Source organism: Oncorhynchus kisutch, linkage group LG3, assembly GCF_002021735.2.
Source record: "Oncorhynchus kisutch isolate 150728-3 linkage group LG3, Okis_V2, whole genome shotgun sequence".
Classification (NCBI taxonomy): Eukaryota; Metazoa; Chordata; class Actinopteri; order Salmoniformes; family Salmonidae; genus Oncorhynchus; species Oncorhynchus kisutch.
Genome location: NC_034176.2, coordinates 7,890,855 through 7,944,493, shown reverse-complemented (window position 1 = coordinate 7,944,493; position 53,639 = coordinate 7,890,855). Strand labels below are relative to the sequence as shown.

Here is a 53,639-nt window from a genome sequence, read left to right as displayed (position 1 = left end):
CTGGTTAAATAAAGGTAAAATAAATAAATAAATAAATAAAAATTGTAATGTGATATTGTACCCCCTAGCCCCGCCCCTAGCTCTTGTCCATTGTTTGTAATCTATGTATGCTTGTGTTCCCTCGTGTGCTTTATGTATTGATTTGTTGTTAATAAAATAAAATACATAATAAATTTAAAAAATCTGACCTGCCTAGTTAAATAAAGGTTTAATAAAAAAATACAGCAGTCATTCTCTTTTTTTTTCAGATGTAGTTATAATTTTGTAACATCATTTTTAAATTGTGTACTTTGCAAAAAAATATTGATTTTATGTCATATGCATAGCGTTTTACGGCAGACTTTTATTTTAACGCCAAACCATAAAACCGAGACGGTAATGCTGCTGTCGTGATGCTGATAAGAAACAGACACACGCAAAAAAGCAGCGGCAGCAACAAAGGAAGTGTTCCACCTTTCCAGTAGATCGACTGGAAACATGTCCCGCAAGGCGTCAATTCCGCAGATTCATCCCACTAGATGTGCTTTTCATTACTAATTTGAAAAGAGAAAGCTACTGCCTTTTGTGAAATAGCACATACAGATTAAGACCGTGATATGGAAAAGGAAAGTAGCGCAAAAGGAAATAACTAACTAATAACTAGTGTAAAATATTGTAAAGGTGTGTCGCGCGGTCTTTTATTTTGAAAAACCATGGCAAACGTCTTCGTCTGGCAAACCAAACAAAGGGTCTGTCTGTTGAACCTCTTAACTAATTAAAGTGTCACTTATTTTCTTTATATGATCGGAATATAACCACGGAAATTATAAATTAAAAAAAGTGACTCGAGAGGTTTTTCAGCTGTTGCACTTTGTATGGGTAGATGTATAGCCTATGGCTATGTAGCCCAGCGAATTTGTAAGGAACCAAGCTACTAACTAGACAGCTAGGTATTGATTGGCAAGAGCCTTCTATTTACAGCTAACTAAATGTCTATATTATACACATTTTTGTTAATGGTGTATGTGTACTAGCTAGGTTAATATTAGACTGTTTTAGGAAGTAGGCTATGTTAAGAATTGTAGCAGCTGTGGGCAATGATGTTTACCCACTACGCATCTTCGATAGTTATCATCGATCATCTGAGACATCAGTTGCCTAGGTCTAGTATTATCAAAGCTATAACTAACATGATAATAATCGATACTATACATTCAATTAGATGTCATTGTTTCTGCAAGGAATGGGCCTATTGATAAATGACAATTGTGTGTGCCGTAGGCCATAGGTTTTCAAACTTTGGTACTGCTGGGGATCTGCACATTTTTATTTTCTAGGGGAAAAAATGTAAATAATCACTAGCTGCAACAGAATACCTTCGTGGTTACCATTTTTATGTTTCTGTGTGCAATATGAAGGAAGTTAGAGGTAGTTTCACGAGGCAATGCTAACTGTAGCTGTTTCTGGGTCACCCCACTCTGGGGAAGAAGATAAAAAATGGCTTCATTCCCAAAATCTCGAACTATCCCTTTGATATGAATGAAATGATTACTTTACTGTCAACTATAATTCACCAGATGAAAGGACAATACCTGATTTTCCTGGGAATTCACTGGCAATAATGCAAGACAATACTTTTTAATGATTGTGTTTTAATGGTCATAAATGTCATTCCAGAAACAGAGGGGAAGAAAAGAAATATTGGAAATATAAACGGTTTGTCAGCAGGAAGGAACCTCCGTTTTAGAATGGTGGTGGTCCAGAGTCCATGTGGAATTAAATGTACGGCCTAACATATGGGTTGTGTTTACTACCTGGATATGTTAAATTGGGAAGGTTTGGTGGTTCATCTATCACACTGGTCAGTTGCATTCAGCAGCTGATACTTGTAATCAGAAAAAAAGGGAGATTTTCTTTACTTGTCTTCCTCATGGGTAAAAAATTCTACTGAAGATTTTCACTGAGTCAACATTCTCTCAAAATCGGTGCACAGTTTACTTGAATATTATGCAGTATATTCAATGTCAATCATTCTGTAATGCCAACATGTGACTAATAATAGTAGAGAAGTTCAATGGTTTGCAATAAATGGGGATGATGAGATGTATTTTTCTATAAAAGGCTCACAGCACTATCTGAATGTATAATCAATATCCCTCTTAGTCTGCATTAAAAGGACAAACATGATAAGCAAAACCATTTAAAGGCTTTTACAACCATTAGTAAAATGGCCATTCATTTTGTAACAATTATTTTCACAACTTGTCTCAAGAATACTCCATGGTAATCAAAACCACATTTCTTTCACTGCAATGTTTTCAAACCCCATCATAATATTGTCACTTTGTGAAATACCTTGATCTTTGAAAACTCTCAGTTAATATCACTGGCCAGCTCTTCACATAACATGAACCCTTTCTCATCCATCTCCTCATATCGAGACACGATCAATACCATCCACTTCAGTCTTTTCATGCCTCTGATCAAAACCTTTTTATTTCTGTACTGAAATCTACATTCATATTTTAATTTGGTTGAGTAGGCTTTCTTTCTCCTTATAGTGTACTGATACTGTCAAAATGATGTCTATTCAAAATGGCAGACTTACAATCAAGTATCCCCTTATCGGCTGCATTTACACAGGCAGCCCAATTCTGATCTTTATCCACTAATTGGTCTTTTGACCAATCAGATCGGCTCTTTTGCAAATAATTGGACAAAACATCTGAATTGGATTGACTGCGTAAACACAGCCATAGTGTTACTGGAATCACACAAAAAGGTTTCAATAGGTGGGGAACAGAGTCAACGATCCCGGTCATGGGATGGGTGGCAGGTAGCCTAGCAGTTAAGAGAGTTGGGCCAGTAACTGGAAAGTTGCTGGTTTGAATCCCAGAGACTGTCGATGTGCCCTAGAGCAACCCTAACCCTAAGTGCTCATGTAAATTGCTCTGGATAAGAGCTAAATAACTCAAATGTAGAAATAGGGAGGGGGGAAAAAACAAAGTTACACAGAAGGAAGCAAGACTAAAACAGAAGCTACATATACCAACAAAGACCATATAAAAACACATTCACGTTAAGACGCTTCGGAATGATTTCAGCTCGGCAAAACAACTGTCATGAGACCACCTATAAATGCCCATTCCCTCCATCGCATTCAAGACATTCAATTCATATATTATTTTTTATTTATTAAGTTCTGCAATTAAATGTCATGGATACTTATGATACCCCACAACGATAAGAAAATAGGTGTTTTAAATTGGTCCATGAGGTAAAATGTAAAAAAAAAAAAAAAATTGTTACACAAAAAAGCTTCAGGTCATTTTAAAGTAAAGAGAAACACAACAGCTATGAAACACAAAATGGAGGGTAGCAATTTAAACTCCCTGTAAACCTTTTGTGTAATAAGTGGAATAAACACAATAAGTGGAATAAACACAAGACCATTGGAAAAGAAAGGCATGATGATCTACTGGTAGAGAGAGCGAGGTGGTGAGCTACCATCCTTAAACAACACACACACCTCTGTGTGTTTCGGCATCTCGCTATCTACTACCGAAAGAACCACATCATTGAGAAAATATTTACACTTAAGTGAGGACTATCATTGACAGAGAAAACAAAAAAGACCAAACATATTGCACAATTCCACATGGCAAAAAGCAACCAGATGAAATCCCTATATTCTCTATTTGTCTCCTATGTTGCCGGGGGTGGGGGGGGGGGCAGTTATGAGCAAGCGTAATTTTTTTTGCCATCCGCAGAGCAAGGCGCTTACGGTAGAGGGCTTGTGGTGGAAGGAGGAGTCTGTTAGTGGGAGAATGGTTCTGTCAAGAAGCAACAGCATGAACTCTTGGTCTCTCGGAAAGAGAGAACGCTGCAGAAAGGTCTGTCCAAGGAGTGTAAAGGAATAGAGCCGTGTCCACAGCAACAAAGTCTACGGGGTCCAGTGGCCATACAGTCCCCACATTTCCGAATGGATGGAGCCTGGTTGGTGACCATCTGGTCTTCTCAGTGATTGTCTCTGTCGTCATATCCATCCCTCCCATCTTCCACGCTTTTGAACCACTAGTCTTCCACCCATGCCACCCTTTGCATGTGGTGGCAGTGTTTTTTTAAATGGGCGATGATGTTGAACTGCAGATGAGAAATAAAGTAAGGTGCCTTTTTCTCAACTGCAGGAGAGTTGGCAGACCTCTCTAAGGTGTGTGTGTGTGGGGGGCCGCAACCCTGAAGGACCCAATATGGGCCCCATCCAGTAAGTCTTAGAAGAGGGCTTTGCTGCCTTGGTTCTCAAACTCGGACCAGGCGTCGTTGAGCTCCATGAAGATCAGTGTAGCGTAATCTTCGTAGGGCTTTCCGGCGGCCTGCAAGGAATGAGTTTCAAGTACGGTTAGCGTTCACAGATCAAGAACTTGACATTGCTTTCAAGCCCACAATACTAAACTTTAATCCCAGCCATTCATCGACAGCAATCAGCCTTCAGCCTTACACAACGAGCATGCATTCGCCACAGGGTGAGTTGTGGAAATTGTGACTAACCGATCGACCTATTTTATTGTGTGCAAAAAAAAATAAAAAATCACATTGACGTTACCTTATCAGGGTGCACCACCAGCGCAGCTTTCCTGTAGTACTTCTTAACCTGGTCTGGAGTGACTAGGTCTGCAATGTTTACGGGCTTCCAGCGCGTCTCGCCCTCCCACAGGACTGTATGAAGTGTGGAGAGGAGGGCCCGGATGTTCCGCTCCTTCCCCTCAATCCAATCCAGGATCTTGGTTGGAACAAGGATCACAAACCAGAATCCCTCAGAACAGGTTCAAAGATTTTTTTTAAATCGACTAGAAATATACACGCATAGAATTAACTCTCTCGGTGTAGAGATACATACACCATGGGACAGTTTCCCAGACGAACACTGAGCCTATTCCTGGGGTGTATTCATTAGTGCACTCTGTAGCAAAGCACTTTGAAATTGAAAACTTGTTCAATCCTGGCCAAGGCAATCTGTGTCCAAGAAGGAGGCACTTCTGTATATTTGGGAGGGGGCATGCTGGTGCTACCTGCAGTTTGAGGGGGTCCATGTTCCTTGAGAGCTCCTGTTTCCTCATCTCTGCGATGGTCCTGGGTCCACTCTTGTCTGATAGCTTGGAGGCAAATCCCTGAGTGGAGAGCAGGTCTTCAAAGTCGTCCTCTTTGACTTTGGGTTTTGGACCTGGAACATATAGTCACAGAGCAAAGATCCTCAATTAGAAGGGGAAAGAAAGAACGGAGGGTTTTCTACACAGAGGCTGTCACTAATTAGACATGCTCAGATAGTGAGGTGATTGGTTGTCTCACCAAATCCTGGGCCCCTGACGCCTCTCTCCTCTCGGCCCCCGATCACACTGAAGTTAAGGTTGTAGTTGGGTTTGGCTGGCTGGGGCGGCTGGGCTTTGGGGGCAGCAGCACTGGGGGCCATCCAGGGCTTGCTTTGGCCAGCGGGGGGCCGGCCAGACTGCTGCCACGACTGCCCAGCAGTCTTGGTGGAGGCCCCACTCTTCGGGTTGAAGCCTGGGCCTGAGAAACTGCCACTGGAGGAACCTGGACATAAAAGACTTATATACATGAGATGATAACTCATTTACAGACCATGGATAGTAAAGCCCACTGTCTAAGTGTAACATGGTACCAGGAGTCACTGGGGGTCTGTTTTACCTGACAGCGTAGGACCCAGTTTTCCCAAGTCTGCAAACGGGTCAAAGCTCTGAGACTTTGCTTTGGAGAAGGAAGACACTCCAGGAGCTGGAATTCCAAGAGAAAAAAAAAAAAAACTCAGTTCATATCTGCTAGAGTTGTTATGGTGTTAAATTCTAGATTTAACAGAACCCAGTACCTACGACCTACCTGGGAAGGCTGGCTTATGGGAGGAGGCGGCGGCCATGCTCCCACTCGATGCCCAGCTGTCCCACCCTCCAAGCAGGTCTGGTTGGCTGGCGGACGAAGTCATCTTAGGGGGATTGTTGGTCAGCTTGTCTGTCGAGAGAGAACATTGAATGAATGGAAGTGGACATGGGAGTTGTAGTTCTTTTCTTATAGATATTACTGGTGTCTTACTGAGGTTGAAAAGGCTGGAGTTGGAGGTGGGCGGGGGGTTAGTGTTGGTGTCGGAGCTCAGCAGGTCCCCAAACAGGTCGGGTCCGGTCTGATTGGATGAAGATCCCATCCCGAACAGGTCAAACAGGTCATTTATTGCTGTGGGACAAAAATAACCAGAAATGTGTGTCAGAGGGGATCGACTGCATGAAAACGACACAAATAGTAATATGTTACCACTTCTACTGACACCAAGGCAGAAAGGGGACACATAGATAAGACTCTTACGTTTGGGGGTGGCCGAGTCTGGCGGTGCAGCGGGGTTACTGAAGAAGAGGTCCTCTTGGGCACCTCCGTCCCCAATCAGGTTGTTGGAGCTGCCCTGCTGAGCGTTGCTGCTGGGCGTGGGGGCAAACAGGTCGTTGAGAAGGTCACTGTTACTAGACGAGGCCTTCATGCCGCCTGCTGCCGTGGAGGGTTGTGGGGGGGCGGTGGAGCTGAGGTCGGAGGTGAGACCCAGCAGGTCAGCCGTGTCGCTGGGCCCCGGGGACTCCTGGGGTGTGGCGTTAGCCTGGAACCCAGCGTTGAACAGGGACTCGCTAGGCTCCCTGGAGAGGGGGGGTTCGCCGGCCAGGCCGGAGTTGGACTCCTCGTCCACGGAGGCGTCACTGAGCTCGTCCTGGTCGTCAATGGTGCCTCCCAGGCTGTCCGAAGCGTCCGCTCCATGTCCACTCCCATCTATGTGACAGAGACTCGTCAACAAAGGCTTAGGGCAGGAGAATTATAATCTAGACCCGGAACCTTCCACTGCGGACTGTCATTCTCCTCATATCAAGGAGTGATTTAGACATGGGAGACCAGGTGGTCACAAATAATTATCAGGTAGAACAGAAAACCAGCAGTGCTCCAGACCCAGATTTGACCCCTGGTTTAGGGCAATTGCAGCTTTCAAGTATTTTCAATACAATCAACCAGCTAACATGCAGTTGGCCCTTTGCAAAGGAAATCAAAAATAACTATTTTTAGCAATAGTTTATGCACTAGGAAGTGTGCTCGTCAACAGGAGACATACCATCCCAATCCAGAGTCTGGAAGAAGTTGTTGGCGTTGGTATCGGTGCTCTGGTGAGATTCTGCCTCCATGGTGGAGCTATCAGGAGTCTGTTCCAACGGAGGCGACGCGGTGTCGTAGAACGAACCGGAGAAAGAGCCCGGTTGTCGGGGAAGCTCTGGTTTGCCTATGGGAGAGGGAGGGAAGGAGTGGGACAGAACATGACTTAGGTACCTCGAGGGCCACATCGGGACTTTGAAATTCAACAGAGAGCTACACAGATTAATATTTGATTTTTTTGGACTGACAAGACAGCCGTGAAACCCACCAAACTTGGTGAGGATCTCCTGCTGCTCGTCCCGGCTGGAGAAAAGGATCTTTGGGTTGAGGCCCTTTGTGGCAAAGTTGTCCCAGGGTGGAGTCTTGTTGCTCGGCCTGTCGCAGGGATCCACCTCCATATCCAGATGGACCTGGAAGAGGTCCGGGTACTTCTCCTGGATGTCAGTGGCGTCCAGGTCATACCTGTCGGAGGAAGACCGGCGACGACGGACAGTTCTCTCGTCAATGTATCAAATGCGACAGCTTGCTCAGGTTGGAGGTAGTTAGCTGCTTTCACCTCCAACCTTTCTACAGGAGTGTGAACTCATACACCCCCCCCCCCCCCCTCATCAATGTAAAACAAATGGACCGGTGTGAGCAACAAGGTGGAAACCCTCCTCCAGTCATGCTTGCACCAATGCAATGCTTTCAAATGCATGAGGGGGAGTGAAGGAGCGCACACTACTGGAGAAGGGCAGAGAACTCAGGCAGCGTTTGTAGATAAGAGGTCAAGTCAATTAAGAGGTCAAGTCAATTGATTTAAAAAAAAAAAAGTGTCCTGGGCTATCGTCACACACACATGCACCTGCCTGGACTGAGGATAGTGGCTTAGAGTCTATGGACGGTGGTACCTACTTTGCAAACTTGACCGTGGTGGCGTTCTGGGGCACAAACCCTGTGTGAAACTGAATCTGGAACATCTTCATGGAAGCCATCTAGTCAACACACACACAGCAAGACACCCACGTGACTTCATAGTAGCCGAGAAACACCCCTTTGGTCAGGTTCCAGGCTTGACTACATGGCAGACGCGTGATGGCAGACAACACCTGGACGGGTGTTTATAACATATCAGCTAACTGCGTCGTATGATAAAGCAATCTGATGCTTGATGGCGCAGTCCAGGATGTGGCACACCGTTGTTCGATGCAATGCGACGTCTGTAATGGTAGTCAGCCTGGAACGCAACGGTTTATCCCTGGAACAACAGCCCTCATTGGATAAGTTTGTATCAATATATTATTTTAAAAAAGTCTGATTAGGGCTGATCATTTAACTATGATGTATGGATGCATGTCCTTAGGACTGTCACTGAATTTAACCGAATTGCAAACAAACTTCACCGAATGCAAACTAACTCTGGGGGTCCGTCCATGACTGCTATGGCCCCTACCTTGGCCTGAAGGCGGCCCCCCAGGGTTGAGCGGGCATGGAAGATGACCACCAGCACATCCCCCTGCACCGTCACGTTCAAGGGGATCTCAGCCCGTCCGTCCTCCAGCTTAAAGTCCCTGCAGAGAGAAGGGGGGCGAGAGAGAGAGAGAGAAATGTCTATAACACACTATGGAGCCTGGGTCAAAAGTAGTGCACTAAATTGGGAATAGGGTGTAATTTGGGACCAAAGCAAATTAAGTCCTGCATCATGTGACCTACTTCATCTTGTCGTACTCCCCAGAGGTGGTGGCCACGCGCTCGTCTCCCACGTAAACCTCGCAGAAGGGCCGGCAGCCACTCTTCTGCTTGTTGAAGAGAGGCACAGGCGTCATGGTGATGGAGCGGATGAGGATGGGTCTGCTGTGCGGGGTGATGGGCTCGTCAGCCATCATGTCACACATGTACTCCATGTACCTGCACCGAGGGCCAATCAACAGCAGCGTGTCAACAGGAGCCAATCAAACAATCCTTCACCAGCCCGACGACCAATCAAAAGCGTGCACTCGTCTGCACTGAACATCTCAACACATTTGAACCCTGAACTGGGCGTCACAGAATCTCGATTCCCGATTCAAGTTCACAGTCAGTCAAATAAAAAGTTGCCTTGTTTGAGTCAGAACGGCCCATAGGGCAGGAGACAATGTTCTGTAAAGCATCCACATACCTAGGTTCAGTTTGCTCCTAGCAGAACTGGGCTAGGTTCAGTTTGCTCCTAGCAGAACTGGGCTAGGTTCAGTTTGCTCCTAGCAGAACTGGGCTAGGTTCAGTTTGCTCCTAGCAGAACTGGGCTAGGTTCAGTTTGCTCCTAGCAGAACTGGGCTAGGTTCAGTTTGCTCCTAGCAGAACTGGGCTAGGTTCAGTTTGCTCCTAGCAGAACTGGGCTAGGTTCAGTTTGCTCCTAGCAGAACTGGGCTAGATTCAGTTTGCTCCTAGCAGAACTGGGCTAGGTGAAGTGAAAGTCTTGTGTTTACACCACTGCTACTCTCTGTGATTATCTATGCATAGACACTTTAATAACTCTACCTACATGTACATATTACCTCAATTACCTCGACTAACCGGTGCCCCAGAATTGGTACCCCCTGTATATAGTCTTAACTAGTTGGTTAAGGGCTTGTGAGTAAGTATTTCACTAAGGTCTATAGACCTGTTGTATTCAGGGCGTGTGACAAATAAAATTTGATTTGTCTCTCATACTCCCTTAAAGAGCTTTGCTTAGAAAACAAGAAAGAAGCGGAAATATTACTGTTGTTTGTCTCTCTTGAGCCGCCGTAGCAATATAGCCAAAATTCACTTCCTCAAAATAGTCTGAAATCACAAATTCAAGATATTAATTTGTCACATGCGCCAAATACAACAACCTTACAGTGAAATGCTTACTGACAAACCCTTAACCAACAATACTAGAAGTTACGAAGAAAAGTTACAAATAGAATATTAAGGTAACAAATAACTAAAGAGCAGCAGTAAAATAACAATAGAGAGGTTATATACAGGGGGTACCGGTACAGAGTCGATGTGCGGGGAAACCGGTTAGTCGAGGTAATTGAGGTAATATGTACATGTAGCTAGAGGTAAAGTGACTATACATAGATAATAACCAGAGTAGCAGCAGCATAAAAGAGGGTTCTGGGAAGCCCTTTGATAAACTTTTCAGGAGTCTTGTTTTTTTTAACCTTTATTTAACTAGGCAAGTCAGTTACGAACAAATTATTATTTACAATGACGGCCTAGGAACTGTGGGTTAACTGCCTTGTTCAGGGGCCGAACGACAGATTTTTTACCTTGTCAGCTCCTACAGGAGACCCCCAACCCTGTCCACTACAGGAGACCCCCAACCCTGTCCTGTCCACTACAGGAGACCCCCAACCCTGTCCACTACAGGAAACCCCCAACCCTGTCCACTACAGGAAACCCCCAACCCTGTCCACTACAGTCACTACAGGAGCCTCTGAACATGGAAGTCAGACGTGAACGCTAGCAGACGTGTAGGGTGAATTTTCCTCACTAGTGGATATGGGAAGGGAAAGGGGGATACCTGGTCAGTAGGATATGGGAAGGGAAAGGGGGGGATACCCGGTCAGTTGGATATGGGAAGGGAAAGGGGGGGATACCCGGTCAGTTGGATATGGGAAGAGAAAGGGGGATATACCTGGTCAGTTGGATATGGGAAGGGAAAGGGGGATGTCTGGTCAGTTGGATATGGGAAGGGAAAGGGGGGGATACCTGGTCAGTTGGATATGGGAAGGGAAAGGGGGATGTCTGGTCAGTTGGATATGGGAAGGGAAAGGGGGGGATACCTGGTCAGTTGGATATGGGAAGGGAAAGGGGGATGTCTGGTCAGTTGGATATGGGAAGGGAAAGGGGGGGATACCTGGTCAGTTGGATATGGGAAGGGAAAGGGGGATGTCTGGTCAGTTGGATATGGGAAGGGAAAGGGGGGGATACCTGGTCAGCTGAACAACTGAACGCAGTCAACTGAAATGTGTCTTCCTCATTTAACCCAACCCCTCTGAATCAGAGAGGTGCGGTGGGTGGCTGCTTTAATCAACGTCCACATCATCGGCACCCGGCGAGCAGTTGTTTTTGGGGCTTAACTGCCTTGCTCAAGGGAAGAACGGCAGATTCTTCCACCTTGCCGGCGCGGGGATTCGAACCAGCAACCTTTCGGTTACTGGCCCAAAGCTCTTAACCGCTAGGACACCTACCTGCGGGATAAGGTTAGGATTGGGGAGGGGAAGCTGATCCTAGATCTGTACCCAGGAGAAAATGTACTTAAGGCTGGATGACTTGACCAGGAGCACCTACCTCTTGTGGGAAGGGGAGATCCCCGGGGGACAGCGCTTCATACTGAACATGTATACGGCCGCCTCAGCCGTCGTGAAGAGGCGGCAGAAACACAGGAAGGAGCACACCGCCACGGCCGAGGCCGCCCGCCCGTCCTACAAGCACACAAGACAAGAGGGGTCATGGGTCATCATGGGAGACTAAGAATACAAGTTCTCGGGTTGGTCTGCATTTCAGACAGACTACCAGTTAGGGGAGGAAAAAGTGATTTAAAAAAGGTATATAAATGCCACCAAGTTATGGTGAGTACTTTGTGTGTCCCAGTGCAGTGCGAGTGAGTGTAGGGGTGGCCGTGGTGTATGGGGTGGCCGTGGTGTATGGGGTGGCCGTGGTGTCCGTGGTGTATGTGGTGGCCGTGGTGTATGTGGTGGCCGTGGTGTATGTGGTGGCCGTGGTGTATGTGGAGGCCGTGGTGTATGTGGAGGCCGTGGTGTATGTGGAGGCCGTGGTGTATGTGGAGGCCGTGGTGTGTGTGTGTATGTGGAGGCCGTGGTGTATGGGTGTATGTGGTGTATGGGTGTATGTGGTGTATGGGGTGGCCGTGGTGTATGTGGTGGCCGTGGTGTATGGGGTGGCCGTGGTGTATGGGGTGGCCGTGGTGTATGGGGTGGCCGTGGTGTATGGGGTGGCCGTGGTGTATGGGGTGGCCGTGGTGTATGGGGTGGCCGTGGTGTATGGGGTGGCCGTGGTGTATGGGGTGGCCGTGGTGTATGGGGTGGCCGTGGTGTATGGGGTGGCCGTGGTGTATGGGGTGGCCGTGGTGTATGGGGTGGCCGTGGTGTATGGGGTGGCCGTGGTGTATGGGGTGGCCGTGGTGTATGTGGTGGCTGTGCTCACCAGGCAGTGGACTACGGCGATGTTCCTCTGGTCCTGTTTCAGCCACAGGTGCATGTTCTTACAGAGGCTGTAGAGGCTCCTCAGGTTGGGTGCCCGCCGGGCCTGCCAGCCACACTCCGACACCTACGGCAGGTCAGGAAGAGCTTTTAGGAACTCTATTTTCAAATAGGTATCTGTCTAGTGACTATACCTAATACTGAACTTTAACTTTTACACAGATTGCAAGATTCGCTCAAATAATCAGGGAAGCACAAACCAGCGCATCAGTAGAATTGTTCCTCAAAACCCTCCTTTCTTTACCTCATACCTAATAGTAAATAGGTCATATTCTGTCTCGTGGTGGGCTGCCTTACCCTGTTGTGGAAGCGGGTGGGTCTGTAAGAGCGCTTGGTCAAGTTGTAGACGGCGTAGTGTCCTGCATGACGGCCATCCAGGAAGAGACGCACATCCTCCATGTTGTTCTTAATGGCAGACTCCACTCCCTCCGCCGGGAAGGACATGACTGAGCGTACACACACACACACACACACACACACGTTACACACACACACACACACGTTACACAAGAGAACAGAGTGAACCATCACATTACTTCACTTAGCCTTTTGAAAACACAACAGATGGATGGAGCTTCAACTCTGCTCAGAGACATTAGAACCATTTGAGAATTATTTTTTGATGTCATATTTTTATTTTGTCATATTCAAGGACAAGCCACAAAGCAACACAGTTTAGATGATCGAAGACAATAAAAAAATCCATAATAGTGTATAATGAAAAGCCTGGTCCCAGATCTGTTTGGGCCATCATATCCCCCTACACTTGTGTGTATAAGGCAGTAGTTTTGGAATTGTTAGCTAGTTAACCAACAAGTTATTACTGCATTGTCGGAACTAGAAGCACAAGCATTTCGCTACACTCGCATTAACATCTGCTAACCATGTGTATGTGACAAATCAAATTTGATTTGATTTGTCATACCAAACAAGACAACACGAAAGTGATCTAGGACAAGGCTAGAATGAGGGTACATACCTGCTATTCTAGAGGTGATGTAAGAGATATCCAGGTCTCCCTTTGTATAACTGAGAGGAGAAACAAACAATGGGTACAATTCAGATCTGTTACAAAACGCAGAGGACACTTGGTTCCCGGACAATACTGAAGGAAAAGGAACAAAATTTAAAATGGACAATCTAGTTGCCAAATTTCAAAAGGGCATTCTGGTTGTATCCCAATATCTCCTCCTTCCTCCTGTAGAGTGCCCTTGTTGACTACTACCCATAAATGTAAACGTGTTGGATTGGCATAGGGAGTTTGCATACATCAGTCATTTACCTGTGAACAAGTGCACACTTCAAGAGAGAGAGGAGAGTAATTGGGTCACACACCGACTATATTTCACTGCAATGACACATTTTATCTCACTATCATCACACATTGTCAATGATAGAGACTTATTTTTTTTTTAACTAGATTTAAATACTGTACTTTGTCCACTGCAAATCTACAGTCTAAACTGAAGAAAACTAGTTGGATCTATGGGATTAAAAAGAACAGCAACAGATGTAGGCGAGTTAGGAAAATGAACGTTGGTGAGATGTTGGTTTTTAGTAGGCGGTGGAGGATTAGAATTCAAACCATGTTTCAACTCAAACCCCATATTCACTTTGTGCTGCTAACATGGGATTATGGACACAGCAGCGTGAATGTTTAGCAGACTATGGCCACACGCACACGCACGCACACGCAAACACACACAGGACATGAGGCGGGTACAAAGAGGGCGTGTAGTATCCCATATTTACCTGGGGCTACAGGAAGGAGTTTATAGGACCATGAGTTGTGGTAGAGGCAGAGTTCATAAAACAAAATCAGAAAAAAAAAAACAGAACTAAATGGGTGAACCAATGAATCAAAACAGAACTAAATGGGTGAACCAATGAATCAAAACAGAACTAAATGGGTGAACCAATTAATCAAAACAGAACTAAATGGGTGAACCAATGAATCAAAACAGAACTAAATGGGTGAACCAATGAATCAAAACAGAACTAAATGGGTGAACCAATGAATCAAAACAGAACTAAATGGGTGAACCAATGAATCAAAACAGAACTAAGTGGGCGAACCAATGAATCAAAACAGGATGATTGGACAAGGGTGGGTGGGGTGAGTTATCAGATCCTAGAGAGAATGGAGTGTGTGGGTGTGTGTGGAGCTCGCATGGGCAGAGATATTTGCGACAATGCAGAAAGGGAAACAGTCTTTCTGAGCAGTGTGTGTGTGTGTGTGTGTGTGTCAGGTTTTCAGTTTCGGAAATGTGGCACCAGACATTTGACGGGCAGCATTTTAATTTACCGGATATTTGAGAAATTGAACGGACCCATATGCATTGGGTGCGTAACCGGATTAGGGCGTCCACCCACGTTTCTCAAAATGACAGAAATCACATTTTCATTACGGTAATTCATATTAACAGAACATGCAAGTCGACAACGCGCACTCCTCCTTACCCAATGACAACGCGCACTCCTCCTTACCCAATGACAACGCGCACTCCTTCTTACCCAATGACAACGCGCACTCCTTCTTACCCAATGACAACGCGCACTCCTTCTTACCCAATGACAACGCGCACTCCTTCTTACCCAATGACAACGCGCACTCCTTCTTACCCAATGACAACGCGCACTCCTTCTTACCCAATGACAACGCGCACTCCTTCTTACCCAATGACAACGCGCACTCCTTCTTACCCAATGACAACGCGCACTCCTTCTTACCCAATGACAACGCGCACTCCTTCTTACCCAATGACAACGCGCACTCCTTCTTACCCAATGACAACGCGCACTCCTTCTTACCCAATTACAACGCGCAGTCCTTCTTACCCAATTACAACGTGCAGTCCTTCTTACCCAATTACAACGTGCAGTCCTTCCTACCCAATTACAACGCGCAGTCCTTCTTACCCAATTACAACGCGCAGTCCTTCTTACCCAATTACAACGCGCAGTCCTTCTTACCCAATTACAACGTGCAGTCCTTCTTACCCAATGACAACGCCCACTTTGAAGATGTTAGAATAACGCTCCGCGTTTACTTTTCCTCAGACAAGACGAGTAACAAACAGCTGAATCACTATCCCCCCCAAACTTTAAAAAGCAAATGAGTCTGATGCAACAGATCAGAACAGTTCGCTTAAAATGTTTATAAACTATTATTTCGTCACAATATGATCGCAGCAATGCACACAAGGTAGTAGGTTACACGCACATGTTTGTTCCATAATGCAATTAACGGGTGACAGGTTACATGTGACAGAAATTTGTGGAGATCTTAACATGCAACAGCTAGCATGGGTTGCTAATATGACCTCGGATTGTGTCTTTGGCTACGAGACAATGGAAAAATAAGTTGATATAAAATAATTGCCTCCACGGCTGTGGTCTGATGTTGCCGAGGCTACTTTGAAGCATGGTAAGACATGCCTGATATGTAGTAAAACATACAGGTTTCAAACAATTAAGAAGCTATACGTTCTCAAAAATGGACACTGCCTCCAGCTCATTGCAAAGTGGTATGACGCTGATAAACCCTGCCTTCCGTTGCCTGTGCATTTACTGTTTTGAGATGCTGTAGCAGCAGCCCCCGCGCTGTCTGATCCATTTTCCACTCAAACGCTTCATGAGAATGAACCTATAGACCGATAAGCAGACCAGTCAAATGTATTTCCATCAAACTGGTATTTAAAGGCTAAAAAGCATTATTTCACAATGGGATTTTTTACTGTTCTGGACATTTGGCTGCTGCCATAAATAAATGTACAAATAAATAAATATATATATATATAAAAATAAATAACACATTTTTTTTAATTATTATTATTATTTTATTTTATATTGGCCAAAAGCTGGCTATTTATTACCGGCTAATGGAAACATATTAAAGAGAGAAATTCAACAAATTAACTTAAACAAGTTAATTGAAATGCATTCCAGGTGACTACCTCATGAAGCTGGTTGAGAGAATGCCAAAAGTATACAAAACTGACATCAAGGCAAAAGGTGGATACTTTGAAGAAGCAAAAATATGGTTACTACATGATTCCCTATGTGTTATTTCATAGTGTTTTCTTCTCTATTATTCCATAATGTAGAAAATAGTAAAAGAAAGAAAGACCCTGGATTGAGTAGGTGTTTCCAAACTTTTGACAGTACTGAAAGAATTCAGAAACTTTGCTATGAGACTCAAAATTGAGCTAAGGTGCATCCTGTTTCCATTGATCACCCTTGAGATGTTTTTACAACTTGATTAAGAGTCTACCTGTGGTAAATTAAATTGATTGGACATGATTTGGAAATGCACACACCTGTCTATATAAAGGTCCCACAGTTGACAGTGCATGTCAGAGAAAAAACATAGCCATGATGTCAAAGGAATTGTCCGTAGAGCTCCAAGAAAGGATTGTGTTGAGGCACAGATCTGAGGACAGGCACCAACACATTTCTGCAGGATTGAAGGTCCCCAAGAACACAGTGGCCTCCATCATTCTTAAATAGAGGAAGTTTGGAACCACCAAGACTCTTCCTAGAGCTGGCCACCCTGCCAAACTGAGCAATAGGGGGAGAAGGGCCTTGGTCAGGGAGGTGACCAAGAACCCAATGGTCACTCTGACAGAGCTCCAGAGTTCCTCTGTGGAGACAGGAGAACCTTCCAGAAGGACAACCATCTCTGCAGCACTCCACCAATCAGGCCTTTATGGTAGAGTGGCTAGACAGAAACCTCTCCTCAGTAAAAGGAACATGACAGCCGGCATGGACTGGGAGACTAGTCAGGATCGAGGCAAAGATGAACGGAGCAAAAACAGACAGATTCTTGATGAAAACCTGCTTCTGAGCACTCAAGACCTCAGACCACGGCGAAGGTTCACCTTCCAACAGGACAACGACCCCAAGCACACAGCCAAGACAACGCAGAAGTGGCTTTGGGACAAGTGTCTGAATCTTCTTGAGTGGCCCAGCCAGAGCCCGGTTGAACATCTCTGGAGAGACCTGAAAATAGCCGTGTATCGACGCTCCCCATCCAACCTGAAATAGCTTGAGAGGATTTGCTGAGAAGAATTGGAGAAACTCCCCAAATACAGGTGTGCCAAGCTTGTAGCGTCATACCCAAGAAGCCTCAAGGCTGTAATCGCTGCCAAATGTGCTTCAACAAAGTACTGAGTAAAGGGTCTGAGTACTTGTGTAAATGTGATATTTCAGTTTTTATTTTACAAATTTGCACGAATGTAGAATGTATAATATAATAATATGTATAGCATTTCTCTTTATTTTTTATATTTTTATATATAAATTAGCAAACATTTCTAAAAAAAATATAATGTTTTTTTGCTTTGTCATTATGGGATATTGTTTGTAGATTGATGAGGAAATAAAACAACTTAATCCATTTTAGAATAAGGCTGCAACGTATCAAATTGTGGCAAAAGTCAAGGGGTCTGAATCATTTCCAAATGCACTGTATATCGTGATGTTTCTCAGTATAATGTATATCGTGATGTTTCTCAGTGTAATGTATATCGTGATGTTTCTCAGTATAATGTATATCGTGATGTTTCTCAGTATAATGTCTATCGTGATGTTTCTCAGTATAATGTCTATCGTGATGTTTCTCAGTATAATGTATTGCAGGTGTTTTCTGAGCCGACTGTCTCTCACCTGGCCACAGACTGGATGACTTTAGAGGAGGTGTCTTTGATGTTGGTCAGAAAGCGTTCGGTTCCTCCCTTCAGGATGTCGAGAAAGCCCCCGCCCTGGTCCGGGTCTGCACCGTACACCCCTGAAACACACAGGAAGGAGACAAAGTCATGGGTCAGCGAACAAAAGTGGTTTCACACATTAAGCATCTGGAAATAAAACATACCTTTCATAAGCTAATCATCAATTTACATTTATCACACAATCTGAGACCGGTGTCAAACATCCCGGCCACAGGTGGTTTGAATAAATAAAATACATAATAATAAAACACATTAATACATTCCTGGAGACGGGTCCAGCTGAATATACTTTAAAATGACTCAAATCTAAACTGTGTTTAAATGATAATGGACCTACATTCAGTTTCTTGACTGTGTCCAGCTTGTAATATTCTTTTAAATAAAAGGCTAGAGAGTCAGGGAGCTTAAAATTAATAATAATAATAACAACATTTATAATAATAACAACATGGATAGAGGACTACTTATTGCACATTTTGACTGCGAGGAGATACAAATCTATTTTCAACGCGGCCTTCCGGACCTCATTGAAGACAAAATGCGGCACCCGGGCCAAATTTTTTTTTGACACCAATGAAATGTGTTCCTAAGTATTCTTTGCATAATAGAGACACACGCTCTTATACAAATGTAAACAAGGTTTGAAATGATTATGTTTTAGTCAAGCATATCAGTTTGGGCTTCATCTGGTCAATTTGCAGTCCACCCGACCATCCACTCAAGAAAGAAAAATTGGCCCATGGCTGAATCTAGTTGATAAACCCTGGACTAGACAATAAGGTTTGACATGAGTCTACAACTCATTGAATTGGGTCCTTTGTCTTTTTTACTCCATGTTGTTTTTAGAGGGATGACGTAACCCTGAATTTGTCCGATAAAAACACACGTCTGCTAAAGAAACATTTTGCTACAGTGTGGCACTATTGAATACATGCCAGACAGTGCTTCATTTGTAATATGGGACGTGCTGGAACAAAAAATGAGCAGTGGTGTGGAGCCGCTTGCAGAAGTTGCACACATGGAGTACATTTTTTGTAGCCTTTTTTTTTTTTTTGAGTCCTGGAAAAAATGTGGGCTTTCATAAATGCATTTCATGCAATTCTACATGACTGGAGACTTTCGCAGAATCTTTAAATTAACGAAATGACAGGCTACAAACCGATCAATTAAAACATCCTCGTTTTCAATCCATCAATAGCCTAGCTGAGTGTAGAAACACATTACTGTAGGTTACAATACGAGCAGGAAATTAGTCCAAAACATCTTCCCAGTTTCACTGACTCACGCAATGATGTGCAGCTCACTCAGCAGCCAAAATCTTGTCCCTCTCTGTTTCTTGCTTTACTTTGTAAAAACAATGCTGTTCACTCAATAGGTCTATTTTGAAGTTAATAACTTTGTAACATAAACAGATTAGTATTTTATTTTCAGGCGGAATTATTTGCTTTCCAACCTGTGTTTTCCAGCGATTGTATTTGAAATATTTGCGAAAGGTCTGTTTTGGCTGCATGCTATTCACTGACAGATCTGACACGCATTACCGCAAGTAGGCATGCCTATGCAATTTTTTACAAATTAGCTACGGATCCTCTGTGGCTAAATTATAGGTGTACTCTTGATGTAGTATTGGGAATTATTTCATTTCTTTCTTAACAGAATGCAAAGTGCTGCCTCACCTCCCGCAGCAAATATTCTATTAGGAAATAAATGATGACGTGAAATGCTGAAGAAATGAGAGTTGCCGGCTCTATCAGAGCACAGAGAGGGAGAGAGATCAGAGCACAGAGAGGGAGAGAGATCATAGAAAGTGAATCTCATTTTAGTTCTGTGAGAGATACAGGCGTGCTTCTCTTGCACCACATAAATGGTCTATATAGGTTACAATATTGCCATAAACCCGGGCCAGCCCAACATGAATCAGTTCTTACAATATCAGGCACATTTTCACATGACATGTTTGTTTGTTGTTAAATGGGGCATGACAATTACAGAGGAATTCAAAATGTAACTACTCTGACGGCTTTAATTATGATTTTTACATTGCAAAACAGTGAAAATAATTGTTCATGCCACAAGAGGTAGGCTACCTGATCCTGGCAAATGGGCTCCGTGAACGAAAGAGAACAAAACAGAGGTGCCGGATCCTGTTCCGGCAGGATCCAGCTCAAATGGAGCACTGACGCCAGGTGTGAATGAGTGCAGGAAGCATCTCACCACAGGGAGCCCCCAGTCTGTTCACCAGATGGCTGACTGCCAAAAGAGCAATCCTCTTAACAGCCAAATACATAGCACCAGATCAACAGTAGCAGTAGTAGCAGCAGCAGAAGTAGCAGTAGTGGTAGTAATAGTAGTAGTAGCAGTACCAGTAACAGTAGTAGTACCAGTAGTAGTAGTAACAGTAGTAACAACAGCAGAGGTAGTAGTAGTACCAGTAGTAGTAGTAGTAGTAGTAGCAGCAATAGTACCAGTAGTAGTAGTACCACCAGTAACAGTAGTACCAGTAGTAGTACCAGTACCAGTACCAGTACCAGTAGCAGTAATAGTAGTAGTAACCGTAGCAGTAGTACCAGCAGTAGTACCAGTAGTAGTAGTAGTAGTAGTAGCAGTAGTAATAGTAGTAGTACCAGTAGTAGTAGTAGCAGCAGTAGTACAGGCAGTAGTAGCAGCAGCAGTAGTACCAGTAGCAGTAGTAGCAGTAATAGTACCAGTAGAACCAGTAGTAGCAACATTAGTAATAGCAACATTAGTAGTAGTACCAGTAATAGCAACATTAGTAGTAGTAGTAGCAGCAGCAGTAGTAGTAGTAGTAATAGTAGTAGTACTAGTAGCAGTAATAGTAGTAGTATCAGTAGTAATAGTAGTAGTAACCGTAGCAGTAGCACCAGCAGTAGTACCAGTAGTAGTAGTAGCAGTAGTACCAGTAGTAGTAGCAGCAGTACCAGTAGTAGTAGTAGCAGTAGTAATAGTAGTAGTACCAGTAGTAGTAGTAGTAGCAGCAGTAGTACAGGCAGTAGTAGCAGCAGCAGTAGTACCAGTAGCAGTAGTAGCAGTAATAGTACCAGTAGAACCAGTAGTAGCAACATTAGTAATAGCAACATTAGTAGTAGTACCAGTAATAGCAACATTAGTAGTAGTAGTAGTAGCAGTACCAGTAGTAGTAGCAGCAGTAGTAGCAACATTAGTAGTAGTACCAGTAGCAGTATTAGTAGTGTCCACTCCATAAGCACTCTTCCTTAAAAGTTACATTTCCAAGTATGATAGATTCAAACAAAATACTTTTTCAGCCAAGATTATAATCAAGTTTTCCTACTAGATGTTTGCAATGCTAATTCTGAAAAGAGTCAATGTAAAAAATATATCCACAGGGAAAAGCAGGATATGAAAGTTATGCTTAGTATTTGAATTATTTTAGTGCCAGTAAAAAATGGAAAATACTAAGCATATAAACTTATAAATCCTGCCTGTGCTTTAACCTGAGGATATATATTTTTATCTTCATAATATATATGAAATATCATCCATTCTGACTAAGATTTAAGTTGTAACTACATTTTGTGAGCCATATTGACGAGCCAGTCCCTTCCTAAGTGAGTGAGCTGTAAGCCTTGTTCCAGCATTGAAAATCTATAGGTTATTACTATTCTTAGTTTTTTTTTTTTTTTTTAACACACTGAGTGCAAACATCAGGTGACAAGTGGACCACACCATGCGACTTCTAAGAGGAAAAACACAGCAGCTGCTGGGTTGTGAGAGTGTGACCATCCGGCCTTCAGGTGAAGGTCTGTGATCAGGGGTCATACAGTGGGGCAAAAAAGTATTTAGTCAGCCACCAATTGTGCAAGTTCTCCCACTTAAAGAGATTAGAGAGGCCTATAATTTTCATCATAGGTACACTTCAACTATGACAGACAAAATGAGAAAAAAAATCCAGAAAATCACATTGTAGGATTTTTTATGAATTTATTTGCAAATTATGGTGGAAAATAAGTATTTGGTCAATAACAAAAGTTTCTCAATACTTTGTTATATACCCTTTGTTGGCAATGACAGAGGTCAAACATTTTCTGTAAGTCTTCACAAGGTATTCACATACTGTTGCTGGTATTTTGGCCCATTCCTCCATGCAGATCTCCTCTAGAGCAGTGATGTTTTGGGGCTGTTGCTGGGCAACACGGACTTTCAACTCCCTCCAAAGATTTTCTCTGGGGTTGAGATCTGGAGACTGGCTAGGCCACTCCAGGACCTTGAAATGCTTCTTACGAAGCCACTCCTTCGTTGCCCGGGCGGTGTGTTTGGGATCATTGTCATGCTGAAAGACCCAGCCACGTTTCATCTTCAATGCTCTTGCTGATGGAAGGAGGTTTTCACTCAAAATCTCACGATACATGGCCCCATTCATTCTTTCCTTTACACGGATCAGTCGTTCTGGACCCTTTGCAGAAAAACAGCCCTAAAGCATGATGTTTCCACCCCCATGCTTCACAGTAGGTATGGTGTTCTTTGGATGCAACTCAGCATTCTTTGTCCTCCAAACACGACGAGTTGAGTTTTTACCAAAAAGTTATATTTTGGTTTCATCTGACATTCTCCCAATCTTCTTCTGGATCATCCAAATGCTCTCTAGCAAACTTCAGACGGGCCTGGACATGTACTGGCTTAAGCAGGGGGACACGTCTGGCACTGCAGGATTAGAGTCCCTGGCGGCATAGTGTGTTACTGATGGTAGGCTTTGTTACTTTGGTTCCAGCTCTCTGCAGGTCATTCACTAGGTCCCCCTGTGTGGTTCTGGGATTTTTGCTCACCGTTCTTGTGATCATTTTGAACCCACGGGGTGAGATCTTGCGTGGAGCCCCCAGGTCGAGGGAGATTATCAGTGGTCTTGTATGTCTTCCATTTCCTAATAATTGCTCCCACAGTTGATTTCTTCAAACCAAGCTGCTTACCTATTGCAGATTCAGTCTTCCCAGCCTGGTGCAGGTCTACATTTTTGTTTCTGGTGTCCTTTGACAGCTCTTTGGTCTTGGCCATAGTGGAGTTTGGAGTGTGACTGTTTTGGACAGGTGTCTTTTATACTGATAACAAGTTCAAACAGGTGCCATTAATACAGGTAACAAGGAGGACAGAAGAGCCTCTTAAAGAAGTTACAGGTCTGTGAGAACCAGAAATCTTGCTTGTTTGTAGGTGACCAAATACTTATTTTCCACCATAATTTGCAAATAAATTCATTAAAAACCCTACATTGTGATTTTCTGGATTTTTCCCCCTAATTTTGTCTGTCATAGTTGAAGTGTACCTATGATGAAAATTACAGGCCTCTCATCTTTTTAAGTGGGAGAACTTGCACAATTGGCGGCTGACTAAATACTTTTTTGCCCCACTGTGTGTGTGTGTGTATATATACACACACACACACGAGACACACACACACACACACACACACGAGACACACACACGAGACACACACACACACGAGACACACACACACACACGAGACACACACGAGACACACACACACACACACGAGACACACACACACACACACGAGACACACACACACACACACGAGACACACACACGAGACACACACACGAGACACACACACACAGCGTTTGAACTCACCTGCGTTGTGGATGTTGTGGATCTGGGCTGGGGGCTGTGCGCCGTTGTTGCCAAAGCCTCCGTTCTGCTCCAGCAGCTGCAGAGATTCATAGCCATCGTAAGCAGGCCTCAAACAGTAATCTGGCCTCAACAGACTCATGGGGGCGACCAAGCGCCAAAAACAAACAGTTGACAAGTGAAGAGAAGGACGAAAACAAGTCAGTCAGAGTCGTTAGATTCAGTCAGAACATTAGTGCATTTCCCCTGGACTAGAGTGGAGGTATCTCTGGGTGTGTCAGTGAGGGTCAAACCTTCACGAGTCCTGCCAGTCTTGGCTGTGCCTCCTCTCCGGAGGGGGTAAGCTCCTTAACCCACAGAGAAACCCCCGATTAACACAGATCATCCCAGCCTAAATCTGCACTCAGACACAGGGGAGCAGTTATGTCTACCCCTTACTACCACTACTAGAACTACTACCACTACTAGAACCACTACTACTACTACCACCACTACTAGAACCACTACTACTACAACTACAAGAACCACTACTACTACTAGAACCACTACTACTACTACTACTACTAGAACCACTACTACTACTAGAACCACTACTACTACTACAGCTAGAACCACTACTACTAGAACCACTACTACTACTACAGCTAGAACCACTACTACTAGAACCACTACTACTACCACTACAACTACTAGAACCACGACTACTACCACTACTACCACTACTAGAACCACTACTACCACTACTAGAACCACTACTACCACTACTAGAACCACTACTACTACTACTACCACCACTACTAGAACCACTACTACCACCACCACCACTACTTCTACCACCACTACTACTACTTCTACCGCCACTACTACCACCACCACTACTACTACTACTACCACTACTACTACCACCACCGCCACTACTACCACCACCACCACTACTACTACTACTACCACTACCACTACTACTACTACTACTTCTACCACCACTACTACTACTTCTACCACCACTACTACTACTTCTACCACCACTACCACTACTACTACCACCACTACCACTACTACTACTACTTCTACCACCACTACTACTACTTCTACCACCACTACTACCACCGCCACTACTACTAATACTACTACCACCACCGCCACTACTACTACTACTACTACTACTACTACCACCACTGGCACATTTACTACCACCGCCACTATCAATACTACTGCCACCACTACTACTACTGCCGCTACAACCACCGCCACTACTACTACTACCGCCACCACTACTACTCCCGGCACATTTACTACAACCGCCACTATCACTACTACTACCACCGCCACTACCACCACTACTACTGCCACTACTATTACTACTACCGCCACCACTGCTACTACCGCCACCACTGCTACTACCGCCACCACTGCTACTACCGCCACCACTGCTACTACCGCCACCACTGCTACTACCGCCACCACTGCTACTACCGCCGCCAGCACTACTACTAGTGCTAGTGCTACTACTAGTGCTGCTACTGCTGCTACTACTACTACTAGTGCTGCTACTGCTACTACTAATACTGCTACTACTACTAATACTACTACTACTGCTGCTACTACTACTGCTGCTGCTACTACTAATACTGCTGCTGCTACTACTAATACTGCTGCTGCTACTACTGCTACTGCTACTGCTACTACTAATACTGCTACTAATACTGCTGCTACTACTACTACTGCTACTAATACTGCTGCTACTACTAATACTGCTACTAATACTGCTGCTACTACTACTACTGCTACTAATACTGCTGCTGCTACTAATACTGCTACTAATACTGCTGCTACTACTACTACTGCTACTAATACTGCTGCTGCTACTACTAATACTGCTACTAATACTGCTGCTACTACTAATACTGCTACTAATACTGCTGCTACTACTACTACTGCTGCTACTAATACTGCTGCTGCTACTAATACTGCTACTAATACTGCTGCTACTACTACTACTGCTACTAATACTGCTGCTGCTACTACTACTACTACTACTACTACTACTGCTGCTACTAATACTGCTGCTGCTACTACTGCTACTAATACTGCTGCTGCTACTACTACTACTACTGCTGCTACTACTACTACTACTGCTGCTGCTACTACTACTACTACTGCTGCTACTACTGTTGCTGCTACTACTACTACTGCTGCTACTACTGTTGCTGCTGCTACTACTACTACTACTGTTGCTGCTGATATTACTACTACTGATGATACTACTACTACTACTACTACTACTGTTGCTGCTTATATTACTACTACTGCTGATACTACTACTGCTACTGTTGCTGCTGATATTACTACTACTACTACTACTACTGTTGCTGCTGATATTACTACTACTGCTGATACTACTACTACTACTGTTGCTGCTGATATTACTACTACTGCTGATACTACTACTGCTACTGTTGCTGCTGATATTACTACTACTGCTGATACTACTACTACTACTGTTGCTGCTGATATTACTACTACTGCTGATACTACTACTACTACTGTTGCTGCTGATATTACTACTACTGCTGATACTACTACTACTACTACGGTTGCTGCTGATATTACTACTACTGCTGATACTACTACTGTTGCTGCTGATATTACTACTACTGTTGCTGCTGATATTACTACTACTGCTGATACTACTACTGCTGCCACTACTACGACTGTTGCTTCTGATACTACTACTGCTGCTGATACTACTACTACTACTACTACTACTGCTGCTGCTGATACTACTACTACTGCTGCTGCTACTACTACTGCTGCTACTACTGCTACTGCTACTAATGTTGCTGCTGATACTACTGCTGCTACTACTGCTGATACTACTGCTGCTGCTACTACTGCTGCTGCTACTACTGCTGATACTACTACTGCTGATACTACTACTGCTGATACTACTACTGCTGCTGCTGATACTACTGCTGCTGCTGATACTACTGCTGCTGCTGATACTACTGCTGCTGCTGATACTACTGCTGCTGCTGATACTACTGCTGCTGCTGATACTACTGCTGCTGCTGATACTACTGCTGCTGCTGATACTACTGCTGCTGATACTACTGCTGCTGATACTACTGCTGCTGATACTACTGCTGCTGATACTACTGCTGCTGATACTACTGCTGCTGATACTACTGCTGCTGCTGCTCCTGAAGTCGGCGCTGCTCACCAACAGCAATAGATTAGCCTTATGACCGTGATGCTTTTACCACTATTAAACGATTAACCCCCATTTAGTTCCAAACAAGAGAGCCAATAGAAGTCCATCCCTGCCATGCCATTCATTCCAAGAAAAAAATGTTAACCTAACCCTTACACCACCCCCTATCAATTTCATAACATGCCAAGTCCCACAGTAGGCCAAGCATTGGGTTCCCACAACATGCCAAGTCCCACAGTAGGCCAAGCATACGGTTCCCACAACATGCCAAGTCTCACAGTAGGCCAAGTCCCACAGTAGGCCAAGTCCCACAGTAGGCCAAGTCCCACAGTAGGCCAACTATACGGTTCCCACAACATGCCAAGTCCCACAGTAGGCCAAGCATACGGTTCCCACAACATGCCAAGTCCCACAATAGGCCAAGTCCCACAGTAGGCCAACTATACGGTTCCCACAACATGCCAAGTCCCACAGTAGGCCAACTATACGGTTCCCACAACATGCCAAGTCCCACAGTAGGCCAACTATACGGTTCCCACAACATGCCAAGTCTCACAGTAGGCCAAGTCCCACAGTAGGCCAAGTCCCACAGTAGGCCAACTATACGGTTCCCACAACATGCCAAGTCCCACAGTAGGCCAAGCATACGGTTCCCACAACATGCCAAGTCCCACAATAGGCCAAGTCCCACAATAGGCCAAGTCCCAAAGTAGGCCAAGTATACAGTTCCCACAACATACCAGGTCCAACAGTAGGCCAAGCATACGGTTCCCACAACATGCCAAGTCCCACAGCAGGCCAAGTATTACTCTCCCTGTCCCTCCTTCCCCTTTGTCTTTCTTTCTCCCTCTCCTGTGTGTCGTTCTCTCTCCATCACGTGACATCACTTTCCATTAAGACTGAAACGCCTGTAGTGTGTGGATATGGCTGGGATGAGACACTCCTTTGTGACCGATGGTGGCGGGGGCAGGTGGAAGGGGTTGAGGCAGAAGCAGGGAGGGGAGCAGGCACTCTCTCAATAGCTCTTCAGAGAGTTGGTGGCACTACTGGAGAACTGACTCCCTTTGTACCCCAAGAACTGACTTGTTTGCCATAAAAGAGCTGGGGGGGAGGGGGGGGGCTACACAGTCCCAATTCAATTCCTACATAGCCCTTTGGTCCTAACTCATCAATGTTTGCAGTTGTTTAAGGTGGAAGCTTTAACAAAACACTGGTTAATCCAAACCTGGAGGGGTTAGGTCCGAGAACAAGGGGGAGGGAATCTCTAAACCTCAGTCACACAAGGAGGGAAAGGTGACCTGACTTATCGTGTGACCTTAAGCTGGGTATCCAACCAAGAATATATCCTCCTCTCTCAGAACAGAAGATAAGACACCCCACAACTACTCACCCCTCTCCAGAAACACTCTGATAGGGGCATTGTCCTAGCATTAGCCCTAACAGAGAAATAAGTAGGTCATTGTGTGAGCAACTAAACATATATATATATTTTTTTAACTGTCAACATGGGGTGTTTGGCTGACATCATTACACATCCTGTGACGTTCATTTGGTATTTGGTCGTAATAGTCTATGTCAAGAACCCTCATGCAAAAGGCTCTAGAAAGGAGTCATGAAGGAGTTGGGTTGCAATGCTAGTAAGGTCAGACAAGCAGAAGGGGTTCAGAGGTCAAGGGTCAGGGGGTTGAAGGTCAGTCGGTTACCTCTGTGATGGGAGACTTGGGGTTGACATTGCGCGCCGCAGCGATCTCCTGTAGTTGGTTGACCAGCTCCGTGATGGACAGCCTCTCCTCTGGGTTGATCTTCAGCATGGATCCTGAGAAGAGGAGAGGAATGGCCCAAACAGAACCTCTTAGCACATTTAAAAGCCCTTTTTACATCAGCAGTTGGTCACAAAGGGCTTAACAGATAACCAGCCTAAAACCCTAAGAGCAAGCAATGTAGTGGCAGAAGCCCAGTGGCTAGGAAAAAAACTATCGAAGGCCTGAACCTAGGAAGAAACCTAGAGAGGAACCAGGCTCCGAGGGGCAGCCAGAGGCAGGAACCCAGGAAGAAACATAGATAGGAACCAGGCTCCGAGGGGTGGCCAGAGGCAGGAACCCAGGAAGAAACCTAGAGAGGAACCAGGCTCCGAGGGGTGGCCAGAGGCAGGAACCCAGGAAGAAACCTAGAGAGGAACCAGGCTCCGAGGGGTGGCCAGTCCTCTTCTGGCAGATCTCACATCATAATCTCGTTTTGTTACACGTCCTTTAAACACTAGTCGTTCCTGCCCAAAACAGCAACTAGACCTAGATGGACTGCTGGGTACAGGGATTCTCTTCATTTTTAATGAGATATTCAACTATTCATTTATTTTTTACAACCACAGGCCGCATTTACTAAGACAACCACCCATTTCAGAGCCCCGATCTGATGAATGTATGGAGGTTCCTTACTGATGAGCTCGTGGTAAACAGTGTACTTGACGTCATTCTGGGGGATGGCGTACTTCCCGTTGACTATCTGCAGCTTAGCGCCTTCCTCGAAGGGGTGCTGCTTAAAACACAACAAGTAGAGGATACAACCCAATGCCTGGAGAAAGAGAGAGAGAGAGACACACACAGAGAGAGAGAAAAATGATCAACAGGCTATAGAGATGTGGTTAAAGGGACAATTAAAAAACCTCTTAAATTACCCCCTATTCCCTTTATAGTGCACTACTTTTGACCAGAGCACAAAGGGCTCACCGTAGCAGGTGATATAGCAACCAATATAGCAGCAAGCGAAACAACAACAATAAAAAATTATGTTGCTGTGACAAGACTTACCCAGATGTCCTGCTTCTCGTTAATGGGGAAGTTGGAGTACAGGTCAATCATCTCAGGTGTCCTGTAGGCCGGAGTAGTGTTTCTGGTGATCTGGGTACAGTGGAAGGTGACCAGAGAGGGTAACTTTAGTTTAGCTCACAGAACTAGAATGAGCAGAACGGGCCTCCCCATTTAAGTTAATGATGTCATAATGGGTCGTCTGGCAGCCATTTTGAGTGCACCCATGAGTTTACCTATTCGAGGTTCCAAGTCCTAGTCATTTTATGTCTAAGGTTTAGCTATTTTCCTCACATTCAAATACAGACAAACATCTAACCTTTTACTTTTCCCAGGAAAATGTGGGGATTAACAACCTGTTTCCAAGAAAATCTTATGCACGAGTGATTCTTCTAGCCAATAATTAACTTCCTGTATCCATGCTAGTTCCCTGTAGAGCACCATTAAACTGGAGGAAAATAGACTGGCGTTACAGGGTTTGAGGAAAGCCAGTGTTTTCCGATTTGATTAACCAACATTGGTGCAGGAACAAAGTATAATTTTGTGTAATTATATCAATAGGAGATGGTTTCCCAGACACTAATTAAGCCTAATTCTGGACTAAAAAGTATTTAAGGAAATGATCCATTAAAGTAGATTTATAGTCCAGGACTAGGCCTCCTCTCCCCTGTGGAGTCTTCTGCAGCGATAGTGAAAGGAGAACTAGAACATGGTCACAGGTTTCCTAAATCACCTCATCCTCAACCATGGACCTCTTCTGGGCCGACCAGCCGTAGTCAGGGTAGTGGGCTATTGTGGTGGAACTGCCAAAGTCACACAGCTTGATGGTGCCTTGGTGACTGATCAGCAAGTTCTCAATCTGGAGGAGGCAGACAAAAAAAAAGGACAGTGGCTCATTATGCGACTGTAGTTTGTGTGTAAAAAAAAATAATCTATATTTGTTCTGGGAAGGCGATGTCAGCACCATTTTCAGCAGATCAAATTCCTGTAAGAAGTATATGTATTTGGCGAATCAAGGTGATTCTGATAAACATCAATAAAGCAAGGACAAGAGGCTTGATTTTCGTGGTTTATGTTAACGCCACATTAGAAGCAGGGTGATTTATGTTAACGCCACATTAGAAGCAGGGTGATATATTTTTACGCCACATTAGAAGCAGGGTGATTTATGTTAACGCCACATTAGAAGCAGGGTGATTTATGTTAACGCCACATTAGAAGCAGGGTGATTTATGTTAACGCCACATTAGAAGCAGGGTGATTTATGTTAACGCCACATTAGAAGCAGGGTGATTTATGTTAACGCCACATTAGAAGCAGGGTGATTTATGTTAACGCCACATTAGAAGCAGGGTGATTTATGTTAACGCCACATTAGAAGCAGGGTGATTTATGTTAACGCCACATTAGAAGCAGGGTGATTTATGTTAACGCCACATTAGAAGCAGGGTGATTTATGTTAACGCCACATCAGAAGCAGGGTGATTTATGTTAACGCCACATTAGAAGCAGGGTGATTTATGTTAACGCCACATTAGAAGCAGGGTGATATATTTTAACGCCACATTAGAAGCAGGGTGGTTTATGTTAACGCCACATTAGAAGCAGGGTGATTTATGTTAACGCCACATTAGAAGCAGGGCGATTTATGTTAACGCCACATTAGAAGCAGGGCGATATATGTTAACGCCACATTAGAAGCAGGGTGATTTATGTTAACGCCACATTAGAAGCAGGGTGATATATTTTAACGCCACATTAGAAGCAGGGTGGTTTATGTTAACGCCACATTAGAAGCAGGGTGATTTATGTTAACGCCACATTAGAAGCAGGGTGATTTATGTTAACGCCACATTAGAAGCAGGGTGATTTATGTTAACGCCACATTAGAAGCAGGGTGATTTATGTTAACGCCACATTAGAAGCAGGGTGATTTATGTTAACGCCACATTAGAAGCAGGGTGATTTATGTTAACGCCACATTAGAAGCAGGGTGATTTATGTTAACGCCACATTAGAAGCAGGGTGATTTATGTTAACGCCACATCAGAAGCAGGGTGATTTATGTTAACGCCACATTAGAAGCAGGGTGGTTTATGTTAACGCCACATTAGAAGCAGGGTGCTTCTCAGTCTCACATCAGCAGGCCACATGAAAATATTGCAGCGAGGCAACGACGCTCCTCAGAACATTTGTCGACCCATTCACAAAACGCATAGCCTCTGGCAACCGAGAACCAGGTCAAACCATTCCAAAAACACTTAAAACAATCCCAGAGTCCGCTAGAAAGTCAGGAAACAGAGCGTGATGGGCCAGGCGAGGGGTGGAGGGGTTCCAGGGAACACAGACGTCTACATCAGCACTCTGTAGCTACAGCAAGCACATCACCAGGGTGTTTGGTCACTGATCTACATCAGCACTCTGTAGCTACAGCAAGCACATCACCAGGGTGTTTGGTCACTGATCTACATCAGCACTCTGTAGCTACAGCAAGCACATCACCAGGGTGTTTGGTCACTGATCTACATCAGCACTCTGTAGCTACAGCAAGCACATCACCAGGGTGTTTGGTCACTGATCTACATCAGCACTCTGTAGCTACAGCAACACATCACCAGGGTGTTTGGTCACTGATCTACATCAGCACTCTGTAGCTACAGCAAGCACATCACCAGGGTGTTTGGTCACTGATCTACATCAGCACTCTGTAGCTACAGCAAGCACATCACCAGGGTGTTTGGTCACTGATCTACATCAGCACTCTGTAGCTACAGCAAGCACATCACCAGGGTGTTTGGTCACTGATCTACATCAGGACTCTGTAGCTACAGCAAGCACATCACCAGGGTGTTTGGTCACTGATCTACATCAGCACTCTGTAGCTACAGCAACACATCACCAGGGTGTTTGGTCACTGATCTACATCAGCACTCTGTAGCTACAGCAAGCACATCACCAGGGTGTTTGGTCACTGATCTACATCAGCACTCTGTAGCTACAGCAAGCACATCACCAGGGTGTTTGGTCACTGATCTACATCAGCACTCTGTAGCTACAGCAACACATCACCAGGGTGTTTGGTCACTGATCTACATCAGCACTCTGTAGCTACAGCAACACATCACCAGGGTGTTTGGTCACTGATCTACATCAGCACTCTGTAGCTACAGCAAGCACATCACCAGGGTGTTTGGTCACTGATCTACATCAGCACTCTGTAGCTACAGCAACACATCACCAGGGTGTTTGGTCACTGATCTACATCAGCACTCTGTAGCTACAGCAAGCACATCACCAGGGTGTTTGGTCACTGATCTACATCAGCACTCTGTAGCTACAGCAAGCACATCACCAGGGTGTTTGGTCACTGATCTACATCAGCACTCTGTAGCTACAGCAAGCACATCACCAGGGTGTTTGGTCACTGATCTACATCAGCACTCTGTAGCTACAGCAAGCACATCACCAGGGTGTTTGGTCACTGATCTACATCAGCACTCTGTAGCTACAGCAAGCACATCACCAGGGTGTTTGGTCACTGATCTACATCAGCACTCTGTAGCTACAGCAACACATCACCAGGGTGTTTGGTCACTGATCTACATCAGCACTCTGTAGCTACAGCAAGCACATCACCAGGGTGTTTGGTCACTGATCTACATCAGCACTCTGTAGCTACAGCAAGCACATCACCAGGGTGTTTGGTCACTGATCTACATCAGCACTCTGTAGCTACAGCAAGCACATCACCAGGGTGTTTGGTCACTGATCTACATCAGCACTCTGTAGCTACAGCAAGCACATCACCAGGGTGTTTGGTCACTGATCTACATCAGCACTCTGTAGCTACAGCAAGCACATCACCAGGGTGTTTGGTCACTGATCTACATCAGCACTCTGTAGCTACAGCAAACACATCACCAGGGTGTTTGGTCACTGATCTACATCAGCACTCTGTAGCTACAGCAAGCACATCACCAGGGTGTTTGGTCACTGATCTACATCAGCACTCTGTAGCTACAGCAAGCACATCACCAGGGTGTTTGGTCACTGATCTACATCAGCACTCTGTAGCTACAGCAAGCACATCACCAGGGTGTTTGGTCACTGATCTACATCAGCACTCTGTAGCTACAGCAAGCACATCACCAGGGTGTTTGGTCACTGATCTACATCAGCACTCTGTAGCTACAGCAAACACATCACCAGGGTGTTTGGTCACTGATCTACATCAGCACTCTGTAGCTACAGCAAGCACATCACCAGGGTGTTTGGTCACTGATCTACATCAGCACTCTGTAGCTACAGCAAGCACATCACCAGGGTGTTTGGTCACTGATCTACATCAGCACTCTGTAGCTACAGCAAACACATCACCAGGGTGTTTGGTCACTGATCTACATCAGCACTCTGTAGCTACAGCAAGCACATCACCAGGGTGTTTGGTCACTGATCTACATCAGCACTCTGTAGCTACAGCAAGCACATCACCAGGGTGTTTGGTCACTGATCTACATCAGCACTCTGTAGCTACAGCAAGCACATCACCAGGGTGTTTGGTCACTGATCTACATCAGCACTCTGTAGCTACAGCAAGCACATCACCAGGGTGTTTGGTCACTGATCTACATCAGCACTCTGTAGCTACAGCAAGCACATCACCAGGGTGTTTGGTCACTGATCTACATCAGCACTCTGTAGCTACAGCAAGCACATCACCAGGGTGTTTGGTCACTGATCTACATCAGCACTCTGTAGCTACAGCAAGCACATCACCAGGGTGTTTGGTCACTGATCTACATCAGCACTCTGTAGCTACAGCAAGCACATCACCAGGGTGTTTGGTCACTGATCTACATCAGCACTCTGTAGCTACAGCAAGCACATCACCAGGGTGTTTGGTCACTGATCTACATCAGCACTCTGTAGCTACAGCAAGCACATCACCAGGGTGTTTGGTCACTGATCTACATCAGCACTCTGTAGCTACAGCAAGCACATCACCAGGGTGTTTGGTCACTGATCTACATCAGCACTCTGTAGCTACAGCAACACATCACCAGGGTGTTTGGTCACTGATCTACATCAGCACTCTGTAGCTACAGCAAGCACATCACCAGGGTGTTTGGTCACTGATCTACATCAGCACTCTGTAGCTACAGCAAGCACATCACCAGGGTGTTTGGTCACTGATCTACATCAGCACTCTGTAGCTACAGCAAGCACATCACCAGGGTGTTTGGTCACTGATCTACATCAGCACTCTGTAGCTACAGCAAGCACATCACCAGGGTGTTTGGTCACTGATCTACATCAGCACTCTGTAGCTACAGCAAGCACATCACCAGGGTGTTTGGTCACTGATCTACATCAGCACTCTGTAGCTACAGCAAGCACATCACCAGGGTGTTTGGTCACTGATCTACATCAGCACTCTGTAGCTACAGCAAGCACATCACCAGGGTGTTTGGTCACTGATCTACATCAGCACTCTGTAGCTACAGCAAGCACATCACCAGGGTGTTTGGTCACTGATCTACATCAGCACTCTGTAGCTACAGCAAGCACATCACCAGGGTGTTTGGTCACTGATCTACATCAGCACTCTGTAGCTACAGCAAGCACATCACCAGGGTGTTTGGTCACTGATCTACATCAGCACTCTGTAGCTACAGCAAGCACATCACCAGGGTGTTTGGTCACTGATCTACATCAGCACTCTGTAGCTACAGCAAGCACATCACCAGGGTGTTTGGTCACTGATCTACATCAGCACTCTGTAGCTACAGCAAGCACATCACCAGGGTGTTTGGTCACTGATCTACATCAGCACTCTGTAGCTACAGCAAGCACATCACCAGGGTGTTTGGTCACTGATCTACATCAGCACTCTGTAGCTACAGCAAGCACATCACCAGGGTGTTTGGTCACTGATCTACATCAGCACTCTGTAGCTACAGCAAGCACATCACCAGGGTGTTTGGTCACTGATCTACATCAGCACTCTGTAGCTACAGCAAGCACATCACCAGGGTGTTTGGTCACTGATCTACATCAGCACTCTGTAGCTACAGCAAGCACATCACCAGGGTGTTTGGTCACTGATCTACATCAGCACTCTGTAGCTACAGCAAGCACATCACCAGGGTGTTTGGTCACTGATCTACATCAGCACTCTGTAGCTACAGCAAGCACATCACCAGGGTGTTTGGTCACTGATCTACATCAGCACTCTGTAGCTACAGCAAGCACATCACCAGGGTGTTTGGTCACTGATCTACATCAGCACTCTGTAGCTACAGCAAGCACATCACCAGGGTGTTTGGTCACTGATCTACATCAGCACTCTGTAGCTACAGCAAGCACATCACCAGGGTGTTTGGTCACTGATCTACATCAGCACTCTGTAGCTACAGCAAACACATCACCAGGGTGTTTGGTCACTGATCTACATCAGCACTCTGTAGCTACAACAAGCACATCACCAGGGTGTTTGGTCACTGATCTACATCAGCACTCTGTAGCTACAGCAACACATCACCAGGGTGTTTGGTCACTGATCTACATCAGCACTCTGTAGCTACAACAAGCACATCACCAGGGTGTTTGGTCACTGATCTACATCAGCACTCTGTAGCTACAGCAAGCACATCACCAGGGTGTTTGGTCACTGATCTACATCAGCACTCTGTAGCTACAGCAAGCACATCACCAGGGTGTTTGGTCACTGATCTACATCAGCACTCTGTAGCTACAGCAAGCACATCACCAGGGTGTTTGGTCACTGATCTACATCAGCACTCTGTAGCTACAGCAAGCACATCACCAGGGTGTTTGGTCACTGATCTACATCAGCACTCTGTAGCTACAGCAAGCACATCACCAGGGTGTTTGGTCACTGATCTACATCAGCACTCTGTAGCTACAGCAAGCACATCACCAGGGTGTTTGGTCACTGATCTACATCAGCACTCTGTAGCTACAGCAGCACATCACCAGGGTGTTTGGTCACTGATCTACATCAGCACTCTGTAGCTACAGCAAGCACATCACCAGGGTGTTTGGTCACTGATCAAATAAATAAAAAAACATCTGACAAACAAGTGGATGAAAGTTTAAGTGTGGCAGGTGGTAGAGCAGGGAGGGAGGGAAGTCTTACCGGAGGAGGAAGAGAATGGTTATGTCTAGATAGCATACAGATGGTAGCAGGTATAGTGTAGTAAAGGAGGAAGATAATGGATATGTCTAGATAGCATACAGATGGTAGCAGGTATAGTATAGTAAAGGAGGAAGATAATGGTTATGTCTAGATAGCATACAGATGGTAGCAGGTATAGTATAGTAAAGGAGGAAGAGAATGGTTATGTCTAGATAGCATACAGATGGTAGCAGGTATAGTGTAGTAAAGGAGGAAGAGGTATTGGCAATAGCAGGAGTTGAGAGGGGAAGTAGGGTGATGTTGCAGCAGAGATGCTGATCTTGGGTCAGTTTTGCATTTCCCCCCACTAATGGTTAGGTTTGGGAAAGGGGACACTGATCCTAGATCTGTACCTTGGAGAAATTACGAGGGCGAGTTGGGCTTTGAACTGCTCACCTTAAGATCCCGGTGGATGATAGGAGGCTTCTGTTTGTGCATGTGCTGCACGGCGCGACACGATTGGTAGAAGATCTTCAGCACTGTGTCACATGACATGGGTCCCTTCTGCTCCACCCGCTTGATGAAGTCCACCAGTTGACCTGAGGGAGGAAGACAGGAAATGCCTGATCAGCAAAATGAAGAGTACTAGTCAAAGCAATTGCTAAATCACTGGCTAAACATTATGGGGCAGTTTCCCTGATACAGATTACGTTTAGTCCTGGACAAAACACATCTTTCAATGAAGAATCTTAGTCTCTATTGAGACTGCTTTTTAGTTCCGAACTAGTGCATGGGAACTAGTGCACGGGAACTAGTGCATGGGAACTAGTGCATGGGAACTAGTGCATGGGAACTAGTGCTGGAACTAGTGCATGGGAACTAGTGCATGGGAACTAGTGCATGGGAACTAGTGCATGGGAACTAGTGCATGGGAACTAGTGCATGGGAACTAGTGCATGGGAAACTGTGCATGGGAAACTGTGCATGGGAACTAGTGCATGGGAACTAGTGCATGGGAACTAGTGCATGGGAACTAGTGCATGGGAACTAGTGCATGGGAACTAGTGCATGGGAACTAGTGCATGGGAAACCAGCCATAAAGGTATTGCTAAATAGTAGAAGACTACAGCGCATACATATGCTTGATAACATCAGGTATATTCACAGAAGTATAAACTGTATTACAGACTTGTGAATATACCACTCCAAAATAGGCCTCTAGAAGATGTCGCTACATCCACATTACGTTCCAGGAGGCCCTTAGCGCTGCGCACAGCGAAACAGAAAACGTAGTGCGGACGTCGCTTGGAGTACTGCAACAGCTTTATGACTTCACTGTGTACCACAGAGGGGGCCCGGCCCGCCCCACCACAGAGGGGGCCCGGCCCGCCCCAGCACAGAGGGGGCCCGGCCCGCCCCAGCACAGAGGGGGCCCGGCCCGCCCCAGCACAGAGGGTCCCGGCCCGCCCCACCACAGAGGGGGCCCGGCCCGCCCCAGCACAGAGGGGGCCCGGGCCCCGCACAGAGGGGGCCCGGCCCGCCCCAGCACAGAGGGGGCCCGGGCCCCGCACAGAGGGGGCCCGGCCCGCCCCACCACAGAGGGGGCCCGGCCCGCCCCACCACAGAGGGGGCCCGGGCCGCCCCAGCACAGAGGGGGCCCGGGCCCCGCACAGAGGGGGCCCGGCCCGCCCCAGCACAGAGGGGGCCCGGGCCCCGCACAGAGGGGGCCCGGCCCGCCCCACCACAGAGGGGGCCCGGCCCGCCCCACCACAGAGGGGGCCCGGGCCCCGCACAGAGGGGGCCCGGGCCCCAAAGCGATAAAGTGGAGTCTACAGTACCTTTACAGAGCTCTGTGAGAATGAGGAACTCAGCCTGGCCCGTGTCCGACTCCTCCTTGGCAATGGACGCTGCAGAGCTGAACTGCACCACGTTGGGGTGACCAGAGAGCTTTTTCTATACAACACTCAGGTCAAAGAAAAGGAACTGATTGTCTGTATATCAAACTGGGTTGTTTCTTAAGCCCAGTTTCCATTAGTGCTTTATATTCGTTTTTTTTTATTTAACCTTTATTTAAACTAGGCAAGTAAGTTAAGAACTAATTCTTATTTACAATGACTGCCTACCCCGGTCAAACCCGAAACCGGACGACGCTGGGCCAATTATGCACCGCCCTATGGGACTCCCAATCACGGCCGGTTGTGATATGGCCTGGAAAAATCAGGGCCACATTCGACCCTAAATGCCAATGGAAATAAAGTTTTTGTGAATTAGGCTGTTTTAAATAATGTTAGGGTCAGAGGTTAGGGTCATGAATGTGGATGTATGAAGTGCCAAACCCATATTGCCATTTGACTCCTACACCAGAATTTGTTTTTAAGAATATTGTCTTCTTTATTCAGATTGGTCTATTTTGTCAAAAATGATTATTACGTCAGACAAACACGTCAGGTGTTCCTTGACTAAAGGATGTTGTCAAGGAGGAATGTTCCGTGTTTGACGTTCAACGAGAACACAGAACCACTCAAAAAGATACCATGATGCAGACCTCCTGGATGATTTCTTTGTTCTTCTCCTCCTCGTGGGACAGGAGCCTCTGTGTGCGCACACACACACACACACACACACACACACACACACACACACACACAACCATTTAACAAATACAGAACAGAGTATGCGTTCCAAATGGCATGCTATTGGAGCTGGTCAAACGTAGTGCACTACATAAAGGAATAGGGCACTACATAAAGGAATAGGGCACTACATAAAGGAATAGGGCACTACATAAAGGAACAGGGCACTACATAAAGGAACAGGGCACTACATAAAGGAACAGGGCACTACATAAAGGAACAGGGCACTACATAAAGGAATAGGGCACTACATAAAGGCACTATATAAAGGAACAGGGCACTACATAGGGCACTACATAGGGCACTACATAAAGGAACAGGGCACTACATAAAGGAACAGGGCACTACATAAAGGAATAGGGCACTACATAAAGGAATAGGGCACTACATAAAGGAATAGGGCACTACATAAAGGAATAGGGCACTACATAAAGGAACAGGGCACTACATAAAGGAACAGGGCACTACATAAAGGAATAGGGCACTACATAAAGGAACAGGGCACTACATAAAGGAATAGGGCACTACATAAAGGAACAGGGCACTACATAAAGGAATAGGGCACTACATAAAGGAACAGGGCACTACATAAAGGAACAGGGCACTACATAAAGGAACAGGGCACTACTTCTGTCTAAACTAACATTACGTTTTTATTTATTTAACCATTATTTAACTAGACAATTTAACTCAGTTAAGAACAAATTCTTATTTTCAATGACGGCCTAGGAAAAGTGGGTTAACTGCTTGTTCAGGGGCAGAACGACAGATTTGTCATTCTGCCCCTGTTCTGCCCAGCTCGGGGATTTGAACTTGCAACCTTCCGGTTAGTAGTCCACCGCTCTAACCACTAGGCTACCCTGCCGCCCCAGGCGAGGTGTGTGCAGAAAGGGATAATGTGTGTGAAGGAAATCAAAATGCTTACCTTGAGAGCATAGTCTTTACTGCTGCCTATGTCCTGAGCTTCATACACAAATGCAAAACCACCTGCAGAGGAAAAGACAACGAGGGATCAATGGCCCGGATGAGAGAGCCAGCACAACAATAGCTCGCTTCAGTGCTATTTCACACCCAGTGTAGTGCCAATCTCGGCCTCTATTCATAAAGTGTCTTGGAGTAGCAGTGCTGATCTAGGATCAGGTCCCCCCCCCCCCCCCTGTCCATGTAATGTTACACATTATGGTTTAAAATACCAAACTGACCCTAGGTCAGCACTCCCACTTTGAGATGCTTTATGAGTGAGTATGAGCGCTGGTGTTGTTCATGTGAAAACCTTTCATTTAAAGAAACATATGTAACAGTGATCGCTGTCAAAAGTCAACATAGGTTTTCCTCAACCGATTGCACTTCGCTACATTGTCATAACGGACAAAAACAAACTATGCTTTAGAATTATCTCATTGAAACAGGAGGTGGACTACTGAACACTAATCTGGAGACCACACCCATATTTTTTTTATTTACATTTCCCCTTTATGTAACCAGGCAAGTCAGTTAAGATCACATTCTTATTTTCAATGACGGCCTGGGAACAGTGGGTTAACTGCCTGTTCAGGGGCAGAACGACAGATTTTGTACCTTGTCAGCTCGGGGGTTTGAACTCACAACCTTCCGGTTACTAGTCCAACGCTCTAACCACTACCCTGCCACCCCTATATTCCAGGGGGCTTTTAGTCACTACTGTTGCTGCTAAATCATTGACATTTGCAAGAGGTTACGCCATGTGTCAACAGAGCACTTCTCTTTTTCACAGACAACGTTATTGCAGCATCAGTTTTGCTGTACGTTTTCAAGAATAGACACACAACACACTGTGTCTGATGACTCATTTGTAACAATTCTGTTCTAAGTTAACCTTTAAATGGAAAAAGGTGTGCTCTCTGCAGCCTGCTCAAACAAGACCATAACTCAGCTTGAATGTTTCTCAGAGCAAATCTTCACATTCCAACATTGTGCCTGCATTTGGGGAGTATTAGAATTGTGTACAAAGACATTTTTCTCACGATTTGTTGTACTTGCTAAACACCTAACATGTAAGATACTTCTGTGTGCACTGGGCAGGCATCTCAAGTGAATACTAATTCACTATTCATTTTGCATACGCCCTTCAAGTCAATGAGGTTTTGCTCCAATTCCTTAGCGACAAACAGAGGCCCGCTGAAATTAGAGACCAGTCTGTTCTCTGTGAAACATGAAACACCGCAGGCAGGGCCTCCTCACTCTTTATTGGACAACAATGTAAAGGTGCCCTGTTTCTGGCACAACGCCATTAACATTCCACGCCTGAGCTATGTTACAGCCCTGGTATCTCAGTAACCAAATAAAGCCCTGCTAAAAACGCCAACACTCTCCTGCTTCCACAAACCAGTGTGTAGGCCCTATCTGCTACAGCAAACCTGTTAGCCAGGACAGAGGGACAAAGGTTGGAGGAGGGCTGTAGAGTGGAGACACTCCCAACTCAGGTGTCAAAGGCTAGTGTAATAAGGTATAGAGAGAGAGAAAAGGAAAGTAAAAGAGAGAGCGAGAGCGTTCGTGTTAGACATACTGCAAATAGTTGTTAGTGGGCCCCTCTTTGGGCCCTGGTCTATAGAGCATGTTTACAAAGGGCCAGGACGACACCAGTATCTCTACTTGGGCAGGGACGACACCAGTATCTCTACTTGGGCAGGGACGACACCAGTATCTCTACTTGGGCAGGGACGACACCAGTATCTCTACTTGGGCAGGGACGACACCAGTATCTCTACTTGGGCAGGGACGACACCAGTATCTCTACTTGGGCAGGGAAGACACCAGTATCTCTACTTGGGCAGGGACGACACCAGTATCTCTACTTGGGCAGGGACGACACCAGTATCTCTACTTGGGCAGGGACGACACCAGTATCTCTACTTGGGCAGGGACGACACCAGTATCTCTACTTGGGCAGGGACGACACCAGTATCTCTACTTGGGCAGGGACGACACCAGTATCTCTACTTGGGCAGGGACGACACCAGTATCTCTACTTGGGCAGGGACGACACCAGTATCTCTACTTGGGCAGGGACGACACCAATATCTTTACAAAGGGCCGGGACGACACCGGTATCTTTACTTGGGCAGGGACGACACCGGTATCTCTACTTGGGCAGGGACGACACCGGTATCTTTACTTGGGCAGGGACGACACGGGTATCTCTACTTGGGCTGGGACGATACCGGTATCTTTCCTTGGGCTGGGACGACACCAGTATCTTTACTTGGGCAGGGACGACACCGGTATCTTTCCTTGGGCCGGGACGACACCGGTATCTTTACTTGGGCCGGGACGACACCGGTATCTTTACTTGGGCAGGGACGACACCTGTATCTTTACTTGGGCAGGGACGACACCGGTATCTTTACTTGGGCAGGGACGACACCGGTATTTTTACTTGGGCAGGGACGATACCAGTATCTTTCCTTGGGCTGGGACGATACCAGTATCTTTCCTTGGGCTGGGACGATACCAGTATCTTTCCTTGGGCTGGGACGATACCAGTATCGCAATATTAATTCCATGGTAAAAATGAAAACACGAAGCAGACCAAACTCTTTGGTCCTTTAAAAACTTGCTGTATGTAAAAATATTGTGTGCTATAGCTTGGGAAATAAATACATGTGAATCGAGATGACAACATAATGATGTTTGGTCACAATATTAGGGCTGTTTTCCAAAAGAAGTTAGTGTTTGACATTAATGCTTGTCCGGGACAGTAAAATCGTTTTTTTTTTACAAAATTCGTGCTAATGTTGGGTTTTTGAGCTAGCACCCAATAGACTCCAATTCGCTCCTTGTCCAAGAATTACCCAGAATACTCCAAGCGGGCAATTGACATAGCAAAGGCAAAGTTTTCCATCTCCTCAAAAGTATAAAGTTCTCTTGCGTTACAGACTTATTCTAATATTGATTGAATGTATTTTTTCTTTATCAATCTACACACAATACCACACAAGGACAAATCGAAAACAATTTGTTGCAAATAAAAAATTAAAAAACAGAAAAACCCTATTTACATAATTATTCAGAACCTTTGCTATGAGACTCGAAATTGAGCTCAGATGCATACTGTTTCCATTGATCACCCTTGAGATGTTTCTACAATTTGATTTAAGTCCACATTTGGTAAATTCAATTGATTGAACATGATTTGGAAAGGCACACACCTGTCTATAAGGCCCCACAGTTGACAGTGCATGTCAGAGCAAAAACCAAGCCATGAGGTCGAAGAAATTGTCCATAGAGCTCCTAGACAGGATTGTGTCAAGAAACAGATCAACAAATGTCTGCAGCATTGAAGGTCCCCAAGAACACAGTGGCCTCCATCATTATTAAATGGAAGAAGTTAGGACCCACCAAGACTGTTCCTAGAGCTGGCCACCTGGGTAAACTGAGCCATCGGGGGAAAAGGTCCTTGGTCAGGAAGGTGACCAAGAACCCGATGGTCACACTGATAGAGCTCTAGAGTTCCTCTGTGGATATGGAAGCACCTTCCAGAAGAACATCTGTGCAACACTCCACCAATCAGGCCTTTATGGTTGAGAGGCCAGGCGGAACACTTCCCAGTAAAAGGCACATCACAGTCCGCTTGGAGTTTGCTGAAAGGCACCAAAAGACTCTCAGACCATGAGAAACAAGATTCTCTGGTCTGATGAATCCATGATTGAACACTTTGGCCTGAATGCCAAGCATCACGTCTGGAGTTAACCTGGCACCATCCCTATGTTGAAGCATAGGTGGCAGCATCATGCTGTGGGGATGTTTGTCAGCGGCAGGGACTGGGAGACTAGTTAGGATCGAGGCAAAGATGAACGGAGTGAAGTACAGAGAGATCCTTGATGAAAACCTACCACACGGCGCTCAGGTTCACCTTCCAACAGGACAACGACACTAAGCACACAGCCAAGACAACGCAGGAGTGGCTTTGGGACAAGTCTCTGAATGTCCTTGAGTGGCCCAGCCAGAGCCCAGACTTGAACCCAATCAAACATCTCTGGAGAGACCTGAAAATAGCTGTGCAGTGACAATCCCCATCCAAACTCACTGAGCTTGAGAAGAATGGGAGAAACTCCACAAATACAGGTGTGCAAAGTTTGCAGCTTCATACACAAGAAGACGCGAGGCTGTGAACGCTGCCAAAGGTGCTTCAACAAAGTACTGAGTAAAAGGTCTGAATATTTATGCAAATGTAATTTAAGATTTGTTTTGCAAAAAATTCTAAAATCCAGTTCTTGCCTTGTCATTATGGGGTATTGTGTGTAGATTGAGGGGGGGGGAACTATTTAATACATTTTAGAATACGGCTGTAACGTAACAAAATGTGGAAAAAGTTAAGGGGTCTGAATACTTTCTGAATGCACTGTATCTGCCGTTGCCAGACTCCACTGAGGCATATCGATCTGCAGGTTGAACATGGTTAGACTGTAGACTCCTAAATTGACAGCTGTAAAAACCGCCCAAAAAAAACTGTACTAACTACCTACTTCACATGCTGATATTCTCTTTGGTATTATTGTGTGTGGCTATGTTTGCTTGCTAGCTAGCTAACTAACTAGCCAGCCCACAGAGAGAGCATTGCAGAGTTTGTAGTCGACTTGAGCTGCAACAGACAACAAAATGAAACATTTGTTCACAAAAAAATATTATTCTCACATTAGTGTTATTTAACACTGCAAATTAAAGAAACAAGTGGTATTGGGTGGATTTTTCTTTTAATTTCTAACAGATATTTTAATCTCTGTCGCATGAAACCCCTTGTGCGTGCGGGGCTCTTTTGATTGCTTTTCCCCCACCAATTGCATTTTGGAACATTCACTCGGAATCTACAGCCATGTGCGCTTTTGTTGAGCTCATAATATGAATAAATAAAACATTTCCGATTTTTTTATTAAAGTGCAGTGGTTGTATGAATTTTGGATCTGTCGTCCCAGAGTCTGTTTTGAACCGGAGGAAATTATTTAATAAGGTTTTGGTTGTAATGTTGCAATATTTTATAGGCTACCAAGGGAGTCCTCCAGGAGAGCCTTAAAGGGGCAGTGTTTTGAGAGGCTTAAATATTCAAAGAGGCCAATAGGCAGAGTGTAGACTACATTTGTGTCTGATTCTCTATGGTAAACAAGATTGAAATGCATTTTTGTTGTGGTTCCTTTGCATAATACAATGATGTAAAAATTGTTACAAGTGACTTGAGCTTTTGGACAAGTAAAAACGACCTGTACTACTTGTCCTATGGACATTGATGACAGCTAGGGGACAAGGCAATGTAGCCTATGGCAATGTAAAGGTCCTGATTAAATCGGGACCGAATTAGAGAGGTGCGGAGATCCTGCAATAATTTCAAAGTCAATCTTAAAACAATCCTTTATTGTCAACTATCTTTAATGTTTTATCAATGAAAGGAAGTGTCTCAGATGAGAACACAGTGCTCCTGTTTAGTTAATTATAAATTCTTAAGGTTTTCGTCATCAGGACTTTGTGCGGGTATTTCTATTCCTTTCATGACCATTTTTGACAATCTAAAATTGTTGGATGTCCATACACTCCTTTTAAAAACTGACAACATTACAATAAACCTGATCAAAAGAACAAATATTCTCCTTAATAAAGGAACTATGAAGCATCGCTTGAGAGTGATGAGAAAGTGTTTGATTAAAGGGAAATTGGTTCTCCATTTTAATGGCATGAAACACTACAGGTCTCAGGAGTCTTCTCTGTAAACTTCCACATGAACAATACTGCAGTGCTTTACGTTGAAGATTCTCTCAGAAGAGGTAATACTACCAACGGAACCCGAAGCACTTGCTCTTTTCCTGCTCCATCTCTCCCCAGATTCCTCAAAATGTCAGCTGTCTGTTTCAAGGGTAAGCAAGAACCTGTCCCACGCAGGTTATGTGTACTGAGGGCAGAAAATAGTAAGTAGGTACTAGGGTAGTTCGATTGTACACAAACAGTCTATATAGATATTATCCATGACAAATTCCTAAACAAAGTTATCTAATAATTATTTGTTACATGGACAGCACAGCTAAAGTACCCGTATTCAATATTAACGTATTTATATGTACAACCCTTGCACCAGTATATCATCATGTAATTTGTTGACACCTGCCTATCATGTCAATACAGCCGCCTTAACAGTTGGCCGTAAATAAAAATTTAAAATACTATAATATCTAGTATGTCTTGTTAAAATCATATTCTAGCTAGCTGATAAAGGATGCTAACAAAATAAACCAGATTGCTAGCTAGCTAAAGTTAGCTAACCAACCGGTATGGCTAGCTTGCTAGCTAGTTAACATTAGCAAGCCTAGTGTCATGTAAATATGACATTTGCGGATTATCAGCCTTGACACATAACTCACCTTCAGCTATAACCCTTTTGATTCTCAGTTTCATGTCACCAAGCTCCACAATTTGCCCAACAAAATCATTTTGGTCTCGACTTGCGCCTCCAGTGCCACCGGGCCCTGCCAGGAAATCAAGTGCCGACTGGAAGAGGGACATTTTGTCCTGCGTCCCCGGTGTAGCTCAGCGAGCTCTTTCCAGGCCTTACAGAGATAATATGCTGTAGGCAAAGGTTTTTAAAAATCAAATCAGTGATGTTGTTAAGTTAATTATGAACGTCGGTGTCTAGTTATTTGATTCCTTCGCTACACAAACATTATCGTCCTACTCATCTAGAGTGGCCATGACTGCACTTCCGTGAGATGGTGACGCATCTCGTGACGTCACGAACGTTCTTCTTCTGTGGTATAAGGGAGGTCCGCAAATTAAAGTTTAAGGAGCATGCCGCCACCTACTGTGCTGGAATGTGAGTTCAATAAGTTTTTCCTGATGCTGTACTAATAAGAAAAATAAATAAACGAATAAATCCCTACTAACAAACCCTCACCAAAACCCTTCCAACCCCCTAGTAGAAGCACCAGTCTAAGGCACTGCATCTCAGGTGTCACTACAGACCCTGGTTCAATTCCAGGCTGTATCACAACTGGCCGTGATTGGGAGTCCCATAGGGCGGCGCACAATTGGCCGGTGTTGTCCGGGTTAGGGTTTGGCCATCATTGTAAATAATAATTTATTCTTAACTGACTTGCCTAGTTAAATAAAGGTTGCATTTTTTTTTTTTTATTCTGACAGAATGTCCACTTACTAAGGGAGCAGCCACTTACTAAGGGAGCAGCCATCCGTCCGCCTAGTAGTTCCACCAATCTGTTTTACAGCCTCTGTGTAACAGCTGTCCAGCGAAGACAAGAATACTGGTCTCGACACCAGTGTAAACAGATATGATTGTAGATCGTAACTCTCTTACGTTGTGGTTTTTAAAAGGATCACAAGTTGATCTGTAGTTTATTCTTACAAAAATAGTACAAAATGCTATAAATGTAAGTACCTGACGATAGACACAAGGAAGAACATTAGATGTGCAGGTCAACAGTATGTTAATGGCTGTAAATTTGTGATTTGTTTGTTAGCATGGAAATAACTGAATTAGCAGGGAGCTCCAACATAGGATTTTGCCTGTGCTTAGCTGGATTCCGTTTCTTTTTATCCCAAAAAACTACCTAGTCCTTGCCGATGACAAGCATACCCATAACTTGATGGAGCCACCGCCATGCTTGAAAATAATAAGAGTGGTACTCGGTGACGTGTTTGTGTTATATTTGCCCCAAGCATAACTCTTTGCATTTATTTGTAACAGCGAACACAAGATCACTGGTCTCAGCACCAGTGTAACAGATGTGATCATACTTGGCTGTAGATTTGTGATTAGTCTGTAAGCAGGGAAATAACTGTGAATTAGGAGGGAACTATTGGGACCATTACAATTAGAGCATGCTAGCTAACACACTATTACAGCAATAACATCCTATTAGAGCATGCTAGCTAACTCGCTCTAACTTTGGAAGTATATCATCATTGTTTGTTTAAATTGTTTAAAAGATGACTTGTGTCATGCACAAAGTAGTGGTCCTAACCGACTTGCCAAAACTATAGTTTGTTAACAAGAAATTTGTGGAGTGGTTTAAAAATAAGTTTTAGGGGCCTACCCAAAATCTCTCGTGGCACAGCTAGCACTGTGATGCAGTGCCTTAGACTGCTGCGCCCCGAGAGATTTTGGGTTTGAGTACAGGCTCTGTCGCAGCCGGCCGCGACTGGGAGGCCCTTGGGGCGGCGCACAATTGGCCCAGCGTCGTCCGGGTTAGGGAGGGTTTGGCCGGCAGGGATATTTTGAATGCTTAGCAGGACAGAAAAATATTCTAATTCACACTTATCAAGAGAACATCCCTGGTCATCCCTACTGCCTCTGATCTGGCAGACTCACTAAACACATGCTTCATTTGTAAGTGATGTCTGAGTGTTGGAGAGTACCCCTGGCTATCCCAGGGATGAACACTTTTACTCAAGTAGAATTTTACTGCGTGACTTTCACTTTTACTTTAGTCATTTTCTATTATTAAGGTATCTTTACTTTTACTCAAGTATGACAATTGGGTACTTTTTCCACCACTGCTAGCTTAGTGATGAGCTTGGAGCGGACTATGGTGTTGAACTTTGAGCTGGAGTCTATGAACAGCATTCTCACGTAGCATATTTCCCCTCCTGTTCAGGTGGAAGGGGCAGTGTTAAGTGGAATTGAGATTGCGTCATCTGTGGTTTGTTGTGGAGGTATGCAAAGCTGTCATCACGTCAAAGGGTGGTGTCAAAGTAGCTCAAAAATAAAATATATTTAGATTTGTTTAACATTATTTTGGTTACTACATTATTACATGTGTGTTATTTCATAGTTTTGATGTCTTCACTATTATTCTACAATGTAGAAAATAGTACAAATAAAGAAAAACCCTTGAATGAGTAGGTGTGTCCAAACTTTTGACTGGTACTGTACATATACATTTATTTTCCATAATCTGGTCCGGAAGCTAATTTCCTGAAATGATATCCGGATGGGGTTTTGTACTGTGTATTTAAATAGTGTATTCTCGACATAGCGCCTTCTAATATTTATTCTACTGTACAGTTAGTTACACTGTTTATACACACCACATATTTATTTATATACTTGATTCTTGACATAGCTCATCCTAATATATCTACTGCTGTACATATCATTCTTAGTATATCTTGTGTAAATTAATCTGGTGTATACAGTACACACCGAGTGTACACAAAAATAAGAACATCTTCCTAATATTGAGTTGCACCACCCTCTTTCTACCCTCTGAACAGGCCAATTCATCGGGGCATGGACTCTACAAGGTGTCGAAAGCTTCCACAGGGATGCCTGCCCATGTTGACTCCAATGCTTCTCACATTTGTGTTAAGTTGGCTGGATGTCCTTTGGGGGGTGTACCATTCTTGATACACATTGGAAACTGTTGAGCGGGAAAAACCCAGCAGCTTTGAAGTTCTTGACACAAACCGGTGTGCCTAGAAAATACAACCATACCCTGTTCAAATACAGTTAAATCTTTTGTCTTGCCCATTCACCCTCTGAATTGAACACATACACAATTAATATCTCAGTTGTCTCAAGGCTAAAAATCCTTCTTTAACCAGTCTCCTCCCCTTCATCTATACTGATTGAAGTGGATTTTAATTAACAAGCGACATCAATAAGGGATCATAGACTGACCAGGTGAAAGCTATATAATGGAATGAGCAGGTGTTCTTAATGTTTTGTACACTCAGTGTTCATACAGACAGAGTTTGGATTACTGTTGCAGTGCGATTTGCGTTGTTAAATTGGACAATTTTTTGTAATTGTAACAATTTTTCTCCCCATTTTCTTGACGTCCAATTACGATCTTGTCTCACCGCTGCAATTCCGGAGAAGCAAAGGACGAGTCACATGACCCGCCAAACCGCACTTCTTAACACCTGCTCGCTTAACCCGAGCCAGTCGTGACACAGGCTGTAGTGACGCTGCAACAATGCGACATGCCGTAGACCACTGGGAGGCCCCTTTCTCGTTACATTTTTGATTACTTACTTGCTTTCCATATTACTGCATTTTTTAGGAGGCTAGTAACATAAGCATCTCGCGGCACCCGCTATAACATCAGCTAAACTGTGTACACGACAATTAACTTTGATTTGAAAGGAAAGAGAATCTGACTTAGGGACTCTGACACCCTCTCCCTAGCTCTACAACTTGCCCCCCCCCCCAAACTTGCCCCTTAAGTCACCTTATCATTTAGAAGTGAACTTTGATTCATTGCTAGTCCAATGTGACATTCTGTTGGCTCACTGCATTTGTGATGCATATTGGGATGTTCCAGTGCACTCTTATCCTGTTGTGTCCACTATCCTGGCTGTCTGCCCTGGAGTTGCCATGTTGCCATGGTGATAGTTAAAGTGTATGGAGAGGATGGAACCACATGTAAACAAGTGCACAAAGCAGGTGTTCACTACAAGGAACAAACACAACCTGACACTCATTGACTAGAAATGCCAATGTGAATGCCATTCTGAATCTCCCATAAATGTCCTTGAGAGGCCCACTCCACCATTAGCCACCCCCTAAGGCAGTTACTAAACCATGAAATTGGACTGTCACATGACTGGTACTCAGACTAGATTACAATAGCTACAACATAAAAAATTTAAAAATACAAAATAAATGTTACTGTATGTATTTTTGTCAGGTAGGACCATACAGCACTAAATGAACGTTTGTAAACTAAAGTTTACATTTTAATCCAAAATATGAATAGTTGATATTTCCTCCTTTTGTATCTGTGTCTACTATATTTCCAAAATGCTTTAATATATCCTAATGTTTGTTTCTTTATGTAGGGAAAATAGTTTTAGCAACATAAAAGCTTGCAATATTGGGTTACATCATCTTACATGGGCCTTGCCACGCCACTAGTTTAAATGCCCAAAAATCACACAAAATGAGAGCACGGACTTTTATTTGGTAGTGGACTATTAGAAAGCTATTTTGTCAAAGTGGCTCCTCCCTCTGTGTCAGGTGACCTCAGTTCGCCTGGTAACAGAGAAAGCGTCGCTAGGAAGTGAATAGTGCGATGAGTTCGCGGCAAAAAAATAGCTTTTTTGAGGCAATCTACGGCGAAAGTTTACGAATACCGGGAACGGGTGTACAGTTTATCTGTGAGAAGAAGGGAGTAAAGTTGTCTAATTTATCACAATTATGCGTCGTCGAGTACTAGCTAGCTCATTCACATCTCGTGGCATGAGAGATAAAACAAGATTAAGTTAGCAAGCTAGCTGCTGGCAGCTAGCTAGCTTAGTAGTCATAGTCAATTACGCACCCCAGCTGGGCAGGTAAGCAAAACTAGATCTGGCTTGCCACCACCTGTTTTAGCTCGACAAGTCACTGTAAAAAAAAATTATATATTTATCTGTTTACCATTGAAAGTACCGTTAGCCTGGTGTGTGTGTCCGAATAACACTGCTACAGCTATGGAAGTAGTGTCGTCGTCGGTTGGGTTAATGCGATGTGGCAGTAATCATAATAGGATTTCACCCTCCTTCCTGAATAAAGCTTCCTTCTGTCTGTCGCCCGATTTATTTATTTAGCTCATGGAGTGTTTACATCATCACACAGTTGAATAGGTAGACTACTGTAACGGTGTCAAGTGACAGAGTGTGTGCACGTTGTATTAATCTGTGTGTTGGGTTGATATTTCAGCAGAAGGTGGTTGACAGTTGAAGAATAACACTACCCTAATCTGCTCATATGGGTTGGGGACCTGGGTGGTAGCTCTGCTTGCTTCCACAGCCAGGTTGTTCTGACACAAACATGGGGAAACTTCAGAGCAAGTTCCGAAGGTCACGCTCTGAACTGTACAGGTAAGACAGCCAGCAACATCAACACAGGCTGAGTGACCCCATACCTAAACCTGTTTAAAGATGGACTCCGGATGTTTTATTGATCAGATAATCTGTGCGGTGCTTGGTTCAGATTGTAACAATCCCATAACATACCTCAAATAGGCCTAATAGATCATTGAAGGCTATTCTTGAGGTGCAATTGTATTGTGCCTCTGCAGGGCGACCAAAGGTGATGGCGAGGATGCTGCTGTTAGTCAGGTGATACAGTATGAACCCGCCCACCGTGATGCCGTCAACTGTGTCACCAACCTGACCTCAGACCTCTGTGTGTCTGGAGGAGGTGACATGGTGAGTAAATTGACTAGGTTTTATGCATGTGTTTTACAAGTGACAATATAGTACAGGAAACTGACTGCTAATCTGTTTCATCTCTCCCCAGGCAGTGGTTGTGTATGACTGGAGAGGAGGGAAGTTATGTCAGTCATTCCAAGGTCACAACAGAGAGGTTACCAAGGTAAACAGCCAGTGCACTGAGGTAGTTGAAGAAGAGGGTGTAATGTGGCAGTGGCTATTGAATGGATGCCTGCCTGCCGTTGTTTTTATTAGTGTGTTTGTAGTCTTTAGAATAGATATCAATTGTGGTGCTGGGAGTAACAGAGTAGAAAAATACATCTCCCACACACACAATTTTACCTCTGATTTGACCTCTGCACAGATGTTGTCTTCGACGTTTCGCTACAATACCTTTTTTTGTATGTGTTTTGTAGATATTCTGTATCTAATTATCGAGTCTCCTCTCTCTCTCTCTGTCTCCCTCTCTCTCTCTCTGTCTCCTCTCTCTCTCTCTGTCTCCTCTCTCTCTCTGTCTCTCTCTCTCTCTCTGTCTCCTCCTCTCTCTCTCTCTGTCTCCTCTCTCTCTCTCCTGTCTCCTCTCTCTCTCTCTTCTCTCTCTCTCTGTCCTCCTCTCTCTCTCTTCTGTCTCTCCTCTCTCTCTCTCTGCTGTCGTCTCCTCTCTTCGTACTCCTCTCGTCCTCTCTCTGGTCGTCTCCTCTCCTCTCTCTCTCCTCTCTGTCTCTCCTCTCTCTCTCTTGTCCTCGCTCCTCTCGTCTCTCTCTCTGTCTCCGTCTCTCTTCTCTGTCTCCTCTCTCCGTCTCTTCTCTCTCCTCTCGTCTCTCTCTGTCTCTGCCTCCTCCTCTCTGTCTCCTCTCTCTCTTCCTGTCCTCCTCTCTCTCTCTCTCTCTCTGTCTTCCTCTCTCATTCTCTCTCTCTGTCTCTCCTCCTCTCTCCTCCTCTCTCCTCTCTCTCT

At 44.8% G+C, this 53,639-nt stretch overlaps 2 protein-coding genes across 5 annotated transcripts in view; one reads left to right on the top strand and one right to left on the bottom strand.

Moving 5' to 3' along the window:
- Positions 1 to 1,611: 1,611 nt before the first annotated feature.
- On the bottom strand, positions 1,612 to 47,283 carry gak (cyclin G associated kinase). Of its 2 annotated transcripts, XM_031817039.1 has the most exons (29): positions 46,897 to 47,255; positions 40,440 to 40,501; positions 39,415 to 39,474; positions 38,720 to 38,834; positions 37,338 to 37,480; positions 30,477 to 30,602; positions 29,747 to 29,836; positions 29,375 to 29,510; positions 28,643 to 28,755; positions 23,732 to 23,807; positions 18,051 to 18,171; positions 14,136 to 14,141; positions 13,363 to 13,412; positions 12,681 to 12,829; positions 12,328 to 12,450; positions 11,452 to 11,585; positions 8,863 to 9,057; positions 8,603 to 8,720; positions 8,065 to 8,144; positions 7,439 to 7,632; positions 7,133 to 7,297; positions 6,349 to 6,798; positions 6,082 to 6,219; positions 5,872 to 6,000; positions 5,683 to 5,769; positions 5,326 to 5,568; positions 5,049 to 5,200; positions 4,583 to 4,759; positions 1,612 to 4,352 (listed from the first exon to the last, which is right to left on the bottom strand). In XM_031817039.1, exons 1-29 carry the CDS (start codon positions 47,036 to 47,038, stop codon positions 4,251 to 4,253), a joined length of 3,876 nt encoding a protein of 1,291 aa, XP_031672899.1. In that variant the 5' UTR covers positions 47,039 to 47,255; the 3' UTR covers positions 1,612 to 4,250. The 2 variants fall into 2 exon arrangements, with proteins under 2 accessions (XP_031672899.1, XP_031672900.1); XM_031817040.1 differs by lacking the exon at positions 14,136 to 14,141 and having other exon boundaries at positions 46,897 to 47,283.
- A 4,214-nt stretch (positions 47,284 to 51,497) lies between these two features.
- Positions 51,498 to 53,639, top strand: part of wdr31 (WD repeat domain 31) — a 6,046-nt gene continuing 3,904 nt past the window's right edge. The window contains exons 1-4 of one of the 3 annotated variants that reach the window (XM_020470532.2): positions 51,516 to 51,823; positions 52,191 to 52,351; positions 52,552 to 52,681; positions 52,773 to 52,847. In XM_020470532.2, coding sequence (XP_020326121.1) covers positions 52,302 to 52,351; positions 52,552 to 52,681; positions 52,773 to 52,847 — 255 coding nt within the window. In that variant the 5' untranslated portion in view covers positions 51,516 to 51,823; positions 52,191 to 52,301. Of the gene's footprint in view, positions 52,352 to 52,551; positions 52,682 to 52,772; positions 52,848 to 53,639 lie in introns of all 3 variants that reach the window. The other 2 variants (XM_020470533.2, XM_031817038.1) reach the window with 2 other exon arrangements.

What these genes read in the sequence shown, in the direction of transcription:
- gak (XM_031817039.1), bottom strand. Translation starts at nt 47,038, where the DNA reads ATGTCCCTCTTCCAGTCGGCACTTGATTTCCTGGCAGGGCCCGGTGGC. An exon ending in CCACAACATCCACAACGCAG is followed by an intron (nt 18,172 to 23,731) that starts GTGAGTTCAAAC and finishes TGTGTGTTTCAG; the next exon opens with GGGTGTACGGTGCAGACCCG. An exon ending in ACCACGGTCAAGTTTGCAAA is followed by an intron (nt 7,633 to 8,064) that starts GTAGGTACCACC and finishes TTCCTCCGACAG; the next exon opens with GTATGACCTGGACGCCACTG.